Source organism: Perissodus microlepis, chromosome 7 (genome assembly GCF_051167445.1).
Source record: "Perissodus microlepis isolate ML-2025 ecotype Zambia chromosome 7, ASM5116744v1, whole genome shotgun sequence".
NCBI classification, from domain to species: domain Eukaryota; kingdom Metazoa; phylum Chordata; class Actinopteri; order Cichliformes; family Cichlidae; genus Perissodus; species Perissodus microlepis.
Window position 1 is genome coordinate 43,728,617 of NC_140467.1, and position 71,809 is coordinate 43,800,425.

Here is a 71,809-nt window from a genome sequence, read left to right on the forward strand (position 1 = left end):
AACTGATTTTTTATTTTTATTTGAGTTTCATTGAATTTTACTGAATTTTATTTTATTTATTTATTTTTCATCACACACACACACTCACAAAAATGAACTCCACCAGAGTGCCTATTTTGGGTCACTTTTGCCGGTCCCAAGCCTGGATAAAGGAGGAGGGTTGGAATTGTACATGGAATTGTAAATACAACTAAATAAAACCAGTACCTGTAGCAAAAAAAAAGAAAAAGAACTTGCAGAAACTCTTTGAGTCTGAGTTTTCACATCTTTTTGGCATGAGCCGCGTTTTAATTGTGGCTTCAATAGCCAGGTTTCGCGAGTGACAAACCTTGAGGGTTTTTTTTTTATTTCTAACTTCTTTTTCTTTTTTTTGTTTAATGAAGCATGGACACTTGGTTTTATGTTTTTAGGGGGGGGTTGTTGTTGTTTTGTTTTTTTACTTCAACCCAGCTACAGACTAGACAGCCGCCACTCATGGCATGAGCTTCTTCCAGTTTGTGTCATTCAGGGCATTCCAAGTTTTCTCCTAGAGCTGTATTTTTGTAGTTGCCATCTTTGGTACAATAGTAGTCCAAATGTAACAAGGTAGGGGGAAAAAGGTAAACAAATTCCCAAAAAAGGAGCTGCCTCGTTACCATTGGGCAGCGCATAACGAACTGGCGAGAAGTGGCAGGGTGGCCTAGTTTAAGAAGCCCTCCTGCTGATTGCTTGTGGATGAGGCCCAGGTGAGACGCAGGAAGCTCCACCCCTAAGGGGTGGACAAGAGGCTGGCAGATACAGGTGGAAAAACCCCAGACACTCCCGCGGACCATCACATTTATTTGTTCCCGCATTACCTGTCTTTTACATTGCACCTGTATTTCTAACTGCTCTTTTTCGTCGAGTTCCAAGTTTTCCACTGGTATTCTGCTACATTGCTTTTTCCTAGCAGTCTTTGGTGAGAGTACTGGACATTTTGTGGTTTGCCATGAGCCATGCTTCAATGGCTCATGTTTTGCGCACGAGAAACCTGGATTTTTTTTTTCTTTAATGTCTATCATTTTTTTCTCTTTTTTTGTGCGAATGTTCACCCGTGGTTAATGAAGCCTGGATGCTTAAAATACTTTAAGTACCTCTCATATATGTGTTGTATATTTTGCGGTTTGTTTGGTTTTCTTACTACTAATTTTTTTTTCAACCTAGCTACAGATTACATGGCTGATGTGAGCTATAGTTGCAGACCTCACTTTTTGAATTTCTATTTTTATTTTTTGTCTCTTAGTGCTACAATGAGTAGTAGTGCTAATATCTTATACAGCGGTCCCTCGTTTACCGCGGTTGCCTTTCACAGTGCAAAATGTTTCGTCGGCATTGTTGTGTTTGTTGGGGAGAAAACTTACAAACATACAGTACAGCACTTCAGAGTCACACTGCTAGTAATTGAAGATTTATGTAAATTTGACAAGACTGAACGCATTCTGTACTGTACAGGAGACATGGCACGAGATTGATTGACAATTGGTCTACAGCCAATCAGGACGCAGAACACAATGCGCTGTAAGGGGGGAAGCATGCAAAAGTGCACCCAAAAAAAATCCATGAAACAGCGAGGCTGCGAAGGGTGAACCGCGTTATAGCCAGGGACCACTGTACTTCTAAAAGTTGTTTTGTTTTTCTGAAAAGGCAGCTACTTTTGCGTTACTTGTCAAGTGCCTTCATCATTTCAAATGTTAATAACCAAAGACAGTATTTTGGCTTTTGTGTGGACTCACAACTTAGAAATGAACAAAACACAATAAGCATACATAAATTTAATTAAAAAAACAAAGTTATTCAAAACTGACAACCACGTTACAGATTTGGGTTGTGAGAGCGTCTGTGTTGAATGGAGAAGTTCACACTAATGCCTCTGTCTTTCTAAATGGAGGGACAGTAACTGCGTGTGTACATGCAAGCATCTAAAAACTGCAGATAGTAAGATTAACAGCCACAGTATTTTATCTATATCTGCAATTGTAGAAATTTATCTCATGTAAACAATAACGTTGCAGACAGCGTGACGTCAAAAAAAGGCGCACACCTTTGACATTGCATGACTAAATCTCCGTTTTCGAAAATCAACACCCTGGCAGGAGCTTTCAAAAACCTCAGTTTTCAGTGATGGAAAATACTGTTTACGTGTGGACGAAAGGCCCAAACGCATAGAAAAAGCTGCGTTTTCAAAAATACCCGTGTACGTGTGGATGCAGCCCAAGTCTTCTATCAGAGCTGTATATTTTGTAGACACTTTCTGTGGTTCTACAATACTCCAAATGTGACTTGCTGCACAGACGTTTAAGTTACAAATTCAAAATGATGAGGACCATCCATTTCTATGATTTCCAATTTTAAATCTTTAATAATACATTTAATTGTTCCACATGACCTTCTCAAACAGGAATATTTCTACTTTGTCACAAAGGCGTTGGTTTTCGGTGTTGTGTTGCCAAAATTAGAAATAGAATCTTTTCGCTTGGCGATCAGGATTTTTGAGCGGTGGTTCTTGTGGCGTTGCATGGAATTATCCTGAACCCTCATATCCTCATCCAAAACAACAATACAATGTGGCCTTTTAAAACGGGTACATTTTTACGTTCTGCTTTTAGATACCGTGGGTTGTGTTGGTTCTCAGTAGGGCTGGGTATCGTCACTGATTTCCAGAATCGGTTCGATTCCGATTCACAAGGTCCTGAATCGATTCAATCCACGATTCGATTCGATTCGGGGAAATTTTGCCTCAGACAGTCAGAAATATTATAATTCTGATCACTTATCAATACATATCTATATTTTTATATCTATAAAAAGAAACCTGACACTTGTGAGACTTTATCAAAGGTGTAAGCATTACAGCAGATTCCTTTGTGTCAAAGTAACTGAGGACAAAACACAGAAAAACATGAAGGCAGTTTTCCTGGTCTGGGTTTTTATAGCAGATGACCTTAAAAATATTATGCAGTCAAAAATGAAGTGAAGCAGAGCAAAGTTACAGAGGTTTGATTAGAGACACCCCGAAGCATTTTGCAGTTTTGCATATTTTTAAAAAGTTTTAATTTGTTCAGTATTGAACAGCGGAAATGAGGCTTTCTTGTCGGAAGTAAGAAAAAACAACAACAAAAAACAGCTGCCGACACCGTAGACTGGTGGGTAATAAGTACGGGTGGGTTTTTTATTATCGATTTAGAGAGAGAGAGCGTGCTCTACATGAAGTGTGATTTTATCGTGGTGGAAGCAAAACAGCAAAAGTAAGAGGAAATTTGTGATGATGTTTATGATAAGCGCAGTTAGGATCATCTTTTGCTGCTGGTTCAGTCAATATTGTTTGGAGAGAGATAAAACCTGCAGCTTCAGAATCTAGCGCAAAAAAGACGTAAACACAAAGCGCGGACCTGCCGACGCTTCAAAATCAGTGAGCTGTTGGCTTTCAGCCCCGATGGCGTGTCCCGTATGTGCTGTCGGGTGAGAAAGGCGACATCTCACTCATTCAGATGCGTTGGGTCCGCGTTTTGTGTTTACGTCTTTGTGCAGAATCCGTGTACCTGCTCTCATTTACTGTTTTAGCTGTTTGGTGGTTGTAGACATTTTGTGAGGTTTAACCCTTGTGCGCCCTGAACCAAAAAAAAAAAAGAAGGGGGGGGGGTCACGCAAACCCCGGCAGCGCAGACCCAGGTCTCGTCGCGAAACAGGGCGCCGGTTCGCGGTGGGGGCAGATGGGGGTCAGGCGGACCCCCGGCTATAGCGGGTCTCGTCACAGCGTCGGACAAAGGCACCTAATTGGTTGTAACCCTCCATCGATCGTGTAAGTTACGATGGCAAACCTTGGGGTCTGGAGGGACCCCAAAGCGCCACGGCAACAACTCTCAACTTCACATCATCATCATCGTCTCCTTCTCGAGAGTGTTCGCGTAGACCGGCCTCAGTGAGGACCTCGGACTCTCCGTTCCTCCTCGACCTCCTTCCTCCTTCTCCCCCGTTCTCCTGCTCCCCGCAGGCGAGCGCTTAGCCGGATGGGCCCCGGGTTACGCGTAAACCGGCCCAAGTGGGGACCGCGGGCGCTCCGTGGGTACTCTGTGACCCCTTAGTGATCATGATGGGGTATTTCGCCACCCCACACCACATTCGTAAGTTACGATGGCAAATACTGGGGTCTCGAGGGACCCCGAACCACCGGAGCAAACATCTCTCAACTTCACATAATCATCATCATCATCGTCTCCTTCCTCCTTCTCCTTGGTCCTTCTACCCTGCGCTTTCAAATGCTCAGCTTTACAGAGGGTAGTCTTCACGTAAACCGGCCCTCTCCTCAGTTCTCCTGGGCCTCGCTGTTGGACGCTTGGCTTTACAGAGGGCAGAGTTCGCGTAAACCGCCCTCCTTGAGGGCCTCAGACTCTCCCTGCCGCCTTCCTACCGCCTTCTGCTCCATTCTCCTGCTCCTCGCAGGCAAGCGCTTAGCCGGGTGGGCCCCAAGTTATGCGTAAACCGGCCTTCGCGAGGACTGGGGGTGCTCTCTACTCCGTGGGTACACTGTGACCCCTTAGTAATGGCGATGGGGTATTTCGCAACCCCAATGCACATTCGTAAGTTACGATGACAAACACTGGGGTCTGGAGGGACCCCGAAACGTCGGAGGAAACAACTCTCAACTTCAGATCATCATCATCATCATCATCATCATCGTCTCCTTCTTGGCAGTGTTCGTGTAAACCGGCCTAAGTAAGGACCTCGGACACTACCTGCCTCCTAGTCCTCCCTCCTTCTCCTCGGTTCCCCTGTGCCTCGCTGTCGGACGCTTAGCTTTGCAGAGGGCAGTGTTCGCGTAAACTGGTCTCTATGAGGACCTCGGACGCCCCCGGCATCCTTGTCCTCCTACCTCCTGCTCCTCGGTTCTCCTGCTCCTCGCAGGGGAGGGCTTAGCCGGACGGGCCCAGGTTACACGTAAACCAGCCTAAGTGAGGACCTCGGACTCTCCCTGCCTCCTAGTCCTCCTTCCTCCTTCTGATCCATTCTCCTGCTCCTCGAAGGCGAGCACCTTGCCGGATCAGCCCCGGGTTACGCATAAACCGGCCTAAGCGAGGACCTCGGACTCTCTCTGACTCCCTGTCCTCTTTCCTCCTTCTGCTCCGTTCTCCTGCGCCTTGCAGGTGAGCGCTTTGCCGGATGGGCCCCGAGTTACGCGTAAACAGGCCTAAGTCGGGACCTCGGGCGCTCTGTGTTCCGTGGGTACTGTGTGACCCCTTAGGAATCGCGATGGGGTATTTCGCAACCCCAATGCACATTAGTAAGTTACGATGGCAAACACTGGGGTCTGGAGGGACCCCGAAACGTCGGAGGAAACAACTCTCAACTTCACATCATCATCATCATCATCTTCTCCTTCTCGGTAGTGTTCGCGTAAACCACCCTAAACGAGGACCTTGGACTCTCCCTGCCTCTTCCTCTTTCTGCTCTGTTCTCCTGCTCCTCGCAGGAGAGCGCTTAGCCGAATGGGCCCCAGGTTATGCGTAACCCGGCCTAAGTGAGGACCTCGGACTCTCCCTGCTTCAGCGTCCTCCTTCCTCCTTCTCCTCGGTTCTCCTGCTCCTCGCTGTCGGACGCTTAGCTTTGCAAAGGGCAGTGTTCGCGTAAACCGGCCTCCATGAGGATCTCGGACTCCCCCTGCGTCCTTGTCCTCCTACCTCCTTCTGCTCTGTTCTCCTGCTCCTCGAAGGCGAGCACTTAGCTGGATGAGCCCCGGGTTACACGTAAACCGGCCTAAGCGGGGACCTCAAACTCTCCCTGCCTCCTAGTCCTCCTACCTCCTTCTGTTCCGTTCTCCTGCTCCTCGCAGGCAAGCGCTTAGCTGCTGGGCCCCGGGTTACGCGTAAACCGGCCTTCGCGAGGACTGGGGGTGCTTTCTACTCCGTGAGTACACTGTGACCCCTTAGTAATCGCGATGGGGTATTTCGCAACCCCAATGCACATTCGTAGGTTACGATGGCTAACACTGGGGTCTGGAGGGACCCCGAACCGCCGGAGGAAACAACTCTCAACTTCACATCATCATCATTGTCTCCTTTTCGGCAGTGTTCGCGTAAACGGGCCTCAGTGAGGACCTCGGACTCTCCCTGCCTCAGCGTCCTCCTTCTTCGTTCTGCTCCGTTCTCCTGCTCCTCGCAGGCGAGCGCTTAGCCGGATGGGCCCCAGGTTACGCGAAAACAGGCCTCCGTGAGGACCTCGGACTCCCCCTTTCTTCTAGTCCTCCTACCTCCTTCTGTTCCTTTCTCCTGCTCCTCGCAGGGGAGCACTTAGCCAGGTGGGCCCCGGGTTACGCGTAAACTGGCCTTCGCGAGGACCGGGGGTGCTCTCTGCTCCGCGATTACTAAGGGGTCAAAGTGTACCCACGATGGGGTATTTCGCAACCCCAATGCACATTCGTAAGTTACGATGGCAAACACTGGGGTATGGGGGGGACCCCGAACCGCCGGAGGAAATAACTCTCAACTTCACATCATCATCATCATCATCATCGTCTCCTTCTCGGCAGTGTTCGCGTAAACGGGCCTAAGTGAGGACCTCGGACTCTCCCTGCGTCCTAGTCCTCCTTCCTCCTTCTGCTCCATTCTCCTGCTCCTCGCAGGTGAGTGCTTAGCCTTATGGGCCTCGGGTTACGCGTAAACCGGCCTTCATGAGGACCGGGGGTGCTCTCTGCTCCGTGGGTACACTATGACCCCTTTGTAATTGCGATGGGGTAATTCGCAACCCCAATTAAAATTCGTAAGTTACGATGGCAAACACTGGGGTCTGGAGGGACCCCGAACCGCCGGATCAAACAACTCTCAACTTCACCTCATTATCATCATCATCATCATCAATGTCTCCTTCTCGGCAGTGTTCGCATAAACCGGCCTAAGTGAGGACTTCGGACTCTCCCTGCCTCCCCGTCCTGCGACCTCCTTCTGCTCCGTTCTCCTGCTCCTCGCAGGTGAGCGCTTTGCCGGATGGGCCTTGGGTTACGCGTAAATGGGCCTAAGTGAGGACCACGGGCTCTCCGTTGCTCCTCGTCTTCCTTGCTCCTTCTCCATCGTTCTCCTGTGCCTCGCTAGTGAAAGAGCAGCTGCTTGGCCTGCCTATTACGCGAACACCGCCCTCCAGTTGAACCTCAGGCTCTCCGAGCCTCCTCGTCCTCCTTGCTTCCTCTACATCCTTGTCACGCTCCTCGCTAGAGTACGCTTAGGTTTGCAGAGGGTGGGTTTTGCGAAAACCGCCGTCGGTGAGGACATCGAGCTCTCCGTTGCTCCTCGTCCTCCTTGCTCCTTCTCCATCGTTCTCCTGCGCCTCGCTAGTGAAAGAGCAGCTGCTTGGCCTGCCTATTACGCGAACACCACTCTCTGTTTGGACTTCAGACACTCCTTGCCTCCTCCTCATCTATGCTCCCTTTACATCGTTCTGATGCTCCTCGCTAGCGTACACATAGGTCTGCGGAGGGCGGGTTTCGCAAACACCCCCTTCGGTGAGGACCTTGGGATCTCCGTTGCTCCCTGTCTTCCTTGCCCCCTCTACATTGCTCTCAAGTGCCTCGCTAGTGAAAGAGCAGCTGCTTGGCCTGCCTATTACGCGAACACCGCCCTCCGTTTATGCTCCTTGCTAGTGTATGCTTAGGTCTGCGGAGGGCCGGTTTCGCGAACACCCCCTTCGGTGAGGACCTCGGGCTCTCCATTGCTCCTCGTCCTCCTTGCTCCTTCTCCACCGTTGTCATGCGCCTCGCTAGTGAAAAAGCAGCTGTGTGGCCTGCCTATTACGCGAACACCACCCTCCAGTTGGACCTCGGGCTCTCCATGCCTCCTCGTCCTCCTTGCTCCCTCTTCTTCGCTCTCATGCTCCTCGCTAGTGAAAGAGAAGCTGTTTGGCCTACCTATTACGCAAACTCCACCCTCCAGTTGGACCTTGGGCTCTCCGTTGCTCCTCATCCTCCTTGCTCCCTCTACATCGTTCTCAAGTGCCTCGCTAGTGAAAGAGAAGCTGTTTGGCCTGCCTATTACACGAACACCGCCCTCCAGTTGGACCTCGGGGTCTGCGTTACTCCTCATCCTCCTTGCTCCCTCTTATCATTCTCAAGTGCCTTGCTAGTGAAAGAGCAGCCGTTTGGCCTGCCCATTATGTGAACATGGCCCTCCGTTTATGCTCTTCGCGAGCGTACGCTTAGGTCTGCGGATGGCCGGTTTCGCGAACACCGCCCTCTAGTTGGACCTCGGGCTCTCCATTGCTCCTCGTACTCCTTACTCCCTCTACATCGTTCTCAAGCGCCTCGCTAGTGAAAGAGCAGCTGCTTGGCCTGCCTATTATGTGAACACCACCCTCCAGTTGGACCTGGGGCTCTCCATGCCCCTCGTCCTTCTTGCTCCCTCGCCTTCGTTCTCATCTGCCTCGCTAGTGAAAGACCAGCTATGTGGCCTGCCTATTACGCGAACACCGCCCTCCGTTTGGACTTCAGACACTCCTTGCCTCCTCCTCATCCTTGCTCCCTCTACATCGTTCTCAAGAGCCTCGCTAGCGTATGCTTAGGTCTGCGGAGGGCGGGTTACCTGAACACAGCCTTCCGTTTAGACCTCGGACCCTCAGTGTCTCCTCATCCTCCTTTCCCTTTTTTAAAACATTTTCCTCGCTCTCACGCGCCTCACTGGCGAGCCCTTAGCTTTGGGGAGGGTGGGTTTCGCGAACACCACCATCTGTGAGGAACCCAGTACCTCCCACACACACACACACACACACAGGAGGCAGTGAGGAGTAGAAGGAGGTTGTTGCTACGCCTGCGTCGCGAAACCAGGGCTCATTGTGTGTGCACCCGGAGCAGCTACGGGGGAAACACATGGGACAACCGACCAGTTTGGGGCCATGGTTTATTCAACGTGTATTTTCAGTGTGGTTTAACTTGCTAATCTGATCTGAAATACTTTCCTTGAATGTGCCTTAATTTCACCTCTTTTTTATTTCTTCTTTTCTTAGCTTACTGAAAATGTTGGCGACCAAAGGCCGGATCCAGGGATGTGTGCTGCTTGTGGTACTCGCTTTATGTGGACAAACTGCTTGCTGTCAACATCAATACAAAGATAACAAAAGAATAGCCTAGTGTAACATAGTGTTTTATGTTTTTTTTTTCTAGAATGATTCAAATGTTACTATCATTTCCCCAACCCCGCAGGCTCTGCGACCCGTGAAGAACTGAGACTCCTTCTGGTCGGTAAAACAGGATCGGGAAAGAGTGCATCCGGAAACACCATCCTGGGGGATGCGAACGCTTTCAAAGAAGACGTTTCGCCTGAGTCTGTCACTGACGGCTGTCTCAGAAAAGAGGCAGAGGGCGAAGACGGAAGAAATATCGCTGTGATCGACACTCTGGGGCTGTCTTTTGGATGAAATAGATGAAATGGTGGATTTCAATGGAGGAAACCACTACACCAACGAGATGTATAAGGCGGCCCAGAAGAAACTCGAAGGAGAAAGGCTGAAGAGGAGAAAGGAGGAAGAACAAAGAAAAAGGGAAGAAGAGGAGAGGATCGAATTGAAGGAGCGGTGTAAATTCTTCCGCCTCGCTTCCCTGGGATTATTTGGCACAGGAGCGTACTTTACATCTTATGTTCTCATGGGGCTCGGTGGAGCCTTGGATATTCTCAACTAAAGACGCCGAGCTTGACGGTTGGGCCTCTTCTTTACTCGTCGATACCGTGAAAACTGCGTAGGTGTATCACCTACTCGACCTAGTGATCAACGAGTACCGCACCGAAGCATGCAATGGGTGCAAGACCAATCACCCCAGCCAGAGACAACACGAGTGTCTGCGAGTCTTGGTGTCAGGGTCCCTGTGCCTACCCGGTCGGCTCAGTATGGCTACATATGTTTTTCATTTTGTTCCTGCTCTCTCCCTTCCTCTCTTTCCCTCCTCCCTCTGCCAGGGCGGAGCTCACCTGTGGGCTTCTGCCCTTGGTCCACGCACCTGGTCGCCATCACGCACCTGTGGCTCGTTACGAGAGTGTTCCAGCTCCTTTATAAGACAGCAGCTCTGTGTTTCTCGTCGCTGGACCGTTGCCGACCCGCATTCCCTGGACCAACCCCTGTGTTTCCTGAGTGATTGAGTGTGCGAGGAGTGGAGTACGTCATCGTGTTTTCTGTGGAGTGTGGAGAGGAGCGTGAGGAGTGGACGGAGTGCGTGTGGACTTTCAGCGTCTTTTCCCTTTGTGTGTGGACCCCTGGAGCCTGGCTTCCCCCTCACCTCTGTAAATAGATCACCTGGTGTGCTGTAATAAAGATTCTTGTGTTTCCCAACTCAGAGCCTGCGCGTGTGTCTGTTCCATCCCGCTGTGACACTTGGAAGATGACTTTTACGCTGAACATTATTACAGCATCAGGAAAAGACTCCTCACGCCGCGTTTCATTCCTTCCATTCAACGTCTCCTGATCATGTATTCACAGCCACCGAAGGCGCTGTACAGCACCGAGCACCTGAAACACGGACAGTTTGTTGATATTGTAATCAAAAATACAGCCCCGGGGGGGAGGGGGGGCATTTTAAAAACGCACCCTCCCTATTGCGCATGTCCCTAAAAGGTATGGCTTCCAGATTGCCTCAGTTGTATCGTGAGTGTAATTTCAAATAAAATAAAATAAAACTCAGAAGCGTCTGTGTGTTGTATTCTTCTTTTTCTTCTTCTTCATCTTCTTCTTCTTCTTCTTCTTATTATTATTATTATTATCATTATTGATAAGAGATTTTTTAGTTTTGTGATTATTGTTTAGTTGTAGCTTCATTTAAGATAGGAGAGCTCGTGAGTTGGAACCAGATGTGTAGAGGAATGCGGTGACATACATACTACATCCTGAGTTAACGGTCACCCCCCTCTCTCACTCTCCTTTTAAGGAAATGTTTAAGTTTCTATACATACCAAGCTATCTCCTATTTCAACAGACAAGCTAAAGGTTTCTCCTATTATGGAAACGTTTTTGTATACTGAACATACCACTCCTACTTCCTTGAAAGCTCACTTGGAGTATAAATAAAGAATGCGCTGAGAGCCCTGCGCGGTTTTTCTGTCACATCTGTTGTGCGCACTTTGACAGCAGAGCAGATCGGACTGACCGCCCATGCGCATGTAAAAAATTAGATATCTGAGTGTGACTTCATTTGCCTTTCTAATAACTTTTCTCTTCACATTTTCTTGGTCCTCCGAGCCGGAGAGGAAGCATCGGCCGCTGTGTCCTGCCGTCGTGGAAAGCTGCACTGAAATCTGTCCTCTAGGTAGGAGTGAAAAAGTCCAGGGACGCTAAAATTCGATTCCTGGCCAGTGTTTTATCAAGTGGTCCACGACGCTGGGATCCAGTGGCTGACTTTCAACATAGCCAGAGAATCTTGGGAAGGTAAAGGAAGTCACTCATTTACACTCGCGTAAAACGAACTTTGGTCTCACCCGCCGAAAGGGTGTAATTAGTCTAATCCACTGCACGGATTTGTAAAAGCGCTGGGGTGATCCACCGAACGGATTTTCAAAATAAAAGCGCTGGGGTGATCCACCGAACGGATTTTCAAAATAAAAGCGCTGGGGTGATCCACCGAACGGATTTTCAAAATAAACGCGTTGGGGTGATCCACCGAACGGATTTTCAAAATAAAAGCGTTGGACTGATCCGCCGAAAGGATTTTCAAAATAAAAGCTTTAGGACTGGCCTTCCGAAAAGGTCTGCGCGATTGTGTGAAATGTCTGTTTAAATGTTTGTGTTTTCTGTGTGTTGAGAGTGAATTGATTTAAACAGCACAAATACGCTGCTGAATCACTCTCATTGTTATTGTCATTTTATTTCCTGTCAGTAGCTGAAGTACTGGTGACAAAAGAGAACGGTTGAGTTCCGCCTCATAAAACTGACACCGCTCCACTAATTAGAGTGGAGTAGAAGGGCGTAGTCAGTAACCACTCTTTAAGTCTAATACCAGAGAAGGCTCTGCAGTTCTGTTTTAATGGGTAATTAGCCCACTAAGTTTACTGTTGACGAACAGTGGTTAGGAAAAAAGTGTCCAGGCGCCGGACAAATTAGTGTGCAAAGATGGAGAAATTCTAAAAAGACTAAATGAGAATGTAGCCCATCTGCATTAATACAACTTAAAGAAGCATTACTGAAAGAAATAGGAGAGACAAAATAAAGAAAGAAAGAAGGAAAACGCACGTAAGAATTAGAATATTTCCAAGCATGGAAGAGAGAGGCAGATAGACGATGTGAGAATAAACAAAAGAAACAAGAAAAGAAGAAAGAAAAGGCAGAGGTATTAGACCCCCCACCATATGCTCCACTCGCTGCTGCGAGGCCGACCCCCACTTTTGCTGCTGTGAAACCAGCCCCCACTTCCGCTGCTGCGACCCCCCTTAAACAATCCTGTGATCCGTTCAGACCTCAACCTGGTCCTTATGCAGAGGCACAAAACATGTTAGATAAAATAGCACTAGGTGAAAATCCACAGAAAAAAATAAATAAATAAAAAATAGGAAAAGATCGCTACGGAGGAGATATGGGAGGTGATGTTGATCCACCTGGTCCTCCCGGCATTTTTCCCATGATAGCAGTACTAAACCCCAGATACGGCCATCCCGCAGGGGAAGGTGGAGAAGGTGGAGAGGTAACAGACAGGGACAGAGGAGGATTTAGAGGAAAGGGCCAGAGATATGTAGGACAGACAGACTTACGTGAAAGAAGTGAAGAAAGAGATAATACGTGCTGGAATTGTGGCAAGGAAGGGCATTTCGCCAGAGATTGCAGACATAAAACAGACAAACGGCAATATTCAAATGAATGACTAAATGAGAAAAAGCCAAATGAAAATGATAAAAGTGACGCAGAAGTATTTACTGTCTATCAATTAGTGTCTGAAGTAAAAGGCAAACCTACACTGACAGTATATGTTAATAGCAAACCAGTGCAGATGTTATGTGATACAGGAGTATGTAAAACCGTTTTGAACAGAAGACCACAGGAAGTACAATTCTCAGAAGATACTCTAATAGTAAAATCAGCATCAGGTCACACTACAGTGCAGTGACTGACAAAACCCTTATTAAGTGAAAACTAGGGATCAAAATAGTTTAAAGTAGTTTAAAAAGGTTGGAAACAGACCCCACCGAATAGATATAAATATAAGAAGTACAAAAATAAAATAAATAAAGACAAAATTATATTAGAACTTATTTTTACCGTATTGAAACTAATAATAGGAAAGATAACAACCTGTAAGCTGATATTAACAATGAAACATAGTTGGCATGACAATCATGCCCAGAATGTATAAAATCAATAAAAGGAAATAATTCACACGAAAACCTTTTAAATAAAATAGAGAGATGCATAAGGTACATTAGGGCTGTGTCATTGTTCAGCCAAGGAAAGTGTGAAAAGGTAAATGTCTCCAGCTTGGGAAAGGGTGAAACTGCAGATCACCCGAAGCCCTTGATGGATACAAAATAAAATATAAAATATATAATAATAAATTGCTTGGTTCGCTACACAACAGAGAGAATGAATGTGATTGAAGGTTGGATCTGAGATGAGACAAACAGAAGACCAGTCTAAGAAGTAGGTGCAAACCTGTTTAGAGAAAAGCAAATTTGTACAGATTGGATGAATTCTAAATTATCTGTTTGCTGAGTAAGATGATCCTAACTATTAAATTGGCTCAGTAGTAGTATAGTGGTATACACTAATAAAATATTGTAATATACTATTGTCATTATATAGAAAGAAAAAGATGATAATATTAATAATGACATAATATTAATAATGAGAAGCAACCTAGTCAGTTATGATGTGAAGTGGATGATTGTTATGAAGTAATCTGCATCAAGCTTAAGGTTTGCTCAAACTCAGTATAATGACACATGAGATGAAGAAAATAAAGAAACTATCTAAACTAATTACGTGCATAGAGGCACTTGACCTGCTTAAACATCTGTCATTTATCCTGGATAAAACATTACTGAGATATAGAGCACACCTATAATAACAACTAATAAGCCAAACCCTGTAGACAACAGCTAAAGCTACAGGATTGAGAAGTTGAATTAAATATGTGAACACCGCTAAGTTGATGAGCATGTTACACATTTTCTTTTATTTTTATTTATTTGTTTTTAGAGCAGAAGCTGCATTAAAAGCCAACACACGCAGCTGTCTGTGAGCTCAGTTTTTCCCTCACACTTCTGCTCTGTTTCAGTAGCAGTATTTTTCTTTTGTGTCCTGACTCATGTATGTTTCCTGTTTTGTTTGATTATTTTATTTTGTTGATTTGGAAACAAATTCGTGACCATACTTGTGGATCACAGTGACACATAGTGATTAGGCATATGATTTACAAATGGCTTGTTTTAGAACTGTGAGCAATTCAAAGTTTAATATATATATATATATATATATAAAACCCTAACTTCAAAGTTTGAAATGTGTAAGATGTGTGAGATGGGTGGATTCTTTGAAAAACTAGAAATTATCTAAAAATGCATTAAGTGAAAATGTAATGTTGCATCTATAGAGAAGAAAGAAGAAGCATTCAGTTATTTAAAAATAGGCATTACAGACAGATACAGTTTTAGCACTGCCTGACTATGATAAGCCTTTCTACTTACGTGTAGATAGAGGAGCAGGTTATATGAAAGCTGTGATAACACAGGCATTTGGAGAAAAACAACGCTCGTTAACATTCCTGGTGAAATTTAGACTCGTGTAAATTAGACTCTGTAGCGTCAGGCCTGCCTGCATATGCAAGTCTATGCAGCCGCAGCAGAGGCAGTAAAAGAGTCAGCTGCACGTATGCAGTCATATGTGCATATGAATTGCACGCAGGCCAAAATATAAATATGTACAATGGCAGCCAGTTTGTTTTTTCAGCAGTGCACCACTTTGCCAAAATTTGGCATAACAGAGGTATGGTTACCTCTACGGATAACCCCGTGCAACACGGCAGCTTATTAAAAATCTTATTGGAAGTGATTAGCTTGCCAAAACAATTGGCACTTTGTAAATGTGCAGCACATCAAAAAGACAATTTTATTGTCACAAAAGGAAATAATTTTGCAGATCAAACAGCAAAGCGGGCTGCACAACAAACGATAACGCTTCTAACATCCGAACATTGTACACAAATACCACTTGACATACTAAAAACCGAACAAAAAGCTGCAACGATCACTGAACAGAACAAGTGGCTGAAATGTGGAGCACAACTGAAAGATGACTTAATGGTCTGTGATGGAAAACCAATATTACCAGAGTCGTTACACAGGACAGCGGCTGTAGTGACACATGAAGTAATACATGTGTCAACAGGAGGGAAATATAGTATAGATAAATAATACTTTTACACTATAAATTTTGAAACTTCAGCGAAAAATTTGTAAGAACATGCCTATTCTGTCAAAAACACAACTCACAAGGAAACTTAAGACCTAAGAGAGGCCAGTTCTCCACACCATCCACATGGATTTTATTGAATTGAATGAATGTCAAGGATTAAAATATGCCTTAGTGATCATAGATGTGTTTTCAAACTGACCAGAGATATATCCAGTGAAAGCAGAGGCAATCTTCATTGCAAAATGTTTATGTAATCATTTTATTCCAACATATGGTATCCCTTCTCTGATAAGATCAGACAATGGGACACATTTTGTCAATGATGTGATCAGTAAGGTCTCTGAAGCACTAGGATTCAGCATAAGAAATCATTGTGCTTATCATCTATGGAGTGCAGGGTTAGTAGAGAGAACTAACGGCACCATAAAACAGAGACTCAGAAAATGTCTGAAATAGATAAAAATGCAAAGAGTTTAGTTTATTTAAAAGGCAGTGTGTGTGAGAGGATTATGAAATTATTGTGTGAATGACGTTACATTTTAGATTAGAAGTTAGTAGAATTACAGAGGGTTTGTAGACTGTAAATACAAAATGAGTTTGATTAGCCTGTAGAAACACAAAAGAGAGTAACAGGAAGTGTGTGTGTGACAGGAACTTTGCATGCCCATATAAGGAGTGAGCACCCAGAGAGAAAAACAGAAGAGACAGACTCTAGCCAGATGAAGCAAATGGAGGCTTTAAGAAAAGAAATTAAAATGATATTAATGGTATGGTTTAGTGTGTCAATATAGGTCACAAATAAATAAAGGTGGACTTTTCTCAACCTAGAATTTTGAGCATAGCAGCAAAACCATAGATTAACATAATTGGGAGAAAACAAGCCAAAGTTTGGCTTAAAATTTTATAGCTTGACCTCCCACTTGTCCCGATCCTGAAAAGAAGCTCAAAGGACAGTCAATCTCCTGATGAAGACCAACGAAATATCGTGGAATTGAAGAATTAACAGCAGGCTGGTAAGAACAGTGTGACATGACTGTTTAAAGGCACTGAATGTGATATTTTGCCTGGCTGGGACTTAATCTAAAAGGAAGAAGCAGAGAAGAAACAGATTGTGTTTGCTGGAGATTTAAGACAACAAAGGACACTTTGAGAAGGGTACAGGGGCCAGTGGGAAGGTGAAGCCCAGAGGAGTATAATTGGGTTGAAATTGAAGTCTGAACTTATGATGGTGTTTAGAGATGTCCACCAGATCACAATAAAGAGGTAAACAAAAATAGAAAACACACATATATAAAATGTTACATGTGAAATTATTTTTGGAAAGAATTAGAAGTAAGATAGTTTGAATCAGACCTCAGTGAAAAGATGCATGAATTGATGAAAGTGAACCAATAGATAAATCTGTTAGAAAGACAACTTTAGTAGAAAGAATGGCAAAACTAGTAGAAAATAGGGATATTGTTTTGAACTGCCGTGCGACGCTTCTCAAGTCTCTTGCAGATTAAAACCAGGCGATTGGGTCCTTATACGAGTACTCCAGAGAAAGAATTGGAACCCATCCCGGTGGGAAGGTCCATACCAAGTACTCCTAACGACGCCAACAGCTTGCAAAAACGCTGAGAGGCCCTCTTGGATCCACCAGAGCCATTGCAAAAATGGAATCTACTCACCAGAGTAAATCGGTGTGTCTGGTCATCATGAAGATTATTCTGCTTACCACCTTGGCCCTGCTGCTTACAGCATGGACCCTGATGCACTTAAAGGATCAAGAAGCCAACATGCATAGAAGAGCATGGACATATGACAACTCACACCTGGCTGAAGTGACACAGGACCACATCCATCCCTGGATGAACAACGCCTGGTATAGATACATATATAATCGCAAAGAAGACAAAGATTGTTATATATGCTCACGCATGCCTGCTACAACACAGCATGCTACATTATATGGCAGACTTATGAACATGATTCAAGTGACATGCGCAGCAAGCTTTGCCAGTCTAGGTTATCAATATTTAGGAATTGTCCTAAACCACAGCGACCTCCTGACTATTGGACTATAGTTTTGGACTGTTTTTAAATGCATCGACCAGCATCAACAAAGAGCAAAATCAGGAAATTGATGCCATAAGAATAACTGTTATGCAACACCGAGTTGCCCTGGACATGATCTTGGCAGAAAAGCGCGGACTGTGTTTTGTTTAATATAACTTGTTGTACATATATTCCAGACAATGTGCATTCTGATAATATGACAAATGCTCTACAATTACTTAGAAACGTTAAACAGGCACAGGTAACCGATTGGGCAAATTCACAAAGTAATTGGTGGAATTGGTTTATGAGCGGCTCATGGAGAACACTGATGTTTAAGGTTTTAATGTTTATTGGCCTAATACTTATTATGTTTTGTATCTTTACTACATGCATTATCCCCTGTGTAAGAGGAATGGTATCAAGAATGATATCTCAATCTCTTGTTGCATATGTTACTGTGCCAGACGAGGAAGAAGGAGAAGACGATGAGTATGAAACTAATGTGATGAATGATTATGTTTGAATGATACACATTTTATGACGACCAGACCGAAAGCACTCACAATGTAGGGTCTGTGTCTGAAACACATTGATGTATTTGCTTAAAATCGCTACAAACAGGAGGGAATGATAAGAGATTTTTTAGTTTTGTGATTATTGTTTAGTTGTAGCTTCATTTAAGATAGGAGAGCTCGTGAGTTGGAACCAGATGTGTAGAGGAATGCGGTGACATACATACTACATCCTGAGTTAACGGTCACCCCCCTCTCTCACTCTCCTTTTAAGGAAATGTTTAAGTTTCTATACATACCAAGCTATCTCCTATTTCAACAGACAAGCTAAAGGTTTCTCCTATTATGGAAACGTTTTTGTATACTGAACATACCACTCCTACTTCCTTGAAAGCTCACTTGGAGTATAAATAAAGAATGCGCTGAGAGCCCTGCGCGGTTTTTCTGTCACATCTGTTGTGCGCACTTTGACAGCAGAGCAGATCGGACTGACCGCCCATGCGCATGTAAAAAATTAGATATCTGAGTGTGACTTCATTTGCCTTTCTAATAACTTTTCTCTTCACAATTATTATCATTATTGTGATTATGCTTCATTTTTATGTACTGGGGTATCAATGACCCCCACGCTGCCGCAGCAGCTTCTGTGCGTGGCCCCCAAGTGCTACGTTTTCTTTCCCGATCCCCTGACGAACCCATTAGAATCGCTCTGGGGCACTCTTCGACCCCAAATGATTGTTCTGTTTTTTTCATTTTCATTCACCTGTCTCTACTGAGGGTGGGGTACTTTGGGACCCCCGGGGTCTGGGGCTGCCCCGAAGGGGAGCACAAGGGTTAACCTGAGATTCTGGCGTTTTGGGCAAAATAAATTTATATTAAAAAATCAATTCAGGATTTTAATGAATCGATATCACGTTATCCAGACCAGAATCGATTTTACTCAATAAATCGATAATCAAAACCCACCCCTAGTTGTCAGCTTCCTGGTGACGAGATCTTAAAGGCCTTCCTTTTTTTTTTGGATATTTTCTCAAGGTCAGCAGGTGCATGCTTTTCTTCCCCAACTTCCCCAAATATTTCAGTTACTTAAAACTTGTGAAATTTGATTTTATGTACTGTATAGCCTGTATAATAAATACATAAATAAATATGTAGCCCAATAAGTATAAAAAATCCAGAAAGCTACACAATATGGGGTGGGTCATTTACAAACACAAGTCTAACTTAACTTCCACTCTTTTTTTGTTAGAAAAAAAATTTAATTGTTACATGCTTAAATTTACACATCAGAAATCTGGAGTCATGAACAAAAGCTGAAACCTAAATTTTCAGGATTTGTTGGGTTAACCCTCTGAGGTCCAAAATATAATTGGCCATTTTTCACTACTTTTGGTTTTACCTTTGTATTTCATCTTTAAATTGTTTTATTTATGTTGTTTGTTTGTTTTTTGCCTCGCCTTGCTTGGTATCATTCTTTTTAGCTCAACTTCACATTTTTTCATTGACATACTGTATTAACACAACTGATCTTAAATCCCACAAAAAACAGAAAATCCTAGTAGTAGTTATATTTTTTTTACTGTAAAAACCACAAACATGTTAATTATTTTCATAAATTGAAATGCAAATATAAATTGTAAATTTTGAAAACTTGCGCATAAATTTTGTAACAGCTAAAGTTATATACAACTATTTATTTAAAAATGCAGCCAATGCATCTGGTGGGTTTTTGTTTTTTTTGTTTTTTCGTACAACCATTTCAAATTACTACTGAAACTAAAATGACAGAACAAATCGGATGTCACAAAAAGATGTCCCACAAATTATTTGTTACAGTAAAAAAAAAAGTCTGTCCACCACAAGACAGAGGAGACCACCACAGCGATAAAACCTGCAGGTCTGACAGCAGCAAGCGCATCACTCATCCGGTTTTCCACCTCAAGACAGTGTTTACATTGTGATCTGCCTTTGTGACATTCATTAGTACCCTCACTGGCATACAAAACAAAACAACGTCTACACAACACACTAACTTTACACGCCACACTAAACATCAAAAATTTCTCACATCTCAAAAGGCGCTCTCTCTCTCACTCGCTTGCTCTGTCTAGCTGCCATCACTCACAAAACTATCCCCTCTTTCCAAACAACCAAATGCCACGTGTTGCCATTTAAAAAACAAAAATTTTAATAGACTGTGTGCACGAGAAAATGCTAACTTCCTGTTTTAAGACCGGATGTAGAGTTGTATATTTCCGGTAGCTTTATTTTGCGGTCAATCGCTACGCCGAAGATGGACCCAAAAATCATGTCCAAAACACGAAAACGGAAAGATCGTGTTAAATTACAAAGAGCAGAAGGTGGGAACACACAAATGATCAATTTTGACCAGTGTTGCCAACTCCTCAGTAAGGAAAATCGCTATTGGCTGTCCTAAAAGTTGCTAGAAGTTGCTAAGTGACATCATCGCCTAATTTGCATAATTGGTCATGCTAATGTAATTGCAACCTACGTTGCTGGAAAGAGAAATAACATAGTGGAAGAGACATAAAGTGAGTAAAAAACGTCCTAAATGCATTGAGAATTTATTTAGAACTACAAATTAAATTACTTTTAGCAATTATTGTTTTTTAATGTCACAATTCCAACCCTGCTCCTTTATCCGGGCTTGGACCGGCAAAAGTGACCCGAAATTGGCACTCTGGTGGAGTTACTGTGTGTGTGTGTGTGTGTGTGTGTGTGTGTGTATACTAGTAGTTTTAAACCTTGTGATTCACAAAACAGCATAACAGTAAAAGAAGAACTGACTGCGTTGCAGTCAGTGCGGGAGCAGCGGCTTCGCTCATGCGTGATTCATTTGCAATTTGGACGCATAGGTGTGAACATCTCCTGCCCTGATAGCAGCTGGGGGAGGACTATCCTCCACCTGTGAGCGCTTTGGCACGGGTGAGGTGCCCACGGCAGCACAGCTGCTTGTTGAGAGTAAGAGCAATACGCGTTTTAAACAGGCAAATGTTCAGCATTCAAACTACAGGTGAACAATAGTCAAAGCCAGATGTTTCCCCCGTAAAGTCGATATCAGCTAGTCAAGTACACACCAACACAGCATGTCAACAAACCGTGAAAAAAGCCACAGAAAAATTAAATGAACGATTGCTAGTAAGGGCGTCTATATATTAGTTTTTACGAAGGGTATGTTGTGACTTATCTTCAAAATTACAGTGGTCCCTTTTGCGGGGTTTTTTAGTGCAATTTTGCATGCTTTTTTTTTTTTTTTTTTTACACCGCATTGTGTTCTGCGTCCTGATCGGCTGTAGACCATTGTTGATCTCCTCCGTGACATCTCTCCTGTGCCGTACAGAATCGCTAAATCAATTGCTAGCAGTGTGACTCTGAAGTGCTGTACTTTTCTTCCCAACAAAAACAATGTCGACGAAACGTTTTGCACCGTCAAAGGCAGAGGAAGATAACCATCGCACAAAAAGTTGGACTTCTGATTCATTGATTCATTAATGATTCATTGATGTTGAATTCTCTCGCAGCTGCTCTATTCCCGTGTTCTGGACCTGAAAACAGGGTTTGATCTTTGGTTTCATTCTGTAATACTGGACTTATTTTACCTTATTAAGGTTTGAACTTTGAGGGTGTTTAAACAAGAGAGAAAAGTGTGAAAATGTTCATGTCTGTATGAAAAAAGTATGTAGTGAGGGGTTTTACAGTTTTACAGCCTTTATGCGATTTCACCTATCACGGGTTATTTTTAGAACTTAACACCCGCGACAAACAAGGGACCACTGTATACAAATACTGAGAAATCCTTTCTTTGAATCCTTTCTCTGTTTTGCTCTGAGGCGCGGGGGAAAAATATCGACAAGTCGATGAACATAATCTACAGATATATTCGGTAAATGGCCAAGACATCTTGAGAAATGTAAATCGCCTCTTGATTCATCCATTTGGTTGACTTGTTTTGGAAAACCCGACCATAAACAAGGAGCGAATATCACACCGGAAACGAAGCGCTATACAGGAGTTTCCCCACCAGAAGTAGCATATGCACATAGTCTATTGGTTGATATGATACATTTTTCCACCAATAGGAAAGAAGTGGCGTCTTTTTTTTCTTTACTGTTTTTGCGCTGTCCTTAGAAAATGTTTTTTTTTTTTTTTGTTTTTTTTTTTTTTTTTAGCTTTCTTCCCGCACAAACGTGACAATAGTATTCAGAAAAAAGCATTGCTTATTTTTTTAAATCATAACTCTGGATTTAGTGGCCTGCTATTAAAATTTAGAAACGTGTGTATACTTTCAAGTTCAAACTTTCAACACAAGCGGAAATGGAGACTCAGCATGGCTGCAGCTTTTTGCTGTCAGCTTAAATCGGTCACGTGATTTTGAGGTGCAGCATGTCCCAGAAGGTTAATAACACTCACCTTCATTCCATTTCCAGAGTGTAACAACCAACTGTCAACCAACTATCTGTTTTAGTGTAACCTGTTTTATTGTGAAAGGTTTAACAAGGCGTGAACATCGGATAAACCGGCAGCTTGCTTAGGAGAAAAATGGTTCGGGGAGCCTTTTGACAATAAAGTACGAGTTTGAGTTACTCTACAAACTGTTGCTTTAATCCTTAAGCCTCAAAACATGGTGTCAGATGGGGAGCAACAAGCACTAACTGAGCTTCCACCCAGAATGCAGTGGTTCCGACTTAGGCATGAGGTACAGTTATACTATCTCACACACTCCAGGCAAAGCACTCCTCACAGCGGACACACTGTCTCCGGTTAATGAAGACCCTGATTCTAAGGTTACAGCTGAACTGCTGGATTACACAAATATATATGTGGATGAAATAAGCAAAAGCATGCCTGCTAGCTCGACTTACATCACAAAGTTAGCCCTTTATACCCTATAATATTAAACAGGCCGCCTGGAATTATTTTGTTGTTTTAGCTGTAAAAATCTCATAAAATCTGCTGTAAGTGTGTGCCTTTGTCCCTTTTTTTCAGGACTACTACTTCTTTCAACATTTGGTAGTTTTTTTGTTTTGTTTTGTTTTACTGTATGCTATAGATGTGTAACAAGGGAATAATAACGGGAAAACACAAAAAACGAATTTAAATTCAATCTTACAGATTTTTACTGAATAAGAACTCAAAGTGTACATGAATAAAATATTTAGAATTTGCAATTTAAACTTTAAAACACTAAACAACAACAAATATGTGAACTTTGGGACTATAGTTTGTTTCTGGGGGTCTCTGTTTTCTCTGCAAGTCCAGGTATTTTTGGTCCCTGGTGGAACTCGAAAAAGCAGTTCCTCTCAAGCTGCAGGCAAAGGCCTACATTGCACTGTTGGCATTTCCAAGGAGTGCTTCTCTTACAGACAGTGCACTGCTTCCTTCCTATGCTTGCCCTCTGCCTCTTTCCTATATCCACAGTGCTTGTAGGGACAGGAAAGTGTCCTTGACTTGGGGACTTGGTATCCAAGCAAACACCTAGGAGATGTGCAGCGAGCTCCTCCTGGAAGGCCTGGTGAGTCTTGTGCTTCTGTTGCTTGCTGATGCACAACTCTTTGTGAATGATGAAGCTGTTTGTAACTGCAACGTCCAGAAGATGCTGGAAAACTGTCATGTCCCATCTTCTAGTTTTGCGATGGACTACATTTGTTCCCAGCATCTGGTCTGATGTGTCCACTCCTCCCATGTATTTATTGTACTCAGTCACAGCTGTCGATCTGGGGACAGAAACCCTCTCAAAATGTCCATCTTCCTTTCTCTGCCAGCGTAACACTATGTCCCCACTGGACACAGGGTGAGCGGTAGTACAGACAGAGACTTCTCGACCGTCCATCCACTTTACAAATAAAAGGTCATCGTCCCTGATCCACCAAGAGGCCCCCTCTTGGTGATCTTTTATGTAGAGCATTTTCCTGAGTGGATGGAACACCCAGCCTGCCCTGCCTGTATGTACCACAAGCCCCAAATCCCTGCTTATTCAAGTGTTGAAAGAGAGCTGGGCTGGTGTAGAAGTTGTCACAGTAAAAAATGTAACCCGATCCCAGATCGTCAAAAGAGAGTCCTTTCCCTGATGAAAACTTTGATTTCCCTGTATACAGCTTGAAGTCTATTGTGTAGCCATTGACATCAGCAACAACAAAATTTTTTAGCCCCCACTTGGTGGGTTTGGCCTTCATGCATTGCTTGATGGCTAATATTGGCTTTGAAGAAACCATCCTCTCATCAACTGAAATATGCTGCTCTGAGTGGTAATTACTTATGCAACGATTTCTCATCATCTCAAGGAGAGGTCTGACTCAGTGAAGTATGTCATAGTCCTCTGTGCCCTTTTTCTGTCATTGGCCGCATCTTCTTCTGGATCACTGATACCAAGATTAGAAGTGATGGCCATAAAACGGTCTCTGGACATTACAGTGGCAGGAAAAGGAACATGAAAAATTGTGTTTCTCCTCCAAAAGTCTGACATTTTTGGAAAATTGCAGACTGTAAAGTGTAAAGTAAACAAGCCCAGGTACTTTTGTAGCTCTTCTGGTGTTATTTCATTCCAGTAAAAGTTTTCACCCTTTTCGTTATTTTTTGCAGCATTTTTGTTTGTGTTTGCACACAAGCATTTTAGTACTTCATCAACAAAAAAATTGGCGAAGATTTCACCTGGGGATTGTACAGCATTGAGAGGAGGTTCTCTTTGGTCTGAACCTTGGAGGTTGACGAACAGCATCATCCGCTTCTGCCTGCGTTTTCCAAGCCACTGGGCCACATGGTGACCGGCTGTGAGAAGCATCACCACTAGTTCCACAGCCATGCTGATGTAGATGGCACCGGCCTAGACTTTGGCCACGAATGGCACAGATCCGTCCTGACGTCCTCAACATGAATGAAATCGCAAAAAAAAAAATTAAAAACCCCCAATTATTAACCCTTTAAGGCCCACCATAGAACAAGTCCAACTTGTACAAAGCTCAAATAGACAGAATAAACTCAAAAACGCTGGGTCCAGGCCCAGCCCGTGACAGGCACAGTCAAATATTACTGTTCAGTAGTCCCAGTTGAGGAAAAACAAAAATAAATTAATTCTTATGTTTCACAATTTGGCAACATGACAATAAAAAAGCATTAAAAAAACAATTTACAATAGTGCAGTCAAATAGTGCAGTCAAACTTCTAAGTGTCACAGTAACTTTTAGACAGAAAGTAACAGTCAAATATTATTCCTCTGTAGCAGTGGTGGAGGTGTGATAGGCCCTGTGACACTTGCTGTCCACAAAATGCACAGAGTCCCTTTGCATGCCTCACACTTGAAGGGTCTGCACTTCCCACACAACTTGAACTCCATGCGCCCCTTTGTGGCTTTGTTTTGACCAGATGGCCCTTCAACAATGCCAACTAGGATGTGTTGGTAGCTCTTCGGGGCTGGTTGAGAGGACACACCATAGAGCTCAGTGATCAACTGCTCCTGGAAATCCTGGTGCATCATTGGCTGCTGCTCCAGTCTGCCACAGAGCTCCTCGCTGACCAAATAGCTGTTTGTGGCAGCACTGTCACATACCACTTGCTGCTCTTTCACCTTGAAGAATAGGAGACAATCAGCTGGTCTGACAGGTCAACTCCTCCCATGAGGTTGTAGTCCTTTACAGCTGATGGTTATGGCACCACAACTGCTCTGTGTCGTCCTTCAACCTTGCAGATCCTTTTCATAGTGTCCCCGGAGATTTTTTTTGTCAGAGTGTTAACTTTGGTTTTTGGTACTCCAACTCTTGTGTCCCGAAATGTGCCATATGCTCCAACCCCCAGGTCATGAAGGTGGTGAAAAAGTGCTGGACTGGTATAAAAGTTATTACAATAAATGGGATATCCCGTTCCCAGGTAGTTTTTGTTTATAAGTGCCATCCCAGCAAACGACAGCCCCTTCCCAGTTACCACAGTTGACCCCCCTGTATAAATGTTAGTCCACTGTGTAGCCTGTGTTCTCAGACAGCACAAAAAGTGTTATCCCCCGCTTTGTTGGCTTGATTTTTATGTATTGCTTCAGGAAGACTCTGGCTTTGTTATAGACCATGAGCTCATCCACAGAGAGGTTTTGCTGTGGGTATTATACAGCTTTGCAGGCTACACGCAAACGTCATACAGGGAACGTACTCTGTGCAGGCAGTCATAATCACTGGTGCCTGTTTTTCTGTCATTGAGAGCATCTTCCGCAGGATCACTCATATGAACATTCCAAGTGATGGTGAGGAACCGGTGTCTGGACATGACCTCAGAAAGATATTCCACATGAAAAATCGAATTCACATGCCAAAAATCTCTCATTGTGGGCAGCTTTAGAACCCCCATGTAGTGTGTTAGGCCAATGTAATGGTACATTTCAGCCTCTGTGAGTCCACTTGAATTTTTTGCCTGCAGCAATATTTTTAGCTGCATTTTTGTTTGTGTTGGCACAGAGTGTTTTGATAGCAGCATGGTCAAAGTAAATCTTGAACAGTTCAGATGGAGATGGACTGTCCACACATACTGAAAATGGCGGCTCCACATCTGGCATTCTTTTTGGAAAGAAATTCGGTAGACAGGTTAAGGCAAGTTGTTTGGGTCCTTATCACTCTTCCAGGTACCTGTGCATCACTGGAGAGTGACTCTGACCTGAAGCTCTTGCCTCTTTTTGCCAGAGGACAACTCATCCGACTCCTTCCTCTCCCTCTACTTCCCTCCGGAGTAGAGGCTGCTTCAGTCGAGCAGGACACTTCAGTTCCGTTCCCTCCTCTTCAACATTATCAACACTATACACAAAAGAATTTAACACCGTGTTCGATTTGTCCAGCACGAAAGTAATATAATGATGCGTAATTCGCACAAAAATGTTTTGCGGCGCGAAATTCCTCTCCGCACGAAATTCTTCTTACTTTTCTGTAACATAAAACTATTTTTTCAAACAATATACATACTTGTTTTGGCAAGGGTCAATCCCTTCGATGAAGTCGGTTTCATCCCCACTGTCGGCAGAATCAGGATCTGACAAATGGCCACCGTCTTCAGGCGGGGCGGTAATGAGATCCGAAGCTTCACGCAAGGTGAAGTGTTTGGCGTGTCCGGATTTTGACTGCATAATAATGTCATGTGTGGAGGTGTAGAAAGTGTGTATTGAGTGTCTGTTGTGTATAGAGTGTAAGTTTCCAAGAAAGCGATTGCAACATTACAAATGAGAGCAAATGCTAGTGTAGAGAGAAAAAAAACAAATATCGCTTCCTGTTGTTGTTGGACAGGTCCGTTGGACAGGTCCATGTGATAGGTCACGCTGACAACATGATGAGGTATAATCCACCGTAGGAAGTGTCGAGAACAGCTGATCAGATCGATAAAGAGTCTGGCTTCGGATCACAGGGTTTTTTTTGTATTTGTCCACTGTTCCTGCCGGCTGTAGTGAGCCTTGACCTCCCAGTCAGATATCGAGCTGGTGGGTAACAGACATCTGAAAATAACTTAAAAAGCTTATTTTGTGATCCAGAAAGAGTAATATTTAAAAGTTTTTGGTGGCGCTCCTCCGCCATTGCCGCATTTGAGTTTTGGACAAAATGCATTCTGGGATATTTGGCTGTACCAAGTCCACACAAGTCACCACTGATGCATGCTTGACAAAATGGGAGGAGCAAGAACACATCCAGGAATTTTTAGCATACTCGGCTTGATGCATACTTTGAATTGGAACAGTACTTGGTCTCCGACTGATGATGTGTCACAAGTCCACGAGAACGCAAGTACACACAAGCACGCATACTGAGACACGGCCAGGCTTAGTTTGTGTTTGGACAGCTTGCCCTGACACTGACTGGCAAATTAAACGTTCAGCTGAGCCGATTACTTTTACAGTGCCTACAGAATAGTGATGGGATTTCCGGCTCTTTTTAGAGAACCGGCTCTTTCGGCTCGGCTCACTAAAATGAGCCGGCTCTTTAGGTTGTTTTGTTGCTTTAATTTATTATTAACAACAATATAAAATTATGCACAAAAGGAATTACCAATGTAAAAAAAGAGTGGATTTATTTATATATGTTTATATATAAATATATGCGGTGGCCCCTAGAGACAAAGCACGTACAAACTCCAAAACACATTTCTAGCGTTAACTGAACTTCCAAAACAGAGCTACCTAGATCACTTAAATTACACAATTGAAAGCATATGTGTATTGTTTGTGTATTTATACACAAGCACTCATATATATTCAAATAATTCAAAAAAATGTTCATTTACCTGTTACTACCACACACCAAATCCGGTCGTTGGTACTTGCTGGCTTGTGTAGCCACCAGGTAACAAAAGCTCAACACTGCCCCTAGCATCCTGGAGCACTTCTGTTGTCTTTTGTACGCGTTTTGGAGTTTTTACGTTCTTCTGAGTTTTTACGTGCGTCTGAGTTTTTACGTGTTTTGGAGTTTGTACGTGCTTCGGGGTTTGTACGTGCTTCGGGGTTTGTACGTGCTTCAGAGTTTGGACATGTTTTGATGTTTGTACGTGCTTTGTCTCTAGGAGCCACCGTAAATATACTTTTATTTATTCACTCCACATAAAATGTAATAAATAAATAAATAAATCATATAATACAAAAACCAACTATTCACATTTCAACTTTTAACTATTTAAATTTTCAGCTTTTTCCTTTTAAACAAATTTAAAGTGAAACAACACAAAACACTGCAAATCACAACACAATTAAATATAAATTAAAATATGAAAACAAAAAGAAGATGCACATTCTCTGTCATATGGGCCTGCATGAATAAACTTTCTGAATCCTTTATCATCTGCAACTGAAAATAGTTGTGGATGATCACTATACCTTTCTAATGTGACGTTTTTGTCCCTGGCTCTCTTTCTCTGTCTCTCCCTCCCGCTACTGCGACTGTAACTGAGCACAAGGCTCGCATGCGGAGTGAAGCGGAAAAAAAGTGTGAGAGAGAGGGTGAGAGAAAGAAAAAAAACAAACAAACAAAACCATGGCTCGCGATAAGAAGCCGGCTCGCGTCGTTTACGTCAAAGACCCGGCTCTAAGAGCCATTTCGTTCGCGACCGACACATCACTACTACAGAAGGAATCATCAGCCCTCATTTGTGTTTGGTGTGAACAAGTCATAACCCAATCAAATGATGCAGGTACAGCATCAGTCACCAAACGACAATGACAAAACCTGAAATGTAAATGTAATGAGGCCAAAGGAGAAGGAAGAGGGAGATCTTTTTTCCATCGGATGGAGAGCAGCTAAAAGAATAAAATAAAGGGGTCAGTGCACCCAAGAAATACAAAACTCAAGAGTAGCAGATAACATTTGTCTCAATCATCCAGGTAAGTAAATCTCCAAAAGTTGATTCTGTTCATCTGGACGTAGCGTTTTGTGGGAGAAACGTTTCGTCACTCGTCCAAGTGACTTCTTCAGTCTCAGCTGACTGCAGGTTTCCCAGATCTTATAAACAGTACATTTGCATAATGACTGAAACTATCACAACTTAAGTGTACCGGAAGCTGATGCGTACCGGAAACCTATGCATACGGATCAGTATTTAAGGTTTGACTCTCATCATCCACTGAAGCATAAATTGGGTGTCATCAGGACACTACACCACAGAGCAAACACCATCCCCACAGACACAGCGGCCAGGGAAGCAGAAGAACATCACATCAAGAAGGCCCTGAGTAAATGTGGTTATCCTAGCTGGACATTTGCCAAAGCTGCAGTATTCATGCTTGTGCCACTTTTGTGCATACTCTGTCACTCCTCTCCCAACTGCCCATGCTCTGTGACTCTTCTTGACTGCCCCCACCTCCCATCTTTTATGCAGTGTGAACAGGTGTGGAGAATTGCTTTGATTATTAGAGCACTTCGCTCTCGCTCTGCAGGCCTACTTGTTGTTCCTAGAGTATTTAAAAGTAGAATGGGAGGCAGAGCCTTCAGTTTTCAGGCCCCTCTTCTGTGGAACCAGCTTCCAGTTTGGATTCGGGAGACAGAAACTATCTCTACTTTTAAGATTAGGCTTAAAACTTTCCTTTTTGCTAAAGCATATAGTTAGGGCTGGACCAGGTGACCCTGAATCCTCCCTTAGTTATGCTGCAATAGACGTAGGCTGCCGGGGGATTCCCAAGATGCATTGAGTTTTTCCTTTCCAGTCACCTTTCTCACTCACTATGTATTAATAGACCTCTCTGCATTGAATCATATCTGTTATTAACCTCTGTCTCTCTTCCACAGCATGTCTTTTATCCTGTCTTCCTTCTCTCACCCCAACCGGTCGCAGCAGATGGCCGCCCCTCCCTGAGCCTGGTTCTGCCGGAGGTTTCTTCCTGTTAAAAGGGAGTTTTTCCTTCCCACTGTCGCCAAAGTGTTTGCTCATAGGGGGTCATATGATTGTTGGGTTTTTCTCTGTATCTATGAAGCGCCTTGAGGCGACTTTTGTTGTGATTTGGCGCTATATAAATAAAATTGAATTGAATTGAATTGAATTATGGTGTGGGTAGGAAGAAAAAAACCCTTAAAAATAAAAGCATCCAAAATATATATAAACATGCATAAAACCATACTACAGAATATAATATTAAAACTACTTCTACCCCCGTAACATGAACAAGGGCATTGTCCACAAGGACACCAAAGTGGGTTGGTAGATAGCTATGGTCACACATAGTTTCAGGAATGGAAGCTCCCCAGTTTCTTCTGCAGCTGGAGAAAGGGACAGCTCAGAAGCAGACAGGGACACAGTCTCATCCTGTGTTGCCACATTTCCTGATGTGTTTAGTAGCACACCACACCGCACAATGAGACATTTGAAAATGGCCTTGAACTGGCCTGGTGAAGGGTTGTTATTCCAGCCCCCTAAAAAAGCGTACACACATAAACAACAAACAGATACCAGAAATCCTTTGTTAAGCTCACTCAAATAAGAAACATTGAAGAAAAATAAATGTATTACTTTTGTCTGGTTTGTTCAGTTGGCTAACCTTTATCTAGGTTTTGGACTGGTGTAAAAATCAGAGGGGGAAAGAAGCTGAATGGCTGGATGTCATAATGACAACATAGTTACCATAGAAAAACCCATTGGTGAGTTTAGACCCTTTGGGTACTCAAGTGGCCCTAAATTATATCAGAGCACCCCTAAAAATAACTATTAATAGTATTAATTACATTTTCCTAACTTTTCTACTGACAACAGCACAGGACAGAATGAAAACATGTTTTCTGTCCAGGGTTGTTGATGTCATGATGTTACAGTGCGTTCACACAGTAGCGTTGCTGTTTCAACAGCGTGTTTTGTCATTAAAAGCCTAAGTAAGACTTTCGTTGCTGCAGCAAGAAAAAGATAAAGAGGTAATTTCATGACACAAATCAGTGATGCAGATTTAAAACACACTGTAACTGAAATATAGCAAAAGTTCAAACTTATGATAATGCGGGGACATTCCTGTGACTAATAAAGTGCCTGCTTATTTTTATTTGTTCTCTAAAAGTGTCAAAAACGTTAGCTAATTTAGCTGAAATAACTAGAGATTATCAGCTAATTTTAACCTTCTGATCCACTAGTCTGCTGGTATGTTGTGAGTTGCCAACCAACTAATGTATGAATTCAAGAACTTTAATATAAAACAACTCTATTAACCTTGCCTCGTGTACAGGTCATTTTCCAGTGTCTGCATTGAATATATTAAATAATGCTACTTTAAGTGCTCGATGATTTGGTGAACTGCCTCTGTGATTAAGACATTGAAATAATGTTGTGCATATTTCTCATCTTATCATCTTCTTCTATCATCTTATCTATCGTGTTTAACTTCTTTAATGACTGAGTCTTTGCCTGGAATTTGATAACTAAAGGCTCCAACCTAAAACAGGTGGATCAGATTCAAATCTCTGATAATTCACCCTAAATTATTCTTAGAAAGTAACTACAATTGGTCATCCAACTAATTAGGTTGCTTTTGAAGGTAACATAGCATTTTTTTTATTCAGCTGAACTGAGGTTTGCAAATGTTAATAGGGTTGATTACATTTGTAAACAGTGTATTCCTTTAATATTAATTACAAGGCACTGTATGCATGACATGATAACTGGGAGCTGAGCAGCCGTAAAAGTTTGAACCTAGAACTGCCCCAGGTAATACCCATACATAGAATTAAAAAAATTTAAAAAAATTGCTCAATCTTATCTGTGAAAGATAATCCCGTATGATCTGGTTTTGACTGTAAAACAACTCCATGCAGCACAAGAATGAGTCATGTCTGTCTCCTCAGCAGTGCTGCAAACCTCATGAAATATCCTTCCCACCCTGGACATTATCTGTTTACGTTGCTGCCCTCTTGCTGACAATTGATAAGTTCATTTCATAGCAGCTCGATTTAGCAAATAAACAAGTTTCAGTGATGAGTTTCATGTTGCTAACCAGCTTCGCCAAAATGTGTGATGTAGAGAAGATCGAGTTTGAAAATACATTAGCAAGGAAAGCTGTGAGAATTATGGAGAGGGGATGGCAACTCTGACCATGTCTGGTCTAATAAAACAAGCAAGTTGACCTGTTGCAAACTGTATCTTTTAATAACCCCTGTAGATGACTGTTAACCATGTCACACGCTGGTCTAATGCTGAACATTAAACATAATATAAATTATTTTTAAAAAGCTCATTTAAAAACATTGATAGAGGACATTTTTCTGCAGAATAATATTTTTACTTTGATACTTTGTGCACAATTTTACAATTATATAATTTTAATGTTTGGTGAGGTGTTTTCATAGTGTTTTATTGCTTCTTTTTGTAAAGGATTGGTTTGAAAAATGTCTCCACGACTTGTAATTGTCAGCCAATAAATAGCAAATAATTTGGTATAAAAACACAGTCACTCACACTAAATGACTGTTCTAAATGTTCATCACAGTCACAGCCTGTGGAAAGAAACTGTACTTGAAGCTGCTTGTTTTGGTGTACTCTGTAGCGCCTACCAGAGGAGAGAAGTTGGAACAGGTTGTGCCCAATTTCTGATGCAACAAATGTGGCATCATTTAAGAGGAAAAAACAGACTGTTAAACAGTATAAGAGTTATTGCCAAAAAGCATCGTCACAACAAATAAATAATCGATCACACACAAATTTCCTTATTTTTTTGTGCTAACTTGTAGCTGCTGCATGGGTGTGCTATGTTTTTATGCTTTATGGTCGTCTCTGTGTAGCCAGAAGATTAGCTATGTTGTTATGTCTGTCCATCACTCAGGTCTCCTGCCTTGGGCCTGCAGATTACAGGGAAATGCCACACATCTGTCTGTTGTCACTGCTAGAATATTTCTTTTACAATTTTCTTTACATTTTTAAAATTTTAGTTAGATATTTTTCTATATTTGCTTATTTTCCAGTCTTAATAGTGTTCATAAAGAGACTAGCAAGAACAATATTAAAGAGCTGTTTCAATAAACAGTGCACAAATGCTGTGATGAAATACTGATGATCAGCTTTTTAAAGCTGTGGAAGTAGTATCCAATCCTAAATTCTATACTTTATATAGATGTCTTTGTGGACCTTTATGGGAGCATTAAATTGTCCAAAATATAGTATCCTATACTTTATATTTATGTTCTATAAGTTGTAACACCACAGTATATGTAGAGTCTATAAAAATAGACTTTTACTGAAAGTACAAATGTTCTGGAGTAAAATATATGTCAAACTCTATATAATTATTGAGTCTTTAAAGTGTGAATACAGTTGGATCTAATTCACTGTAACTGAATCACACCATAATTTATTTGTTGATTTATATTAACCTAAAGAAAGTTCAGTGAATAAATAAATCAAAAATCAATATGAAAGAGGTGTATGTATGTGTGATGTATGTGGTGTGGTCTTATACATAAACCCTGAAAAATCCATTAATACTTCATTTTTGATGCAATTATTTATGTATCCCTGCTCCTAACCTGCTACAGTGTGCAACTTGGCATCTTCATAAACCAGTGCGTGATCTGAAATGACAAAGCCGCTATGAAAAGTGCAGAGAGGTTTGAATATGGACAGGGGTGTGAAACACATCTGAGCCACACACAGGAGCGAGTGCCATCAGTCATGTAAACAAGTGACACATGCAAAAAATAAATAAATAAATAAAAATACACAAAAGCAACCTGATATCAGACAGGCCAACACAACCAGAAGCAGATACACACAAAACAGGTCCGAAGAGTAGATCTGTCAGGGTGGGGAATTGGCAGTAATAATGTTGGGTGAAGTCTGGAATATTATTGTTTGCCAGAGAGCGTCACTGGATTATATTCCAGTGTTTGTTGAGCTGTCTAATTCATCCAGATTTGCTTTCAGCCTTTTCTAATATGAATAAATATATTTCTACAGTCAAATAATGCACAAAGTAAGCACTTTAATGCATAAAAGTCTCCCGAATGCTGTGAAGTCTTGTGAAGTGAAGTCTTTGAAGCTTAAATGTGACGATTAGAATAATATTTCCACAGTATACGATCCCGTTAATTATTTAAAACAACTGTATAGTCCTATAGCGTGTCAAAACCATTTCTTTTGATTGACAGCTAAACCGAGCAATGGTCACGAGCCATGCAACCCAGCGGACCAATGGGAGTGAAGGTTACGGTTCAGTGGGCTGGGTTTAGAGCAACGATGGCCGCCGCCAGCAGCAGCAGTCTCTACAGTGGCTCCAAATTACTGCTCGGTTTTACATGCAAAGGGAAGAAAATGCCTTTGAAATTTCGCTGGACAATCGCTTTTCTGGTTGTTACTCTAAGCCGGTGTTTTGCCGACGATGACCACGAAATGGAGGAGTTCCTGAAGCGGGAGCATTCCCTTTCCAAGCCTTACCAAGGTACCTGTGGTACAGGAGGGGGCGCGGGCTGAGGGGCGAGGACAGATATTTCCAGAATAATGTACTCACTCATGAACTCGTGCACGCACTAGCCGCTTTTCTAAGATGAAGTCACTCTATTTCTCACGCAACTCGTCTAGTGGCATTGTCATAGCGACATACTCGGTATATATTTTGTGCTTTCTTATCTTTCATGCGCGTGTCCCCCTCCCACTCACTGACAAAGCACTTTGATCTCAGGCTCAGTGAGCTGTGTTTTGCTGTCATTATAATGGGTGCTGATTGTTTTACCAGGTGTGGGCTCCTCAAGCTCCTCCCACTGGGAGCTGATGGGCGATGCCATGGTAACCACCGAGCAGGTGCGCCTGACACCTGACATGCAGAGCAGACAGGGGGCGATATGGAGCCGCATTGTGAGTAAAGGCTGCACTGTGTACAAGTTTGCATACTCCCAGTATACTGCATGAGCAGCAAGTCTGGTGACTGAGTTATTTCCTTGACTTAACTGCTTTAGGTGCTTAAAAAAAAGTTACAATCACTTTTCATCATCTAACTCGATGCTAAGTGTCGAATGCAGTGGTGTAAAGCACACTGCCACTGGACTCTAGAACAGTGGAGTCTGGTAATCCGATGGTAATCCGATTCTGGGTTTGGCTGTTTCCAGGAGAACGGTGATTGTCGGACTGTATTGGGCCAGGTATAAAGGTTGGTGGAGGGGCGATTATGGTGTGGGGTTGTTTTTCAGGAGTTATTTCCAGTGAAAGGAACTCTTAATGCTTCATCATACCAATCCATTTTGAACTATATCATGCTCCCAGCTTTGTGGGAACGTGACTGCACACCAGTGGATAAAGCGAGGTCCATGAAGACGAACGAGTGTGGTCTGGATGAACTTGACTGGCCTGCGCAGAGTCCTGACCTCAACCCAGTAGATGACCTTTGGGGTGAATTAGAGGGGGAACTGTGAGCCAGGCCTTCTTGTGCAAAAATCAGTGTCTCAGCTCACAAATGAGCTTCTGGACGAATGACCAGAAATTCCCATAAACACTCCTAAACCTTGTAGAAAACCTTCACAGAAGAGTAAAGGCTGTTAAAGCTGCAACAGCTGGGCCAAAATCATATTAAACCCCTATGGATTAAAAATGGGATGTCACCCAAGTTCATATGTGTGTGAAGACAGACGACCCAATACCTTTGGCTATAATATATTGTGTCGTTTCAGCTGTACTTGTAACAGCAGGTTCAAATAAAAAAGAGTAGAGCTACCTCTGTATTTACATTTACAGTAAGAGCCAGAGACACAAGCTGCAGATGGAGAGGTGAGGGTTAGTTTGAAATCCTGCAGGATCATTTCCACTGTGTTGCCTGATGAAGTTAAACAGACTCGTGCACTCTGTTTCCTGTTTATAAGGTTTACTTAGCTACAGCAACGCAGGCTAACACCCCAGCCCTGCAGTAAATCCTGATTATTACTACATGGTAAATAAGCAAGATATACTAGGGTTAGAAATGAGAGATGTGTGAGAGCTAATGATTGTCATACTGTCATGCCAATATGCAGATCCATACTTTGTGGTGAAGTAAGGGAGCATCCAAAAGTACCCAGTCATGAAAATGTTTTGCTAGATTTGTCTAAAGCAGGGATGTCAAACTCATTTTACACCAGAGGCCACCTACAGTGCACTGTGATCTTAAGTGGGCCGGACTAGTAAAAATCCCTATATCTCGCTATAAGAAAAAGAAGTGTAATTTCAACAACCGCTCTCACGTATTACTATTATTATTTTATTGTGAAGACGTTGTAAAAACACAAATTTCTGTTGTCTATTCTGTTATTTAATTGTTTTTCTCTTACTTGTGTGTAGTATGAAAGACTTTGGGTGCAGTTTTCATCAGCTGTAAAATTTACGAAAATACAGTTAAATGTATGCCCTCCTTTACATTTTCCAAAGAGTGGGCCAGATTGGAGTCATTGCTGGGCCAATTCTGACCCGTGGGCCTTATGTTTCACACCCCTGCTCCATAGTAAAGCACAAATGTTTCTTCCACTTTCAGTAGTTGCTGTAAGAAACATTGAAGGTTTAGACCTATAGTTATTGTACAAATGCATGCGATGACTGTGTGGTCGTGATAAGAGCTGCTGTACACTGACACGAACTGGGTGATAACCACAGCCTGTCTTCAGTGGGCGAGGCTTTACTACGTTTTCAGTTTAAGTTGTTTTGTTCTGGAACTGTTTTGACTTTAAAAAATGGGCTTTTGACATTGTTATGCTCAGTCACAATATGATGGTAATATTTGGTTTTAAGAATTGGTTAGATGTGGTTCATTACAGTAAGAAGCTTTAGTCGCTGGCTTTTGCTTTCAACAAAGGCTTGACTGCTTGTCCACTATCATCTTTACTTTAACCTTGCTGATTTTATCTCACACTGGTAAACAAACATCCTCACCGTCTGCTGCTTGTGACTGTGGTTGGGTTAAAAACCTCATGCATCTCCCTCAATCTTAGTAGACTCACTAAAATGATGAAGTCTGCTTCTATTTTCCTTTCCTCTTAGCTTGACCTCAACCCATCCTTAAGTGTTGTCCATGCAGTCACCTCACCTACACCTAATAAAGCTCTATATCAAATGTAGCAGGCAGTGAAACATTATTTACTCAAAAGGAAACCAGACTGTGGAACAGTACTAGGCCTACCAAAGACTTTTAACTTATACTTCTGTAGCTTATTGGACTTGTTGTGTTTTAGCCCTGCCATCTGAAGGACTGGGAGGTGCAGGTGCACTTTAAAATTCACGGGCAAGGAAAGAAGAACCTGAACGGTGACGGGTTGGCCATTTGGTACACGAAGGAACGCATGCAGAAAGGTAAGCACTACAGGATGTAATTTAAACCTAACCATGGTGCTAAATAAACCAGAAGAACTAGTGTTTATATGTTACCAGCACTGTCTTTAAATCCTTTTCCAGGGCCTGTTTTTGGAAATAAGGACAACTTCACCGGCTTGGGCGTTTTTGTGGACACATACCCCAATGAGGAGAAACACATAGAGGTACGCTGCTGTGGTTCTGATTACTGTGTGGGTGCACTGTGGGATTAACAGTTTATGTAAAAGGGGCTGTATTTTTCTTCTTTTGTGCACACAATTGGATACAGGCGCAGAAGAAGAGATACACTCCTCGCACACAGGTAACCAGTGTTTTTAACATCTGACCCTCTCCCTATGATCCGGCCTCCACTCTCGTTTAACCCTTTTTCTCCCCTCCCCCCGTGGTTTGTTTGTGGTTACAGCTGGGTCATACTTAATAAAATGTTATGAAATTACACAAAACAATCACATAATAGGAAGTGAGCCTGCATGTCCTAATTGTTCTCCATTTTATTATTTCTTCTTCTCCTTTAGCCCTTTTTCTTTTTCCCAGCTTGCTGCTGTCACTGTAGTCATACTAATGTGGATTCACTCTTGCTAAAATGCCCTGTTCCCTCTCTGCTTTTCCTCCTGTGACCACAAGAGGATCTTCCCCTTCGTCCTGGCAATGGTGGGGAATGGCACCATCAGCTACGACCACGAGCGGGATGGCCGGCCCACAGAGCTGGGTGGCTGCAACGCCATGGTGCGCAACCTCAAGCACGATAGCTTCCTCTTCATCCGATACGTCCGCCGCAGGCTCACGGTGAGAGACACAGCCTTTGAATCATTTTGGCGTGCAGGAAAAAGCAGCTTGTATCATATAAGTTGTTTCTAAGTGGTGAACCTTAGAAGTAAATGGAAATGTGTCGCCCAGGTGATGATAGATATCGACGGGCAGCATGAATGGAGGGACTGCCTGGACCTACCCGGCGTGCGGTTGCCACAAGGCTATTATTTTGGCGCTTCAGCAATCACTGGAGATCTCTCAGGTAAACAAGTGCAGAGTAATGCAATGGCTGGTTTTAGCTTTATCTTTATCTTTTAAAACTGTTGTTGTGTGCTTTAGAGCAGCGGTCCCCAATCCCCGGGCCTCGGACCGGTACCAGTCCGTGAGTCGTTTGGTACCGGGCCGCGAGAGTTGAGGCTCAGGTGTGAAATGTATAGTTTTCAGGGTTTTTATCGGTTTTCAGCGTTATTTTGTTATCGTTTTTTATCGTTAACTCGGTTTTCCTGGGTCTTTTCATGTGTGTTACGAATAAATTTTCTTTTTTTCGGTACCGGTACTAGTTTTATTTTGTTGTATTTATCCGCGACACCTTAAAGGCCGGTCCGTGAAAATATTGTCGGGCATAAACCGGTCCGTGGCGCAAAAAAGGTTGGAGACCGCTGCTTTAGAGGTCAGGTGTGGCGTTGAGCCAACTGCAAGAAGCAGAAACAATGGAATGAAGTGAAATCGAGCCTTTATTTAAGCTAGTACAAAATAAAGGAAAAACATAGGGAGAGACAGACAGAAAAAACTCAGTGAACCAATGACACTCTGAGAATAATGGATTCAAAAAAGAGACGGAAACACAAAAAGCAGAGACCACAGAGGAGGTTAACGGATGCAGTGAAGGCCGACATGCAGAGGGTTGGTGTGTGAGGAGAGGATGGTAGAGATGGAGACAGATCTGCTGTGGTGAACTATAAAGGGAGCAGCTGGAAAAAGAAGAAGTTTAAATGTGAAAATCCACTTCTGCAAAGAATTAGGGAAACATTTGATCATCACAGTCTAACACCAAGTAGCAGACCTGTCAGTTCTCACGCCACCATCATGCAGACGAGTATATTTTGTAAAACTGTAGTAAAAATGAGATTAGGAAACGTAAAAATATGAAGAAAAAAGAAACTAGATGCTGTTTATTGTCGTTATCTGGCCTTGTGTAACAGGACACTCTACTTAGATATTAAAACTCTAAATTATGGCCTCAGGGCTGTGAATATTTAGCGCTGCGAGCTGGGATTTTAACCTTTAAGTCAGCAGTTTAGTCGTGAAAATAATGATCTCACCATCGATTCACAACGCCAGCTTCACTTGAGCTGAATTACAGTGCAAGAAGATTCCTAGAACTCCATATTAGCTTCTAATCTCTGGGTTTCTGTTTAACTTTTTCACATTTCCATTTGCTGATTCTTACTTAATAGATAACCATGATATAATTTCTATGAAACTCTACCAACTGACGGTGCTGCGGAGCAAAAAGGAAGAAGAGGAGGAGGAAGAAGACGTGATAACCATACCCAGTGTAGACAACATGGAGCTCATCAGATGTGAGATAACACAGTCACGCATCACTTAGTGGAGTTTCCATCAGAGGGTGTGCTTTTCGCTCACTGTTGTGCTCTCTTTCAGTGGGTCAGAGCGATGAGGGGATGAGCGGAATAGCCATTTTCTTCACCGTGCTCTTCTCCATGCTGGGGTGCATCTTCCTCATCGTTATCGGCCTGGTGGTGTACAGCCACTGGAATGAGAACAGACGCAAGCGCTTCTACTGAGGACAACAACAAAGCAGACGGCGATTGTAAAAGCTATCGTGGTCCGCGGACACAACTGCACTGAAAGTGAGACGCTGCTGTCAGCCGGCACTGGTTTGTTTTTGTTTTGTTTTTTTTAAATCCCGAGGACAACTCAGTTTGACAGGAAGTGGAGTGGATGTATTCCCTGCTACACAAAAAGCCATACTCCAACTTTGCCATCAGTAGCCATGAACCAATAGGAGGATCTCAATTCACACTTTGTCCCTCCCCCCCCCGGTTGACGCGCACCAACTCGGCCTTACCATCTCCACCTCTGTACCTGATACAAAGCAGATGTGCAGCACTGTCACTGACTTCTCATGAGCAGCTATTTTTTTGTGTTTTGGTACTGTTTGCTGGATTTGGAGGATATTTTTTTCACTGGTTTTCACATCACTGATGTTGATTTTGCAGCTTTAAGAAATCTACTTAAGTAAGCTGATGTGTTCCTGCTTGCAAGTCCATTAACTACCTGCAGTACAAGGCGCTAACCAAATTAGCAAAAGCCACTGATCCGCTTCTTTGCATTAGAAAAGTCTCTCAGTTTATACTGTGCTGTATTATGTGCTCTATATTCTTATTGTTGTTTTAGCATGCATGGCGTTTGTGTGGGTTAGTCTGTGATCTGCTTTGTTAACATCATGTGTGAGCTTTTAGCCGTTCTATCTACACATAGCATGTGTCAATGGCAGCGATTGGTGTGTTTCAGGGAAATTATCAATTTAAGTCAGTTGCTTTGTCAAAATGTTTATTTATATTTCATACACCCTAGTCTGTGTGTGCATTTAAAAAAATGTTTTTTTATTTTCACTACTGCTATTTTATGTTTGTTTTATTTTATAAGAAGATGGTTCTTTCAGCCACTTCTCTGTTTCTATTTAGCACGTCACACCCTTCCTGACACCACCCTCTCATTTACACCACACGTCATCATATCTCTTAGGTGGTGCTTTTTATTTATTGTGCAGTCTTTGGAAACTTCATTTGTTTCTGTAACCCAGCGGTCCCCAACCTTTTTTGCGCCACGGACCGGTTTATGCCCGACAATATTTTCACGGACCGGCCTTTAAGGTGTCGCGGATAAATACAACAAAATAAAACTAGTACCGGTACTGAAAAAAAGAAGATTTATTCATAACACACCTGAAAAGACCCAGGAAAACCGAGTTAACGATAAAAACGATAACAAAATAACGCTGAAAACCGATAAAAACCCTGAAAACTATACATTTCACACCTGAGCCTCAACTCTCGCGGCCCGGTACCAAACGACTCACGGACCGGTACCGGTCCGAGGCCTGGGGGTTGAGGACCGCTGCTGTAACCACTTTATCCACCGCACTACCTTATTTATGTTTTTTAAATGTTTTTTTATGAAACTGTGCCTCATGTATGCAGTCAGTGACTTAGGATTTACAATAAATTTAGCAGTTTTTATCTTGCTTCTGTGTCCTGAACTGTTTGATGTATTTAATGTCATGGAGGGTAGTGAGCACTGTTACGATGGCTCACTGCATTTTAAGGTTTTTACACATTTATGAGTAGAGCCCTACTATTGTCATTGTTTACGGCTATGCCACCCTGAACACGCCCAATCTCAGAAGCTAAATGATAAATGAAGTGGTTCTTGTATAGTGCTTTCTAAGAGCTTTCTATCTAACATTCACACTCCAATGGATGCATCAGAGAGCAGGATACCCAAGGATACTTTGGGACGCGGCACAATTTTCCAGTGTTAGCAGATGACTCGCTGTACCTCCCCAACCAGATTTAGACCTGGTTTGTACTCTGATGGGAGACTGCCTGGTAGTACCAGGTGCGGTAACCTTGGGGTGGCTCAGGAGGTGGAGTGTGTCTTCAAGTGTGAATGTTAGATAGAAAGCTCTTAGGTCTAGAAAAAGTTCTTATGTGAATGAGGCAAGTTGTATAAAGTGCTCGAGTAAAAAAGCACTATAAAAGAGCCCATCCTTTTACTGTACTATTTACACGTCTGTAGCTGGGGCACAGAAAACCAATTTTTCCTTTTTTTCTATTTTATTTCTGACTGTAGGAGGGTTTCTTTACACACCAATATTCTCCAGGTATCTAAAAATCAAGGATCATAAACCTTAATGACTACAGACCCAATGTTCTGACCTCTGTAGTTATAAAGAGTGCCTTTTGCTGTCATATCTCCCTGACCCCATCTCAGACCCCCTGTAGTTTGCCTATAAAGCCTGCGTGCTGGTAGATGATCTCCATGAGTATGTAGTTAACATGGCACTGCACTTTATTCTCCAGCACCTGAACTCTACAGGAACTTTTTCCAGGTTACTTCATGGACTATTTCCACTTCCAACACCATCATGCAGGACAAGCCGTCCCAGTTGAATGTACCTGCAGCTGCATCGCTGACTTCCTGCCTGACAGGAGGCAGAAGCATGTGAAACTGCCAGACATATGATGGGCTCTCCGTCTGTCAGTACTGGTTCCCCTTAAGGCTTAATATGGTGATCTGTTGTAAATACAACAACCTGGAGCTTAGTGCTGTCAAAACAGTGGAAGTGATTGTGGATTACTACCAGCGCCTACAGACTTCATCTCTCTATATCGCTGCCCAGTTGACAGTGAAATCTTTCCACTTCCTGGGAACCACCATCTGCCAGAATTTAAAGCAGGAGCTAAAAATCATCTTCCTCATCAAGAATGCACAGCAGAAGATGCACTACAAACGCCAGGGACTAAGAAAGGCTTCAGCGTGTTATCAGTTTTGCCAAAAAGGTGACTGGCTACAATCTGCCTTCTCTATAGAGCTATACACCACCAGGACGCTGAGATGGGTCAAAGTTTATGTCTGTTTAAGTTTATTCCTCCTCATGACACCGATCAATGCAAAAAACTTGAAGGGCAAGTTGCTACGGTAAGGGTTACTTTCCAATTCTGAGCTCTGGTATAGAAACTGTATTGACTTCAGTTCATAGTGATTCAGCTATAATTTAATATAGAATTTCAAAGTCTGTTCTAAATGATAGAACATCATAACATCAGTGGGGAGGTCTGATGCCTTAATGTGACTGGGGTTTGTTGGCACATGTCGGGATGTCAATTTGGTTGCAAATTTGTGAACTGAATTCATTTCAATGTATCAGTTTCATTCATGAACATACAATTCAGCATTTAGAAACTTTGTGAAACATTTAAAATGATCTTGAAGGTGTCAAAATGGAAATAAATGACTGAAGAAAAATGGCAGACAGGACAGACACCAGCACAGTTTATGCTACAGACAGGCATGCAAATGAGGACTTCAACATACCATTCAATACACTAAGCAAATACAGCCAGAGGATCAGACGGGAAGAGCATACACACACTCACACCACCCTTATACAAATGATTTGGTTAAAATATGCATAAACTGTGTTGAATACTTGCCTGTTCTGTGGTATGAATTAAATATGTAACTTTTGCATTTTCAGTGCCGACCCTGTGGTTGGGAACAGACTTTAATCATGATTACAATAATTTCAGCAATCATGTGTGAACATGAGCTTTATATATCGTTAAAGCTTTCAGTTGGTACTCGTTTGACTATTTTAACTTTAAAGAGTCACAAGTGTGCCAGCTAAACCCTGTTTTCCCAGTGTTTGAGGCTGGCTGTGCGTTACCCTAACAGCTAAATGACATCCATCAATAATTTAGACTGAATGCCTGAGGTGCATTAACTCAACCATGTGATCATCCTCCAAATCAATATGTGGGTACAAGAGGGGACGGGGAACCTTTTGTAGCCTTTCAGGTTTGATTGATCCCGAGGAAAACGGGATTCTGCAAAAAGGACAAACTCAAAGTCGATCAGCAGTGCGCCAATGTTTGTTTTATTAAAAAAATAAAATACAAATGATGACCCAAAGAGTACACAGCAGACTTCTTACAAAACCAAAGCATTTTTTGTCTGTCAGTCAGTGCTTATTGTTTTTCTATGTTACTTATTTTGGCTTTTTTTCTTTTCTTTTTAAGTTATTAGGAAAACAATGTAGAAAGAGTCAAGTTGCTTTTTTTTTTTTTTAAATAGATGCCTTCCCTCTCAAAAGTGGATGATTCCCATTTTGGCAAAAAAAACAAAACAAAACAGAAAAGATAAATGACACAGCTCAAAGACATGTGCCTCCCATCTGTTTGGTATAATCTATGTTTGAGAAAAAAAATAGTACAGTTCACAGGTTTGATGGACACAATCACACTGAAATGTTTCCAGTACAGTGTTGAGGGCTCAGCAAAGTATTACTAATAATGGCTGGTCTGATCCACGCTGACTGTGTTCCATGTTGAGGTCTTTCATGTGTATGATATAGATAAAAAACTGTGGTTCTGTATTAACTGGGGATTAAAGGCAATGTTTACATATTTAGCCTGTAATTTCATGAAGATGGAGAATAAAAAGTTGAGGGACAGAAAAGTGTCAAACAGACCAAATAATAATAATAATAATAATAATAATAATAATAATATAATCAACTCTTTCAGCATACTCAACTAAACGTGTTTTATCCGTAAGTTTGTAGCAGAAGTGTTAGTGGTTGAAGGAAGCAGAGAGAAAAAGCCAAAAAAAATAAGAGGGGAAATGGTATATATATTCATATATATATATATTTAAAAACTAGAATGGCATTTTAACTCAAGCCCCTCAATAGACACTCCCCACATCACTGTAGTAGCATTACAAGTATTTTTCTTTCTTTTTAAACAGTTTTTCTTAAACAAATAGATAAAACACAGACCAACCGAAGTAGATTACAGTATAGTGCAGTGCCACAAGTACTGAGAGTTATATTGCTTGTACTGGTGCCCACAAACAAAACGACAGAGAGACTGTAAAACAGGGGCGGAGGGGTCGCAGCATATAACAGTAAGTTCATGTTTTTGCATAGCCTAGATCAGTATGTTTCACAGAGATACGTGATGCAGACAAGAAATATCAAGACAGTAATAAAAGCGAAACAGTTGCTTTGGCTTTATGAGACTCGTGGGTGAAAAACGCGTCGATTTCAAACTACAGCGCTGCTCGCTAGAGGTAACCCTGAGAGTACGAAACAGTGATGAGCCGTGAAGCGCGAGGATGGCGAAGGCTTTGGTACGTTTACTCTGTCGACAAGCTGAGGAGCAGTGCAGATGAGAATAAAACGAGCAGCTACAGTGTTGGCTACACTTTCTGTTATCGAGACGCAGCCTGGTGGAGGTTGGTGGAGTTGCAGCCCATAAACGGCCGACGGAGCAAAACATGCCGCTGCTTTGGGGGGGCGGAGGAGTGTGTGTGGGGAGGGTGGGGATCGGTCGGTTACGCTGCATCACGGATCTCTGTTGAGGTCGACAAAACAAGAAGGCAAAGTTAAAGCCTATAAAACAAACATATGTGGTCGTATACAATCAGCTATTAGATAAATACGAGCTCCACCGCAACATCACGAGACAGCCAAGTCCAAACGGTGATCATGTGACTCGCTTCTGACCGCGTTCAGGTAGCGGATCTCGGCATCTGTGGCTTTTAAAGAACAACGCAGAACAGATGAATCGCTCGATGAAATGGGTGGACTTGACCAATATAGCCCTTACTCTCAGTAAACATGTGAAAACCAGGGAGGCATAGCAGTTGTTTGGCAATGGGGGAAACCATGAACCTCCAGTTCACTCCTGCACAGAAGAAACCCCTATTCCCTTATTCATTCCCCACCCCCCCACCACCCACCTGCCCTGCTCTGTTATTACCCTAAATATGTATACAAATAAGAAAAGATCCACCTTAGCAACAAACAAAAAAACTCTTCTGGAGTCAGTTTTTGTCCTTCATATGGAAAACAAGCCATAGAAAACAAGAACGAGGACATTTTCTACTCTTCTCATGCTTTCAACTGAGTATATTTCACTAAATAAACCAACAGCCACCTCAAAGAGAGGAGAAAAAAAAGCTAAAACAGACTGAGCACAAACTACATGGTCTGAACATACTCCGTCAGTGCCACAGCTAACTACACACAGATTCTAAAGTCATTACAACCGCCCCTCCGGTAACAACGCTGTACAGAACAGTTCAAATCTTGTGGCTTTTTAATGTTTACCCACCACATCCTTTTCTAAGACACAAGCACACTTTTCTCAGAAATGTATATTCTAGCTACAGCAACCATGCTTCAAAAACAAATGTTACCACAGGAAAAAAAAACCCTGACTATTAGTCTACTTTAATAAGGCAGTATCACATCTGCTTCCGCACAAAGAGGTTATAATTTATATTTTACTGTGCAGCTCCTTAATCAAGACATTTGCTCTGTATAAATGCACCAAGGCAGCTCGAGGTGTGTTGGCAAACAAAATGTCTATTATCATTTATGCTAATGGGTGTGCAGCCATGCTCACAGTGTGACTGCTCCTCTGATAAGGTCGCTGTCGTGTTAGTATGGCTTCATGTTAAAGCACTGGCTCGACCGCACAGCACACGGACTGCGAACCTCTAACTAATCTTGTATAACGCCATCGCAGCAAGTTTAAAGACCCCTGTTTAAATGAATATGAAATTTCAGGCAGCTGTGCATTCACATATTTTCATTCTGCTCTCAAACGCCTGACGCAGTGGCCCACTTGTTTTCGTTTTTTTTTAGCATGCACAGCCACAACCAGAACAGGCTGCTGCTAGCTGGGGGGAAATAACAAAACTGATTCATGAGCCACAGAGCTGCCTAAAATTACATATTTGTGCACAGAACTCAAGTGTTGTGTTCTGCTAACAGGGCCAACAATGTTCAGTTCAAATGTGTCCTTGTCAGAGTTCATTCAGCACTGAAAATAAAGAAGCATTCAAAGCCGCATAACTATAACCAGCAAGCTTGAAATGCTAGCCTTTGTTCCCCACTTTGCCAGATGGAAATGTCTTCTAACTCTATGGTATTTAAAGGAAAAATCAAAACACATGTGAAGATTGTGAAGCAACATCAGACAGACAGAGTGCATGTGAACTATTGTTACCCTTGGTGAAATCATCTAGAACAGAGAGTACTGCACCGAGACGTTTACTGGTGATAAAGGCCAAATGGAAGCAGGACTTGGTGAGTGCGTGTGAAGCAGACTGACTGACCTGAGTCACTACACTGTGTCCGTTTGGACACGTGCTATCAGAGCAGACAAAAAGTTATTCACCGTTGTTCCAAAATAAACTCTCAATGAAATATTTACTAACTTATCAGTTACTGCTCATCTTGCAAAGACAAGAATTTCTAAATCTGACTACAAACGGTTTGACTGGCTATGTTCTAAACACAAACTGCACGGTGTGCGGCGCAAGCAGCATGTAGTCAGTCACAATAGATTTGGCTGCTGTACCAACACCGAATTGACTGCAGAGGACAGCCTGCATCCATCTCAACCTGCTAATGCACCGGGCCCTCTGCTGCCAATGGAAAATACCACTGCAAATCCCCTCACACTGCCAAGAGTTACAGGGGCCAGATAGAGAGCCAAGGCAGCCTGAGCTAACAAGCTATCAGCACGACATGGCTCACACGGTCAAAACAACACAAAAATATTAGATCCAGACAGCTAATGTTAAACCTCAGTCCCTTTCTTTCCCCCAACATCGGGGCTCAAACTTGTGCAGTCATTATTACTGCAACAAAATAATAAGCAAAGCAAGTAGCACAAGTACTAGAAAATTCTAAAACACTACTTTCGGCCATCCCCTTATTCACAAGGGGGTCGCCACAGGCGGGTAGCTCCGCATGTTTGATTTAGCTGATGATTTCTTTCTGACAGAAACCCAAAAGAGATCCACATCTCCTCCCAGGATACAAATGAGCTCATATATAAACACATATAAACCATGCCTCATGCAAAACACCAGTGCTTTTAATAGTAACCTCACCTCAGTCTTTTCAACCAGGCAAACCAGCACTTTGAAAGATATACACACAGACACACATCTCAATGTTTCCCTACTGCACTGAAACACCCAAGCACTACAACCGCTACTACGACGCACTCCAGCAGCCCCTGTTTGGAGCTTTGTTGCAATTAAAAGTGACACCTGTGGCATTTACTGAAGCACAGCTGGCTACGAAATGAAAACCGCATTCTTTTATATGAACATCCAAACTACGTACTGAGCACGGCAATACAGAGCCACCGCAAGGCTTTTTTATTAAGTAATAAGTTTGGTGGCATCACTACTATGGATTTAATGCAATCTACAACCAGAGTGAGATTACATGCACACAATCCATAAACCGCTGAAATGCTGAGTATCCCAAATGTCATGGTGACTGTTGGTGACATGGCCGAGGAGACTGCACAAAGGGTGAGGAGAAAGTTGTCTAAAAAGGGGGGTTCGTGTGCCATTCAGCATCCTAAGAATGAACTAAACTCTTTGCTCTTCCACCAGTGAGTGTACGGCTTTCCTCGCTCAAGTCCCAAAGTCTTCATAACCAGATGCTGGTTATCATGACCTCCGACGTGACATCACTACGCAGCTGTGCCCTGGATTTCACAGCAGAGGCCGCAGTCTTGCACGCACAGAGCTTTGGGGAAAATGAAAAATAATCTGTTGTTGATTTCATCCAGTCTCATCCTACAGTTTTGAAATGTTTGCTGCTGCTTCCTCTGCTTAGTTGTAGCTGGGGGGGGGGCAGATACGAGAGGAATGCAGCTGACTGCGTTGATACACTCCTGAATAATTGCCTCCACTAGAGATGAAATGTCAGACAGGAAGGATGGTTGGAGATGTTTTGACCAAGGCCTGAAATATGACAGCAGGGCTAAAGGACAGTCACAATGACGTCAATTCTGGTTCACAATCAACTGCTGTCTTCTAACCACCCAATAACTTTCTCATGGTTAGTACTAAATAAAAAACACCTAATGGGGCTACAACATATGATTGCTTGCTCCCCAATTAGAAAAGCAAAGAAAAAAAATTGTCCACACATTACAATAATTTTTCCTAATCTGGAGCTATTACGGATTATTTATCATTATCTTCATCACCTAGATGTCATGTCTAAGTTAGTTAGTTTAGAGAATTAAAACACAAGACGGTCTCCCTGTGGTTGTGGAAGCTGCACCAGTTGGCTGGTTGGTTACGCTGTGGATCACACCACGTGGTCTCCATTGCTGGTGCTAGTCTGGCTAGGCAGCTCTGAGGCGTGCTCCTTCTGTCTTAAGGTTTGCTGTTGGGGGGCGGAGCAGCAGTCCCTCCCGGCGACCTTACACATACGCTGCTCCTCTTCGCTTTCCTCCTCAAGCCCTGAGCCTTCATCTACGTCAAGCTGGCAAACGCACACCTCAATCCCTGAGTCGCCGGTTACGTGCCGACGCCGAGTCACAAGCTCCTCGTCCTCCTCTGCCGCCTCTACATTCTCCTCTGCCGCACACTGTACTTGGATTGGGAGCGACACCGCCTCCTGGTCTGATGACGAACCGGAGGCCTGACAGTCCACCCTCGGCTCAGCCTCGGCAAGGGGTTGTGGCACAGAAGAAGCGTCCGGCTGGTTCACTTGTGGAACGACTACAGGGATACACTCAGGGGGGTTTTCAGAGTAAGGAGGAGGAGGTGTTGGAGGGTGGCCAACTACCTCTTCATAGTCAGGAAGCTTGCAGTCATTCCAAAATCCTGAAAGTGAGCAGATACAGAAGCTTCAGCTTTGAACCATCATTATAATCAACTAACTTCAACTTTAATCTGCTAACTGGTAATCATAAACTTGTCAGGAAACACTCGCTACAAAACCAAATCTATCAAACTGTTGATTAGACAGGAAAAAAGTTCACTCTCAGTCACTTTTGGGTCTAAACTAACAACCCTGAAAGCACACACTGGGATTCACACTCTGACTCCTTTTTAAGGCTTTCAACTTATATAAATGTGGATCCCACGAATCTATGAATTTACACAGAAATAGTTTCTTATTGTGCCGACACTTATCTGAAGTGAAAAGCAACTACACTACATGTTGCCAGGGTCCCTGTGCAAGTGAGTCACTGTCTAAGTATGCACACAGTTAGAGTTGTGTTCACATTCTTGATATAAAGTCAAGCATATTTGGAGTGGGCTTCTGGTAAGTGTACACCTTATCCAGCTCCTATTTGTGATATCAGTGGACATATCATGTTCAAGCTGAGGTCCAGTGATCGCTGACATTAGAGCGGCATCTCTGCTGTGGCTCGGCCAGCTTCAGACCATAACTATGTAATACACGCTTTGTATAACAAGATTACCATGATCACCTTCTCCAATTCTAAGATCATGACTTTGAGAAAAAGGCAGCTGCTTAATCTGTTAGGAGGAGGGGAGAACATGGAGTATTATGTTTTAGGGATAAAGATTCCAAGATGTGCTGCTGCCCCATGGACATATTAGTGGACCTCTGTGGTAGAGAGCAGAGTTCAATGTACCACCTATGAATACAGAGCTTTGAGCAGTGCCCAGAGAAGCTGCAAATATGAAGCCTGTCAGATTTTCATGACTCTGAGAATAGCTAAATATCAGCTCAAGGATGAATTAGAGGTTCACAACCAACATCAGGTTGCAAAACCATAGAAACCTAGACGACTATGTTCAGCATGAGGAGGAAAACTACTCACTTAAATTGAGAGGTGGAGGTGAAATAAAGGAGCTGGAGGCTCCTTGGTAGGCCATGAGGCTGATCTCACGCTGGCGCTGCTCCTGCTGAAGACGCATTTTAACCCTCCGGTGTCGATAGGCACAACAGCAGCTCAGCATGATGATTAAGGTCCATACCAACCAGAACCCTGTGAGAAGGGACAAACTCAAAAGTCACTTCTCCAATGAGGGGATGTGGAGCACACAGGAATAGCTCCCTTATAAGCCTTTTGGAGTTTTTTAAAAGTTTTTTTTTTTTTTTGTTTATTTTCCTGCAGTGTAGGACTTCAGAGGTGAAGGAAATAATTTTGCAAGAGCTTCAAATACATGGTGGAAAATTCATCACTGCTGATGGTGGTGTCTAAGAAGAAAAAACAGAGTTGACAAGAGTCTCTTTTCTGAGTTTAACCAGTTAGCGCTGAGCTTTGCCTAAATATTTTTAGGGAGCTACCCTAAAATGAGTACTTATAACTCTTTTTCACTAGTCAACTCAACTCTATTCAGTCTTTAGGGTTTTCCACTAGGTGGTAGTAACTGGTATGAGGCTCTTTTTTAAGCCAGGGTTCCGAGCAATCTGAATCGATCCAAAAATGTGATGTCGACAGACTGCATGTCAGTTGGATAGTAAATGGCATGACTCGATGAATCAAAACCGCCATTTTGCTGGGTTTCAAATGGCTACTCATAAACCAACACCGTGGTCCCAGAGTCTGAAAACTCAATCATAATGGAAAACGAACGAAACCGAGTTGCGTTGTATCGAGCTGACTAGGTACTAGCTATTTGTCTTCCTCAGTGGACCCAAAAGAGACCTTTCAGGTGAGGTTCCTGCTAGAAGAACAGGCACCAAAGCTGCAGTATGACAAAAGTCACAGCCTGATTCTAAACATCTCCACATTTACGATATCAAGCACACCTAAAACATCCACAACAATTAAACGTTGTCTTTCTGCACTTAAAATAAATCAGGACATTTTTTTCAGTCACAGGCTTATTTCACTTTTACTTCTCAGTCCACGTAGGTTCATTTCAACACTACATGAAAACTAAATACATTTAACAGCGAAAGTAAAGCCAACTCCAAAAGTTAAGCAGAGTCTGAAGAATTATACATACATATATTTATCTATCTATCTATTTATCTATCTATATATCACACATGGTGCTATGTATCTGAATTAAATGATGAAATGAATGAATAATCAGAAAATAGTAATTATACTTACACCACAGTTCATAGTAGTAAGTGCAGCATTCTGTTTCACCACAGCAGTACCCCATCTCACAGCGGTACTGCTCATTGTTTACCCCAAAACAGAACTCCTTCCCCTTAAATACACAAAGGTAAACAAAGCAAAGGCTTCAGTCAACAATCAATTGCACAAGTTAACAAGAAAATGTACAGCAAACTCTTGAGCAAATGCCCTGTTTCTAGGATTTCTGTTTAACCTGACTCACTCACATTTCTGTGCCAGTTTTCTGTCCTTCGTGTAACCTATATTTAGACATTTGAAAGTACACGCCACTTAAATGCACCCCACTTTATTCTGAATGCCATTGTAAGAGCAGCAGATATAGTGGTAATAGTAAAGTAATAACAATATACGTTATGTACTTATCATTTTCCTTTACGTTACAAAGTGTAACCAATTCAAAGCATTTAAGATAAGAAATAAGGAAAAGCTGAGGCTATAAAGACAACTGTTTATCATGAAGAAATAAGATTATGATAAGAGAAACCTTTACAAAAGCAATACAGCAAAATAATACAGATAACACCAGAAATGTAAAATAAACTCGGGGATGGGCTGGTTGGTTTGTGACAGTAAGACGTCTGGCTACGTCTAATTTCGCTTTCATTTTCATGGTAAACTGTAATAAAATAATGGCATTGGGCTATCAAAAACTAGGCCGAAAAGCATTTATTAACAAATATATTCACAGCAAATTGCTTAAAAGCTTTAAAAAGTTCAAATCGTTTCAGTTTGTTTGGTCGACATTTAAAATAGCGACTCTGTAAGGGAAGCCAGGCACAAACTGCGGCTGGCTGGTTGCCCCGTCTGTGCTGCTAAAATCAACAACTATGAATAAATACGTCCATTTGCCGGGTATCAGTTAGCAGCGGCTAATGTTAATCTCTACAACCTCGACCCAAACTGAGAAACAGACAAAATTAAATATTTCTCTCAAGCTCCCCCAGCTTCACCAACCCTCAAAACAATTTACTGTCGAAATTTTATCGAAAAACTTTTACTAACTGACGTCATCCCCAGCAACACAGTCGCGAGCCGTGCCCAGTTTCCTTTGTGGAGGAGACAAAAAAGCTCGACAGAAAGCGGCCTTCACCCAGCCCACGAGCAGCGGCCTCGCCTTGAAGCATCCGCCGACCCCGCGAGCTCGAGCGGAGGCTTACCTGCACAAGATAGGTCCCGGTGCAAAGAAGACCAACAATGGATCCCAGTGCTTTCTGTGCCATCTTTCTGGGTTGTCGGCCGTTGTCACGACGGGAATCATATAGCAGTCCGTCGAAGTGACGACTTGTTGCGGTGACAGCAGTCGGCTGTAGCTAGTAACGGTTCAACCTCTCGGACATGTTTTTGTTGTTCTCAATCTGAGGTACCGCGCTGGTACTGAGGCGAAAAGGTGCGCAGCCTTGGACACCAGGGGGCGCTGTGTGTGCGGAACAGAGCCCGTCGCGGTGCAAGAGAAAGCATATGACTTCACAGAATGCGGGTTCAAGTTCACTGCGGAAAATGACTTCTTTCAAACAAACAGTAAAGTTTTGTTGATCAAATTTTATATATGTATGAGTACTCTTCAGCCACAAGATAAGATCCCTCCAAGCAGCGATAATCAGCACTAACCATTCATTATTTATAAGCACTGGGATTTGAAACTTTTTTTTCAATCAACATTTTGAGGTCAAAAAAGTTTAACGCAAAGCTTAAAAAAAGAAATACCACGAATAAGCACCTATTCATTTCATAAAAGAAAACCTTCATACTTACCATGAAAGTAAACTTGTTAAGGACTTTGACTTAAAAAAGTTTCCAAAAATGAACATTTAATTTAAATAATTAATAGATTTAATTCAGCGCTTTAAATCTTCCTACAAAAATAAGATATAGATGCTGATATTCTATAGTTAATTATTTGTACCTGCTTTTTTTCTTCTTCTTCTTCTTTGTATTTATGGTGAACTGGTTTTGTGCTGCTGGAACGAAATTATGGTCCCTCCCCAAGGGATGAATAAAGTTCTATTCTATTCTGCTCTTTTGGTGACATTTGCCCAAAGACCTGATACCATTTATTTTGGTCTTAATTTGTAGCACCGACTTTAGTGAAAAAGACTATAGAGCATTTTACCATATTAGGCTGATGAGATAAAATGTAAGTTCTCAAATTATTCAGTTTAATTTTATTTACATAATGCCAAATCACAACAACAGTCACCTCAAGGTGTTTTATACTGTAAGGTCAGAAGCCTACAATAATAGAGAAAAATCCCAACAGTCATACAACACCTTATGAGCATTTGGCGACAGTGGGAAGGAAAAACTCCCTTTTACCAGGAAGAAACCTCCAGCAGAACTAGGACAGCCATCTGCCGCAACCGGTTGAGGGTAAGAGAAGGGATACAGGACAAAAGACATATAATAACTAAGGATTGAATGTAGAATGGTGCATAAACTCATAGTGTGAAAAAAAAAAGGTGAGTGAAGATTTATTTAATTTGTATGCTATTTTTTTGTATTCTAATCTTTGAACTCTGTGGTTCACAATTATCGCTAATAATAATAATAACGATAAAATAATGTAAAATTTTATGAAAATTAACTCAAAATCAGCTCTGAAGTGATTAACCAGAAAAAAAGCAAATTAACTATTTATGTTCTTTTTATTTTCTAGAAAGATACTTTTATTTTTTAACCTCGCGCCACAGGAGCCCTCTTGCCCAGCGATCACGTCGTTTACGCTGACGTCACCGTTTCCGTAGCAACAGAGCCTGACAGCCGTTCTGCCAGGAGGCCAACAAGCACGTGTGGTCAGAGAAGATGTTAATCCACTCACACACTGAGCGAGGGCCACAAAACCACCCGAGAAAAACATGGTGAGTTATAATGATTCACGGCCGCAGCGGGTTTTGTTTGCGTTGGGCAAAAGGACTTTATTTTGATTTTGTTTTATATTTAAAACAAAATTACTGAAATTACTCTTGGCACCTGGTAAACATTGGTGACAATGGTCTAAATACAGTTAAATGATGTGTCACCTTTAGCCAAATACTGAGGGCAGTGTATGTAATACTGGTCATTAAACTGGCCGTTTTATCCCTGAAACTTAATACGTGTTTCACTTTCAGTCGTTGATATAACTCAAATGTTTTGTTTGCCAGTGCCAGGATTAAACTATATTTATTTATTATATCTGTTTATTTATATTTAGACTTCGACTTTCTTTTTCAACCCAGTTTATTTTTACCTATATATAACTATCACCTTAAGGTACTTATTGTAAGGCAAAGAGTTTAAACCAGGTATGGAGACTATGTTGAAAGGTAAACAGAAACACTTTTATAATTTTATAAAAACTAAATTTATATATGGAGTACTTTTCAAAATTGGAGCTAAAACAGACTTTATAGGGGGAGTAAAGCTGACGTAAAAGAGATGGAGAGGGAAATTTATGATAACACAAAAATAAAATGCACAAATTACAAAAAAAGTAGTGGCTCTGAAGATGGATTTTAAAAGTGCTATGTGTATTGTTTTGTCTTTTCAGAGCAGATTTTGTATGGTGAGGGGTCACTGTCGCCTTAAAAGTAAATAGCATGAGCCAAAGCCTTTCCTTATTTCCCTCCTCTGGACAGAAGCCACTCAGTAACTTACTAACCTCGGCTGGCTAAAGAGGTCTTTAGGGCTGGTACATTTATAGGTCACTGCAGCTAAATCCTCACACTCTAGATGATTCTAGCTGTTGGGTGAGAGTGTAACATGCTGTGTGTACTGTGTCATGTTCCTGTGACAGACTCTGCCAACAGGGTGGTGTACTGTAACTGGTGCGAGCTGAAAATGATGTGGTCCAACAGCTTATTCAGGCTTTATCTGATAAAACTTAGGCCATGACTCTGGAAAAGCAAGAAAATGCTTGCAGGTTCCTCAGTGTTATGACATCTCGTAAGCTGCTGTTCCTTTAAGACTAATCAGCTCTAATATGTGCTTTGATCCTCCTGCAGGGCCTTTTGTCCATCCTTCGGCGGCTGAAGCAGGCTCCAGAGCAGGAAGTACGCTTGCTGCTGTTAGGGTTGGATAATGCCGGCAAGACCACTGTGCTAAAACAGCTGGCAGCCGAAGACATCAGCCACATCACCCCCACACAAGTACACACATCCACACTCTCTCACATGCACAGAAATGTAGAGTCCTGTCATTTTTAGAGCCTTTGAATTCTCCTGCTGCAGATATTAAGCATCTGCGATACCTTTCTTAAGGGCTTTAACATCAAGAGCGTGCAGTCCGCAGGCTTCAAGCTGAACGTTTGGGACATTGGAGGTCAGCGCAAAATCCGACCATACTGGAGGAATTATTTTGAGAACACAGATGTGCTGGTACATACGTAGTCTTCATAATATCATTTTTTTCTGTGTTCTGATCAGTTTGTTAATATCTACGACTGTATTGTGTGCAGATCTATGTGATTGACAGCTCAGACAGGAAACGGTTTGAAGAAACAAGCCTGGTGAGCTCCATAAATACTTTTACATTTTAAGGAGGCGCAGTAGTCATCTTCTGATAAGGTTGAAGGTTAGAAGGCATTCAGGAGCTGTTGGAATTAGAAGCTGATCGGGGATGATCGGCAGTATGATGTTGTGTTGCTTCTCAACACGTCTCAGTGGTTTTTCTGTTGGCAAACACCATTAGAGCAAGTGTATGTGACTGCACCGTGTTACAGGAGCTAGCTGAGTTGCTGGAGGAGGAAAAGCTCGCCACGGTGCCGTTGCTAATCTTCGCCAACAAGCAGGACCTGATGACAGCTGCTCCAGCGTCAGAGCTGGCAGAAAGTCTCCGTCTGCACACAATACGGGATCGCATGTGGCAGGTGCAGGCCTGCTCGGCGCTCACTGCAGAGGGAATTCAGGTAAACATAGAAACGGACACAGTCTGCAAACGCAACATCGCACACACAGCAAGGGTTGGGATAGTTGCCTGCAGCCGCTTTCGGAAGTCAGGGAATGCTGGGATTTATTTTACCTGTCCTGGTCTTAAAAAACAGGCTAGAGGGACAGAAGTTTGTTTAAGTAAATCACGTTACGATAAAATAGAATCATTTAACCGCGTTATGGTAGATTTCTAAACACAACCTATAATACCTTTAGATAGTAAAAATAAAATCAGTACAGTTCAATGGAGTAAAATGACACAAAGGAAGCACAATAAAATAGAAATATGCAGAATAATCAATGAATACAAATCTAAATATAACACAATAAGAAGCCTGAGTAAAACCTAACAAATCAATCCGGTGAATGTGGTATGAAGTAGAAAAAACTTGGATATATGTTCTTTTTTGTGGCAATGGAGCAGAGACAGATGTTTAAGGAGGTGTTCCACTGCAGAGGGTGGTCTCGATTATCCATGATGGCCTCATATCCTCCTCCCCAACATAGCCACAGTCATTTAGAAGACCTCGGCATCAGCTAATGAAGGAATCCAAAGTGTGCTGAATTCAAACAGGGAAAAGAGGAAAAAGAAGCAGATTACTTAAGATCCATTATTCCTTTAATTAGCATCATAAAACACATGCTTGTATAAGAAGATTTCCAATCTGGGTGGATCAGTTATGTCACCTTTCTAAAGACTAAAGAAGCTCAGCTGCTTTGTGTTATCGCGTGCATTAAAACAGTTTGCTACTGCCAGTCTGCACGTTTCACATCACTGCTTTGCCTCAATTTCATGGGTGGGATGGTGATGTGTGGAGCGTGGAGTTTGCATGCTCTCCCTGTGCATGTTCCTTACACCTAGCACACACATGCTAGGCTAAGTATTTTTTCCAAATTGCCCATCTGCAGTTAGTAAAGTAGATTGAGTGCTTGAAGTGTACAGGATGAAGTGCTGTGTGACTGCGTGCTTAAAAATATGACTTGTATTCTTATCAGTTTTAGTGGCGGTAAGTAATCAGTAGCACAAAAGTCCTTGTAAGAAATGATGTTAAATGCATAAATAATAAATCACAATGGTTGTCTGGAAAATGTGATCAAACAGCAAAAAAATCACACAGTACTTCTGGAGATATATTTTGAATGCTATTTTTAGGTCCACTTCATTTTTACTTCTCTAATTTCCCACAATTAAAAAAATATATAATTCTGTTTATTTATTTATGTTTTTTTCAGGATGGGATGACCTGGGTTTGCAGAAATATAAAGTTTCGGAAGAAGCCATGAAAAATCACATCTTACACCTGGAATATCCAGTGTTTCATGTTCAGGACAGGAGACAACATCATGTGGTAATTCTTAAAGACACTTGTGTCTTTTTTTCCTTATGTGGCATCAAAATAATTAGTCACTGTCAGCACAGTTGTCCAACACAACCCTCAGCCCTGTATTACATATCTTAAAATGTATACACTGTAAATAGGCTGTTTTGTTTAAACTGTACACACTTTTTTTTTAAATAATTAAACCATGTTAACTCAGTGTTTTGTAGACAATGTGTGTTTTTTTTTTTAAATAAGCATTTGGTGTTGTGCAGTGGATTCATGAAAAATGGAGGTTTTGTAAGGCTGTAAGTCTATTCAGTCGAAGCTAGAGGGCGATATGGTGCTAGTCTTGTGTATCAGAGCCTTATGCCAAATTATTACATCTCTTACTTTCTGTCAATGACAAAGCCAGGGGGAGGGCCTTGACGCTGGTGGTGCAGTGTGTGTGTGTGTTTGGGCAGGTGGGGGATATATAATAAGCTGTAAGGATAAAGTTTTTCATTCATCCTGTCACATTCTAACACAACTCAAGCCACAGGCAAGAATAAACAGCCAAAACGTAACTGAACTGGCCTGTTACTCAGGCACAGGCCACACAAAAATTAAACCTCCGCCATGTGACACATCAGGCGCACACACAGTTAATCAAATTAATTATGAAGCCATTAAAGAGTATGCCAGTGATGCGACTACAAAGTCTTTAAAGGCTCAGTAATCAAGACATAGAGTCAGCCTGTTTGCACACAGCTGGCTGGAATCTGTCTGAATATTTTACTCGGCCCAAAAGCCAAATTTGCGCAGCATATAACACAGTCATGTACCCTTCTACAGCAAAGGTAGCAGTATGAAAGGTGGGCACTGAGGAGATGTTGTTCAAAATGTCTGTGATGGCATTCATCAGGGACCTGTGTGTGAGTCTCTTCTGCGTCATGGTAACCATGTTTTTAACTGCAGCCTGGAAAATGATTACTCAGATGAGGCCAAGAGGGATAATTCCAGGAGTTTTCAGGGGGATGAAACTTCTGTTAGGCTCTTTTTGTCAGCTGGTAGTTAAAAAAAAATATCTTTGTACATTTTTATGATAGCTGATAGCTCACTTTGAAATGCACCAGTTTTAATCTATTAGTCACTTCTGTTTAATGTCATTTGACCATGATGCTAGGTGTTGTTTTTATTATTGTTACCTTTGTTTTACCAGGAAGTCCCACTGAGATCACAATCTCTTTTAAAAGAGAAACCTGGCAAAGACAGCACTCATACAAACTCAGAACAAAAGTCAACAAAATTCTCCTTTACTGGAGCTTATTATGCTTTTAAAGTAATCAATATTTAAAGAAAGGAAGTCATTTTTCTGTGCTTTACTCATTTATTACAATTTCATAATTCAGATATTTCTCAAAATAAACCAATGACAGCAGGAATAGTGTGTGAAGTGTTTTGACAACTTTATTTTTTTTGCATTAAGGTGGGGGTGCTATGACGTCTGCCTTTTGGAGGTGGTGGGTGGGGCTTCTGCTTCCCACGGCCTTGACCAGTGATGTTGCATCCTTTGCCATGTTTGATTTGTCGCTTACATAATTTTTTTTCTTCATGCAATGTTCTACAATTTCAAAGTGTGCTTTAAATGTCTTGTTTTGTCACAGCGCTGCTGCGCTCAGGTACGGAAGCTCTACATCATGAGCAAAATGACCATAAAACACGCACACCTGTGTCTGCACACAGGAAACAGACCTCAACACATCTCTCTTGCATATGCAATAAACCATACAGAAACACCTTGGCCATTCAATTACTCAACTTCTCACCTTGTTCACCATGATTTACCACAAGGCAATTGCATTTTCTGTCTATTTTTCTTTTTTGTCTTCTGCAGCACATTTGCCACAAACCCCACTAATCTGAACTGGATGAGTGCTCCACTGTGGTCCTATAGGGCATTTACATACAAACCTTTTCTAGGACTAATAGCTCTCTCCAATACAATTTGCATTTATATAGCCCCCTTCATACCCAACATGATTTGGCACCTTTGCCCATGATAAAAATAAACCTCCTCCTTTGGCCTTGAGTTACTGCCCTGCTGCCGGTTGTGTGTGTGTGCACTTGTGTGTCCCTCAACATATACAGGGTTGGCTGATTTTAATATGCCAAAGCTGCTTGGTCGTCAGATGGAGACTGAAACAAGTGCAAAGCCTTTAAAATGGACCTCATAATGATTTGGTCTCGTTCCCTGTGTGTGTTTTCTGCTATACAGTATGCATGAATTTTGTCGATATAGCAGTGTGGGGCACTAGAACACACTAGAAGACACGAGGTAAATATTAAACCACAACAGATCTTGCTGGACAAACTACAACAGAACACGTACAGTACTGACCCCACCCTCATTTATTTATCTTTTGCTTCCAAGAAGCCAGACTTGTCATTTTTTTTTAAAAGTGGTATTTAGCAATAGTTCTCCAGGCTTTCTGAAGTTCCTTCAAATGTTTTCTTTGGACGTTGGCTGCATTTTCATTCATCTTCAATCTAGTCCTTGTTCTTGTTCATGTTGATGTTTTGGCTGTTGAACCAATTGAAACTGACCTGTGGCCCATTCAAACATAAAAAGTTACCTAACCAAAGAGAAGAACCAGCGCTCTGTCTACAAATAACAGACATTTTAGCAAAGAACCAATTTTAAATTGTGTCTTTAGGCACTTCCCTATCACAAAAGCACTTTTCACCCTCAACCTACCAAAACAACAAAGATAAAACTGTTTATCAGAAATAAAACTGTATTTTTACACCAACAAAGTGACTCCCAAAGAGCTGGTAGCTGAAAACTTGGAAGCTGGACAAGTGGAGGACAGAAGAAAAAGTGGCATGCCTGAAAAAACTACTACTGATGGATCGTATGTGAAAGTCATCTCTTTAATTAATAGGAAAATATCCAATTGATCCGTCTACTGTTCACTCAGCTTCTCAGAAAAAATGCTGCTGTGATCCTGTATGAAAAAAGTGAGAAGAGAGGCACAATAGTGAGTCGCTACAGAAATCTGTAAAGCAAGGTGGAGGCTATGTCATGGTTTGAGCCTACGTTTCAGCTAATTGTGCTGGAGATCTTGTCGAATTAATGGAATTACAACCACAAGAAAGTACCATCAGATTTTCATCCACCATGCCACACCATCTGGAAAGCATCAGACGGTGGCTTAATTTTTTTTTACCATGACAATGATCCCAAATACACTGCCAGTGCCACAGAAGTGGATAGAAAAACACACAGTGGATCATTATCAGTCATGGACTGGCCTCGTCAGAGCCCGGACTACAACATTATTGGAGCAGTCCGGGATCGTGTTGACAGAGAACAGAACAAATGCATTGATTAGCATTTAAAGAAATTATGAGAAAGCTTGCTTAAGAGAGGTCAGTGTGTGTTGAAGATGAAAGATGGTTATGATAAAATATTGATTTTTTTTTCCAGATTTCCCTTAAATACTATATTTCCTTGATGTGTTTACAGGTTTCAATAAATTGCTTCACATATTTCTCATTTCCTAGTAAAATATAAAGAAACAAGAGGGGGGGTCAATACTTTATTTTCAGTTAAAACTTGCTTTCAGTTTCCTGAAATAAATCTATCAACACTAAAAACAAAATGGAAAAACAAGTTGAAAGTCTAACATGTTAGATGATAAAAGACCTCCTTTCTCTCTGCACTGTTTAATCATTAACAGTTTTACCAAGTGATAGTCGTTCACCCTGTAAAACATATACCCAATTATACATATAAGGAATCGGACAAATCTTTCCTGATTTATCTACAAGTTGTCTCAAAATCAGATGGCAAAGGTTGTGGAGTAGCTTTAAATCCCCAGAATTAATAAAACAGAATTTAGCGAATAGGTAATTGGATTGGAGTAACCAGTCTTTGTTACCTTTGGCTCTATCATCAGTGAGGTGAGAGGCAGTCAGGCCTGCAAAAGGCCATAAATCACAGGACTTTCCCAGCTTTTCAAGCCGGCACTCCAAGCCTCCCACACAGGGGAAATGAAGGGCAGAGGGTCTAACTGACTCACAGGGCCTGTGAAACCAGGAGAGAGCTTCTGTGACTTAATTAAACTGTTGTGTATCTGGCAACTCATACCCTTTTTTTTAATTCAAAGATATTGAATCCATACAAGAGAGTGACATTTAGAATGGGACTTCCTCTGAACTTATTTAAACCATTCATATTTATATTTTATCTCCATCCTTTGAGTTCTCCAACGGGACTACACTGCTATAATAGTCATAACTTGCAGTGGTTCAGTCAGTCAGTAGCCATACATTAGAAATACCACAAAGGGCTGTTTTTTCAGAAATTAGTGAGCCAATCATAAACTTTTCTGCATCTTCTGGACTTTGGGGTAAGATCATTGTTGCTGTGGCACTAAAACACAGGTAATCTATGCACTGGTTGGGTACCATATATACACGAAGTGGTCCCAAAAAAGTGAATCTTTTTGCATACATAGCGTTAAGACTTCGCTTTTACTTTGAGATCCTTTGAGGCCTTTGAACAGAGTGAGATGTAGTTGTATAACAATCAGTAAAATGTAGTAAAAGGCAAGAAAAAAGCAATTCTAGAAATAATGAGTCCGTAATAAAGAGGTGAACATCTAGTTTTATTTCCTCACATATCTGGCTTTGAGCTTTGCACCATTACAGAAAAATACAAACAAATGAACTGCCATACAACTAATAAATTGCCAAACAGCGAGGTTCATCAGTGAGTTGGTGTCCTATTCTCAACCATTCTTTATTATCTATATATATTGATAATATATCATAATGTGTTAACTCCTTACATAATATTCTGTAAGAAAACCTCCTGCGGCATGTGTTCCTGTTCAACTCAATAAAACAGGGATAAACTCATGTAGACTGGTCACTCAGGCGAGTCTTTACTCTTATAGCAACACTCCATACTGTTCTAGGATTTAATTTTAAACCAAATTGGAGCCTCTCGTAGTCTTTTTTTCTTCTCCTCTTCAAATAAAACTCCCATGCAAGCAGCTATAACCACTATGAATCTGGCACATCCCTCTAGTAGCAATTACTGTGTTGGGAATAGTTTGTTTGGCCAGCGCGGCGTCCATCCTGCCTCATTCCCAGGCCAATCCTTTATGATTAAGCAGATAAGTGGTGGTACTGGATGATAAAGCAAACAACAAATGCCCACATTCCTCTCATAGCTCCTTTGATGTGTGTGTGCCTCTGCAGGGCTCCTACCTCTCCGAGTCCCCTTTGCTATAATCAAACTGCAGAGTCATAAACAGCGAGGGATGAGGTCTATAAAAATCGTGAGTCTCTATCAGCCAGGGGGACAGAAGTTCACACCTCAGAGCAGGTCAGTTTCAAAGCTTGGGAGGGGGGTCAGCTCAGGGGTTAGCCTGGGAGGGGGTCCAGGGCTCTGTTTGATGCACCTGAGACAGAAAGCAGAGGGGTAGAGATTGTGTCAGGATGAACTAAGAAGTTGTGTAGTAATGCAGTGGGTGCTATCAGAAACTTTTGTTGGGCTCCTGGTCCAGATCATGCTTCTGGGCCCCGGTGCTTTTATGAACATGAGGCATTTCCTCTGGGGTGGGGGGGGGATAAAAGCATTTTTTTATTATTATTTTTTTACGGCAGTAAAGTCACAACAAACCTCAACAAAGTGACTTTAAGAAGGTGACACTGTATGATTCCAGGAGCCAAGTTTAAGGAATAATTAGATAAACAGATCTTTACTTGTTTTAATTCACTTTCACAGGAAATCACTAAAACCGTAAACCAGTCTAGTCCAATAGATAATAACATGGGTAAACTGAAGAGCGTGAATCAATAACCCGCTGACCGGTCTCGTTCTCGTCAGTAGTTTGAGGTCAAAGGTTATACTCTTGACCCCTCACTGACCCTTGCACTGGGAGGAAATAACACTTTCCCTCGTCTTCCCCTGATTAACTGATTGCCCTTATCATTTAACGGATCTGGTCCAATTTTCTCTCCGTGTCGTTGCCCTCCCTCCTCCCCTTGCACGCTGTCTTGTCCCTCCCTGGCGTTCATAATTTGACTTTTTATCACCTCCTGCTGAAAGGGAGACCCGGCTCCATCCGTCATTACAGCACACGCTGACAGCTCCTCACACATGCCTGGATTTTTACATTTGACTCAATCCAGGGGCTTACTTTACTGTAACTGATTCAATATTTCTCAAATGAGCCGGCCGATCTGTATACACGCCACAGTGGATGGGATGATCTATGGCATCGCCTTAATAGATTTCCCAGGCCTCATAGCCAGGCTAGTTTGGGGAAAAAGCCATAATCTGTGCAATAAAAACATGATTATTCATGTGAATTGCTTGATTATTTATGTTACTCGCGTGTTCCCAGACATTAAACTAAAATGTGTGTGTGTTTGTGTGCACACACTCATAATTGTCACTGTCTCTAATTTCTTATCCACTAACTAGTTTCATGAAGTGATTAAAACTTTTGAAGTGTATGCGTATGTATAAAACAGTATGTTATGAAATTTGCTATGAAATTTCAGTTTATTTTATTTGGATAGCCCAATATCACACTAAGGACTATACATATAGAGTTCAAAGGGCTTCACAGGCACAAAAACATATCAGGAACTGAGGTTCCAGCAACCCATCAGACATATATAAATACACATGCACCCCTAAACACACATTCATATAGTAATAATGCAATCACAACAAAAATAAATAAAAATCTTAGAAGTAAGTTATGCATATGGTCTTGTCTGCCAGATTACTTAATGTGGCTGAACTCAGATAGTATGGCTGTATAGTGGTATTATTATAATTATTAAGCCTAAGCTCTCGTTTAATGTCAGATTAAAAAGGTATGTCGTTACCAAGTTCTTGAAATTATCTGTAAAGTTTGCCTAATTCATTTTTCAAGGAATGTTGTTCCAGAGATGTTGTTTCCACAAACTAGGAAAGTGGCATCCAAATTTTTTGATCGCTAACAATTTCACAGTGGAGGATCTAAGATAGCAAGTCGGGACATAGAGTCACAGACATTCAGAGATATTAGAAGGTTCAAGACCATTAAGGATTTTATATGCAGTATAAATAAGAGTATTTTTTAAAATCGGTTCTGTATGATACTGGAGGCGAGTATAGCTCTGCTAAAACTGGACTAATGTGTTCTCTGTTATAACATAGCTGTGCATCATCTGTGGTAACAAATTTCATGCTGGCTGATAAGATTGCCAAGTGTCAGAATGTTTAAGGACAAACGTAAGAGACCCAGATAGCTTCCCTGGGAGACTCCACAGGAAAAATTATGAGTGCTTGATACCTGATCTCCACAGCTAGTGAAACATTTCCTATCTGTGATATATGATCTAAACCAGCGGTCCCCAACCTTTTTTGCGCCACGGACCGGTTTATGCCCGACAATATTTTCATGGACCGGCCTTTAAGGTGTCGCGGATAAATACAACAAAATAAAACTAGTACCGGTACCGAAAAAAATCAAATTTATTCATAACACACGTGAAAAGACCCAGGAAAACCGAGTAAACGATAAAAACGATAACAAAATAACGCTGAAAACCGATAAAAACCCTGAAAACTATACATTTCACACCTGAGCCTCAACTCTCGCGGCCCGGTACCAAACGACTCACGGACCGGTACCGGTCCGAGGCCCGGGGGTTGGGGACCGCTGATCTAAACCATTCAGGAACTTTAGAATTCAACAACTATCAGAAAAGCCAACCCACTGCATGAGAGTGAGATTAGAGAGTTTATGATCAATTGTGTCAAAAGCTGCATGTGAGTTGAATAAAGTAAGGATTGCAACCTTATTAGCATTGAAAGCCGGTCCTAAAAAAGGTTTGACATTAGCCTGTATTCTGTATTTAAGTGTCCAGGCTTGGCTTCTTTAAAAGAGATTTAACTATGTTTTTTTAAAAGGAGAGGGAAAAGTAACATTGTGCAATCAAATGAAGGGGTAAGCATCATGAAACAAATATGTTTTTGAGGACTAAGAAATAAGTAAAACAGTGGAAAAGTCCTTTCTAAATGTACGCTTTTGTCATTCTTTCACATACATATTTTAAGAAATTTGTTAGTGGTATTCACATAATCATCAAGTTAGGCTAACAGTGAGCTAACTGCTATTATTTGGTCAGCAAGCCTAAAGGGTTTTTGGCTAACTTTGACATAAAATTATGAAATTTTAGGTATTTTCTATTCCAATTCAAGTAAGTTTTCATTTTTGGCATTTATAAACAGTAAAAGTTACATCTGGCATTTAACTGGTACTGACTAAATACAAAGATACAGCTAATTTCATTATAGACTAATATCTTTCTTTGCTTACATGAAATAACTTGACTTAGTTATAAATCATGTGCATTTTACTACCTGTTATTACGTTATAGCTAATTGTTGATGAACAGTTTACTCATTGCTTTTGAATGACTTTGGAAGGCCAGCGATCCAGTAACAGCAAAGGAAACAAATATGTTATTCCACAAGCAGGAGGAAGCAGTGCCCTTAACTAGTCTGCTGGGTTTGAGCATGTAAAAGCTACTTCACGTAGTTGGCTACCTTGTCATAGCGAAAGACATGTTGACAGTCATTGTAGGATCATCAGAGAGACAGAGTAACTGGATTCTGAATATGTGGAAGAGGAACAATTTATTTTTTGAGGACCAGTAAGGTAAATTATAAAACTAGCAATAAGTTGTGTGTTTTTTCTCACAGCGGATGACATTTTTTATTAAAGTTAGCTTGCTAGCGCTAATGGCTGTTACAGGGATAATATCATACGGGCTGATATTTGGCGGTAACGACGAGCTATCTTTACTGCTCTCTCTTCAGTGCCCCCAAAAAAGTTTTTACTGCTCCCTAAAGTGAAAAGTCAACAAATTTGAAATGTAGCTTTGCTGAAGTTTACACTACGAATGCAGTTTGGCCCTCCTGGTGTCTGCAGCAGAGAAATAATTGCAAATAAAGGCAGTAGTCACAGTGATAGCTGCTGAGGTAGCTCTAAATGAAATTTGGTTATTGTAGTAACTTTGGCTGATTAATTGAAGGACATATTTGACTTTAAGATTTGAAGCTTGAATTAAAATAGAATTCTATAGTTAAATTTACATGGCTGATAAGTCACTTCCTTGTTATTATATTCAACTTGCACAGAACAATTCAGCTTAAATGCTCTTGTCAAATATGTAAAGGCATAAAAAGATGTAGTCACATCTTTTGTTTTTGTTTTTGTTTTTATTTCTATGTTGATATATTGACCCAAGTATTGTACAGTATCTAAGAATTAAAATTCCCATGTGTACAAGGAGGAACTAACCCATGTAAAGATTGTGTTATCATAAATCTGTGGGTTTCAAAAATTCTGTTATTTATTGACTAACTGTTACCTGTACTTACATATACGTCATGGAGTTTAAACCTGAATTTGAGGTATTATTCTTTTATCTGTAAGACGATGTCATACTCCACCTAAACACCTTAATAAACTTTATACAAATAAATTGTTAAACCTAAATAGATCCAAGAACAGAGGTATATTGAATTGCTGGCATTTATTATTAAAGGACAACAGGCCCTGAAAAACAAAATGGAAAATAAATAAATAAATTCATTTTGGTGCTCACGTCTGTGGAGCTAAGAAGAGACAGATGTAGTTCAATAATATTTCACTGAATTGAGGACAACACCTTATTTTAAATAAATATAACAAAAGCTTCCCAGCAAGTGTTAAACCAAATCATCCTCCTTCTTCTCTCTATCTTACATAAAAGCCCTCTGACTAACATAACAAGATATATAAAAGCAGGAGAGTAAAGGTTAACAAAATATTTGCATTTTTAAGTCATATAAACTCACTTTGACCACAGTTTGCAGTTAGTGGATTATTAACGTTTCTTAGTCTTGTACTTGATTTGTGGTTTGTTGTTTTATAAACCAGATGTGACAGCAGTGTGCACCCATTTACTGCGAGGCCTCCCTGGTGATGATCCATCCTACTAATATCTACAACACTGGTAAGTTTTTATTAAACGAGGGCACAGAGCTGTGTCGAAATTTGCTTTACATTTAAGGACATCAACAAAGCATTAGATGATGAAATTAATGCAGATTATTTATTATATACACATAAATTCGGAATAAAGATGGACATCAGCTGGATACCAACTTTTACACATCTTTTGTTTGTTTCATTTTTTTGTAAAGCACTTCAGGATTTCTGACAGGAGGAGAGACAGCAGCACAAAGAGGAGCCGGGAAAGCACTGATTCACAGCTGACCTCGTTCATAGAGAGAAGAGTGATGTAACCTACCTCAGTTACTGGACACAGCCTGATTTATAACAACTGAAATGGTAAAGTAGTACTTAATCACAGCATTTTCCTGGCTCCTTAATTTCTTTTTAACTTCTTTATATTTCTTTCAAGCTAATAATTGATCATGCCTAACTGCATCTCCCTGTTATGACGTTCTTGTATTTGCAGGTTTGTGACAGTGATGACACCTGGGCACAAGTATCTGTTGGGGTGCTGGCTTTCATCGATTAAGCTGTGCCTTTCTGTCCCATCGCCACTTTAATCCAGTGTCTGCTGACGTTATTTTCAAGGGAGGTATTTTAACGGTTTCAAGAACTTACCTCAAACTGTTTGGGCTCCTTTATACCTGATCTACCTTGAAAAACACCTTTAGCTTCATTCAGAGACTCATTCAGACTTAAATCTTATCTCCAAACTTTTATAAATCAAAGCTTTTAGAGTTAGGTGTAACGGAATAAAAGTCTGGAGCAGCACACGTGAAGCCAAAGTGTGCTTTCTGACTTTTTTAAATATCTAAACAATTACACCTCTTGCGGGCTAAACCTGTTTTCAGTACCTTGTGCCTCATGTATAAATTATGTTACCCCAAAATCTTTTGAAAGCAATCCGTTTGCATGCTTTTACTAAGACTGGCACGTTGGAATGTACATTGCAAGATCTAGGTTGTTACTGATGCACAAGCGATCCCCCAGTAGGAACGCAAACGTTAGCTATAGCTAAGTTGAAATTTAGCAGCAGCCGGTGCAGCCAGTGCTCGATTAAATTTGGCAAAGCGAGAACAAATGGCTTCGTGTAGCATTTTCAAAGATACCTTATCTTTAAATAAGGTATCTTTCCGAAGCGCCTATTATAAAAACATTTCGGAAGAGCGCCTAAGGAGAGGTGTGTATTTGTGCTCAGAAGTCTCCTCTGTGTGACAGAGTGAGAGAGAGTGTGTGCCGGAGAGAGGGGAAAGGGAAATATTGTTTGTGTTTTTATTCTGTTTATATCTCGCTGTATTTTTATGTCCTACACTCAAGCTTTGCAAGCAGCAGAGAGGCTGGAAAAAAAACGAGGGAGAGTAAGAGAGTATTCTCAATTTCCTTCTAAAAAGAAAATTCATTTGCAGTTGCTAATGTAATGTCATCGTTGTGTTTACTGAGCGTGGATGATGTATAGGGGATGTTGCATTGAGTGAGACTGCTTAATGATGCATAGAATTAAGTCTGTGGCTTTCAGCTGAGCTCCCCTCTCTCCCTCTCTCTTTCTCTTCCTCTCATACACTCCTCTCCCTCTTCCTCCCTCCCCTTCTCTCTCACACACTCACTGACTCCCTGCTTCCTCTTTCCTTCCCTTCCTTTCACCTCTCTTTTCGTTTAATCCCCACCCCCCTCCTCCTCCTTCTCCTCCTCCTCACCAGCCTCTCTCTTTCCCTCTCACGCAGGCTGTCTTGGACTGTTGGCCACACGTTGCTCTGTGTACTGTTGCCTAACTCCATCAATCACCACGAAGGGAGAGGAAGAGAGCGTGTGGAGGGAGGGTGATAAAAAGAATAAAAATAAGATATGGCTGGGGAAAAAAAAAATGAGCGAGATGAAAACAGACATTGTACAGGAACAGCTTTAGGAAGCTGGAGGGGAAGTGAGTAAACGAGTGGGAAGAACACCTCGATACATTTAATGATCCACCGAGAGCGCCGACAGTCCAAATAACTGCTTGAAAACTGCGAGAATATATGGACGTAATTGTGTTATTTCTGGCTCTCGCTATGATGATCCTCTGCTGGGATCTGAGGCAATAAAGAAAATGATGATTATGATGATCTCATTTCAGCACTTATGTTATTACCTGAGCCAGATGACTACCTGAGTGGGAAGGCCTGCCGCTGTGGAGGAGTGCAAGAAACAGGAATAAAGAGGATTTTTTAGTATTTAAACTGGTGTTTTCCATCTGCTGATATTTACATCGGTTTATTACGATATAGGTGCTCGATGTATATATGTTGGAAGTAGCTTTAGTTGAGGATTGCAGATTCAACATCTTTGTATGTTGATCCTGCAGACATCTGTGGCATTTGGAGCTTTGCTCAGATGTCTAGAAAACAGGGGTCAGCAGTAGTCACCAAAGTCACCTTTAAGATAAAATGATGAACTTTTTACAAGCAAGTAGACATTTACAGTTAATTTATGAGAATTTTTATATCTTCTGTAGTTTTCAATGAAAACCCGCAAAAATTTAGACGTGTGTCTTTGGCTTGGTGGTGGAGGGGGAGGTCAGAGATTTAAAACAACAAAGCTACATGTGAGGGCGCGCAAAGCCACCGGATATAATCCAAGAGCAACATAATTTAGTGTTTGCTAAGTTTAGGAGCCAAAAATTTTGTATGTGCTTAATCTAACATACAGTAGGTATCTAAAAAATGTGAGGTAGTTATAGAAAAACATTTTTCTTTGGTGGTTGTGGTTAAGTTTCACTTTATTTATTAAATTATTTTGTAGTTTCTGGGAGTTATATTTCAACTTGAGTTCAGCTTTTTTCCTTTTATTTGGTTGTCAGAGAATTTCTTTTGCTTTTCTTTGTCACTGTGGCGTCAGTAATTACTCACCAAGCCCTGTAAAAGTGTCACTACATGTAATCAGATGAAAAGGGAGCAAGAGATAGAGATAGAGATAATGTTGTTTTCCTAGTTGTAGAAACAAAACCTCATGTGAGAGCATGTAGTAGAAGCGCAACAGCAGATGCAGCAGGCCCCTTTTTTGAATTACCCAGCATAAGAAAGAATAACGTCTGTGCACACTGTCTTAAAAAATAAGCGTCAGCTCATTCAAACGCTGGCTGCTGTGAGTTTTACTCAGAGATGACTTAAATTGTAGTTTATGGGAAAAAATTACAATAGTTACACTAGTGACAGTGATGAAAAATGAAGTTAAAACAAAAATCCAGTGAAAGTTTTCGAAGTTTAAATCCTAGAAGCTGTGAAAATGCTGTTTGTAAAAGAGCTGGTGAGAAATGTTAAAACTTTAATGATGTTTTTAAGAGAAAAACGTGATTGTCAAGACTACGGACACTTTTCTTTAGTTTTCTCTGAGTTAACCAGTCATGAG

General features: G+C 41.7%; 3 protein-coding genes and 1 long non-coding RNA gene across 4 annotated transcripts; 3 read left to right on the plus strand and 1 right to left on the minus strand.

Moving 5' to 3' along the window:
* The first annotated feature begins 34,585 nt into the window (after positions 1-34,585).
* On the plus strand, positions 34,586-41,709 carry lman2la (lectin, mannose-binding 2-like a). Its single transcript, XM_084935266.1, has 9 exons — positions 34,586-34,800; positions 35,095-35,213; positions 37,550-37,667; positions 37,770-37,852; positions 37,957-37,989; positions 38,313-38,474; positions 38,586-38,700; positions 39,896-40,021; positions 40,104-41,709. The coding sequence occupies exons 1-9, from the start codon at positions 34,599-34,601 to the stop codon at positions 40,244-40,246; spliced, it is 1,101 nt and encodes a 366-aa protein (XP_084791392.1). The 5' UTR covers positions 34,586-34,598; the 3' UTR covers positions 40,247-41,709.
* Positions 41,710-44,103: 2,394 nt separating this feature from the next.
* Positions 44,104-53,569, minus strand: wbp1 (WW domain binding protein 1). The gene is made up of 4 exons (XM_084935267.1): positions 53,305-53,569; positions 52,118-52,220; positions 50,873-51,040; positions 44,104-49,901 (listed from the first exon to the last, which is right to left on the minus strand). Exons 1-4 carry the CDS (start codon positions 53,365-53,367, stop codon positions 49,381-49,383), a joined length of 855 nt encoding a protein of 284 aa, XP_084791393.1. The 5' UTR covers positions 53,368-53,569; the 3' UTR covers positions 44,104-49,380.
* Positions 53,570-54,754: 1,185 nt separating this feature from the next.
* On the plus strand, positions 54,755-58,645 carry LOC146383809 (ADP-ribosylation factor-like protein 3). The gene is made up of 6 exons (XM_084935269.1): positions 54,755-55,002; positions 56,128-56,271; positions 56,383-56,499; positions 56,580-56,630; positions 56,844-57,029; positions 58,285-58,645. Exons 1-6 carry the CDS (start codon positions 55,000-55,002, stop codon positions 58,333-58,335), a joined length of 552 nt encoding a protein of 183 aa, XP_084791395.1. The 5' UTR covers positions 54,755-54,999; the 3' UTR covers positions 58,336-58,645.
* A 9,704-nt stretch (positions 58,646-68,349) lies between these two features.
* LOC146383810 (uncharacterized) lies at positions 68,350-70,572 on the plus strand. The gene is made up of 3 exons (XR_014800618.1): positions 68,350-68,426; positions 68,617-68,764; positions 68,895-70,572. It is a non-coding gene; the product is annotated as an uncharacterized LOC146383810 (long non-coding RNA).
* Positions 70,573-71,809: the final 1,237 nt, after the last annotated feature.

What these genes read in the sequence shown, in the direction of transcription:
- LOC146383809 (XM_084935269.1), top strand. An exon ending in GCCACATCACCCCCACACAA is followed by an intron (nt 56,272 to 56,382) that starts GTACACACATCC and finishes ACCTTTCTTAAG; the next exon opens with GGCTTTAACATCAAGAGCGT. An exon ending in TCACTGCAGAGGGAATTCAG is followed by an intron (nt 57,030 to 58,284) that starts GTAAACATAGAA and finishes TGTTTTTTTCAG; the next exon opens with GATGGGATGACCTGGGTTTG.
- lman2la (XM_084935266.1), top strand. Translation starts at nt 34,599, where the DNA reads ATGGCCGCCGCCAGCAGCAGCAGTCTCTACAGTGGCTCCAAATTACTG. An exon ending in GGGCGATATGGAGCCGCATT is followed by an intron (nt 35,214 to 37,549) that starts GTGAGTAAAGGC and finishes GTTGTGTTTTAG; the next exon opens with CCCTGCCATCTGAAGGACTG. An exon ending in ACGTCCGCCGCAGGCTCACG is followed by an intron (nt 38,475 to 38,585) that starts GTGAGAGACACA and finishes TGTGTCGCCCAG; the next exon opens with GTGATGATAGATATCGACGG.
- wbp1 (XM_084935267.1), bottom strand. Translation starts at nt 53,367, where the DNA reads ATGGCACAGAAAGCACTGGGATCCATTGTTGGTCTTCTTTGCACCGGG. An exon ending in TTACTACTATGAACTGTGGT is followed by an intron (nt 51,041 to 52,117) that starts GTAAGTATAATT and finishes CCCTTCTCACAG; the next exon opens with GGTTCTGGTTGGTATGGACC. An exon ending in ACCTCCACCTCTCAATTTAA is followed by an intron (nt 49,902 to 50,872) that starts GTGAGTAGTTTT and finishes GCTCACTTTCAG; the next exon opens with GATTTTGGAATGACTGCAAG.